The following is a 72089-nucleotide window of genomic DNA, read 5'->3' as shown; positions in this document are numbered from 1 at the left end:
TGTAAGAATTAAATAACCAATTTAAATTTTATATATATATATATTATATATATATAAACTGTATATATATACACTGTATATATATATATGTGTGTGTGTGTATTGTATACATTTTATATATATATAATATGTATACAATACACACACACACACACACACACACACACACACACACACACACACACACACACACACACACACACACACACACACACACACACACACACACACACACACACACACACACACACACATATATATATATATATATATATATATATATATATATATATATATATATACAGTGCTGGCAAAAAGTCTTGCAACAAGGCACAATTTTACACAAATCAATGTTTCCACGCCAGTAGGCTCAGTGTTATTATCTTATATTTTTATCTTTAGGTATAAATATATTTATAAAGACAATTTTGTAATTCAGTGAAAATTATAGCTAAAATTCGGCAGCTTAGTAAAGAAGAAAATGCATGCATTCAAAGTCTTGCTAAAAGTGGTATGTCTCATGCAAACATTGCAACAATTTACATGGTTGAACGCACTGCAATTTGGCGTGTTGTAAAGCAGGTTATCCCCCTGTCTCCTAAAAAGAGGTCTGGATGTCCTAGAGCCACTTCACGTACTGACCTCAGGATGGTAGCAATGGTCAAAATGAATCCTTCAATAACCTCTGGTGACCTACAGAACAGCATACTAACACTTTCTAATGTCTCAAAGCGCACAATCCGTCACAGACTTTCTGCGGAATTAAACTTACCTGCACGAAGGCCATTTAAGAAGCCATTGGTAACTGAAAAGATAAGAAAAAAGCGCATTGAGTTCTGCAAGAAGCATCAAGATTGGACAGAAGAGCAGTGGACACAGGTGATGTTCAGTGATGAGTCCACGTTTCGTCAGTTCTCTGATGTTAAGCTTTTTTTTCGTCGACCTACTAGATCTAATCTTACCAATCCTAAATACACATGCAAAACTGTGAAGCATTCACCTTCTGTAATGGTGTGGGGTTGTTTTTCTGCTCATGGCCTCGGAGATTTATACTTTTTGCCCAAAGGAGAAACTATGAATGCAAAAAAGTACCTCAACGTATTGGATGAATCTCTAATCAATTTCATGATTATTCATCAGTGCACAATTTTTCATCATGATTCAGCACCATGCCACACTGCGAAGTCTGTGAAGCAGTGGCTTGGATCAAAAAATATACAGTTGCTTGATTGGCCTGGAAATTCTCCAGATCTCAACCCAATTGAAAATCTTTGGATGTTAATCAAGAAGCGTGTATCTGCTAAGAACTGCAGTTCATTAGATGGTTTAAAAAAATGCTATTCGTCATGTATGGTGTACAGAAATTACATCAGGACTATGTGAAAATCTTGCCAAATCCATGCCCAAACGAATTAGTGCTGTGTTAAAAAACAAAGGATATCCTACCAAATATTAAAAATACATCTGTTTAAAATGATTATACAATGTAATAAAAATAATTGAACCTGTTTTTGGAAGTAATTATGAAAAGTAATTATGATGTTGCAAGACTTTTGGCATTTGTGTACACATTGCAAACATTGATTTGTGTAAAATTGTGCCTTGTTGCAAGACTTTTTGCCAGCACTGTATATACATATATATATATATATATATATATATATATATATATATATATATATATATATATATATATATATATATATATATATATATATATATATATACACATATATATATATATGTATATATATATATATACATATACATATTTATATATATATATATATATATATATATATATATATATATATATATATATATATATATATATGTATATACAGTGCTGGGTAAAATACTTTATAAAAGTATTTAAAATACAAATACTTCAAAAGTATCTAAATTAAAAATACTTTTAAAAAAATATTTAAAATACTAAATACAAAATGTTTTACCAAAATTTACAACTATGGCAATTTTCAGAATTTATTTTTGTCATTGCTCGAAAGTAATTTTTAGTCTTTACACTACATTTATATCAAAATATCATTCATTCAGTCGTCCACATTTGCTTTTAGCAGCAGCAGTTTTTCAAACATCATATCACTTAGACAGTTACGCCTAGGCGTTTGTATTTGTCCCGATGTGCTAAACAGTCATTCAACTGGGGCCGACGATGGTACAGTGGTATTGAATGTGACAAACAGTGACTGAACAGTCTTATACTTATTCAGAGCATTCAAACTTGTATCTTTATCATTTAAACACAACATGCACTCTTGATGAGCACCATTTTTTGCACCATCATTTGGAGTGTCATCATTATATACAACCAAATTTTCAGTTATGCTGTCAGTGGTCACTGCAAACATTGCTGCAACAATCCTGCATAAATTACTTACATCAAATTTCAACTTCTTTTCAAAATAAGTTTTCATTTGTGCTAACATTGCTGCAGCAAATAATTTAGCATATTTATACTGGCAATTTTGAAACGCTTCCAATTTTACTTGTAAGCTATACAAATGTGGAAACACATGACCATAATACGCATTTTCTCCTTTTAAAGTATCCAATCTTGTAGCAACAGGTTTCATTACCATGACATATTCTTGCAGGCTTTCTATTTCTTGCTTTTTAAATTTTGGCGCACTCAATGCCTTACATATATCATTAAGTTTGTCACATAATTAAAGTAATCGCTTGATAGCATCGTACTGAGAATTCCAACGTGTTGACATGGGACAGAGTATTGCTTTGTCTGTAATATGTGACACAGCATCTGATACTTTACTACTTTGTTGAGTTGCATTCCATATTGAACTGCATTTTTCAAGAGCTGCTCGATAAATGCGCTTAAACGCGCTATCTGTATTACAGGTTTTGTTAGCATCCTTAATTGCCAACAGATTCAGTGAACGGCTGATACATGTTTCTTGAGATGGCGAAGAAATTCTCTTAGCTAAGGAATCATCATCATCATCATTTTTTGATGAAAATGAAAGAATGTCTCCAATATTAATTACACCAATTCATAATAATTAACTGCATCTCCTTCCATGTCCTCTTGCTCTTCAGATGTATTAGGTGTGATAGTCACACTTCCACTAGTTGCTGCAGCACTTGTAGTTAACTCTTAACAAAATTCTCTAAATGCTTTTCCAAAATTTGACGCATTGTTGGTGACAGTTGCTGAGATTTTTTCTACGTTAAGGTCCTATTCACAATGAATTTGAGAAATCATTGCAGCAATTGTGTCATATGTGTGACTACCATAAAATCGACGGCAAGCAAGGGATACTGATGCTTGTGAAATCGAACTAGATTCGTTTAGAGGTATTTCAATAAAGTGTGCAGTCATGCTAAGAAAACTTTTTTTATTCACTGACCATATATCAGCAGTTGTGCAAACAAATGATGCTTTTATCAGTTTGCTTCTTATTTTTTCATGCATCGTATCAAGCTTTAAATTTAAACGTTTGTTAAGATTCTTGCGACACATGATGCTTACGTTAGGATTGAATCCACGAAGCAGCCGACAAAAAGCCGGTTTTTTGACGGTAGCTAAAAGACGCATCTCTTCAGCAATGTAATCCACAATTAAGTTGTCAGCTTCTTCTTGCGATATAATACGACGTTGTGCTGATAATTCTGATACTGATTTATGGTAAGTAGTTTGTTTGAACTTCTTTATAGCAGGGCCTTTCTCAGCCGTTCTTTCTACACCAGCTTTGCATAGCTTACGTTTCTTCTGAACATCTGCCTTATGTAACTTATAGTCTCCGAAGCGATTCTTATGCAAGTTCTATACAGTAAACATAAAGCCCTTTAAAAGTTAAGTTTTTACTTTGCTTTAACTAAGTAAGTATTGTAAATTTCGATTAATATTAATTTATACTGCCACATTAAATAGTTGCTTGTTAATAATTAGTGATGTACCGATTAATCGGCATCGGCTTAATCGGCCACTTTTTGCACAATCGGTATCGGTATCGGCATTGACCTCATTTTCCAATTTTCCGATTTTTCCTCATTTTCCGATTTTCCAACCGATGGTATTTTTTATATTTTCATCCTGCATTATGATAATAATTAAATAATAAATAAACTAAACTTTATGCGTTACTTAGAATTTTTTTGGTAAATTTTTATTTTGACTTGTTTACATGCAATATTATTTATTCTTAAGATGATGTTTATAAGCTTTAATTTAACAGCTGAATGTACTTATACTTTTACTACCATTGTGTTATTTTAGAATAATTTTATTTTGTGTTGTTCTATTGTTATACTTAAAAGTAACCTATTAAAGCATTGTTATCTATATGTGTTCAAGTATAGCCTACTATATTTCTATATTTCTATATTTTTATTTATTATTTTTGTTTTATTTCAATTCACCTCCCAAGGCCACTCCCCAGTGCCCGATAATGGCTTTGAATTATGTTCACATAATAAGCATATTGGTGATATTTTATTACTCTTTTAATCTGGCTACGATATTGAAAAAGGTACCATCTACAATGGCTGGTAAAATTTCATTATTTTCTTGATTTACATAACCATGAGCGAGATCTCGTCTTGTTCTCGTTTCTCGTGAGTAATGGGACTTCTCGTGAGAAACGAGATATAGAAAATTCTCGCGAGAAGTAGAACGAGACTTAAATATTATATTATTTTCCAAATTAAAAATTATTATAATTTACAAAATGCTTAACAATTTGTTTTTTTTAATTTTTTAATTTTTAACAAATTAAATTTTTAATTAGATTTTTAATTAGATTTTTTTTTAAAATCTAATTAAAAAATTTTAATTAGATTTTAAATATTTTTAATTAGATTTTAAATACAAAATTTTTTTGTATAAAATGGTGCACTTTCGACTTAATTTCATTAGTTTACCAGTGGAATTAAACTTGACACATATTGTTCATATTGAAAAGAAATATTCTTGCCTCATTTCAACGATCAAAAAAGTCACCAAGAAAAAACAAAATCTGGAGATATTTTCAAAAAACAAGTGACGGTGCTGAATGCAAGGCGTGCAAAATGTCTTTGAAAACAAAAGATGGAAACACAAGCGGACTTCATCGTCACCTCGAAAAAAAACACAGCCAAGATTACGTTGAGTATTCTGAAAAAACTGACGACTCTCTTCTTCCTCCTCCTAAGAAGAAACAACGAACCATGGTCGAAATGCTTGAAACAAAGTCCAAATATGACAAAGACAATTCCATTCAAAAACAGTTTGACTCTGCAATGCTGGATTACTTTTGCACTGATCTAGCATCCTTTTCAGCAGTCGAAGGACAAGGTTTCAAGAAATTGTTTGACATTGCAAACCCTAAACTGAGCCTTCATCATAGAACAACATATTCAAGAAAGCTTTCAATTCGGTCAAGAGAAGTTCAAGCTGGAATGAAAAAGGGACTTCACTTAAAGCTATTCAAAAAATTTCAATCAACAAAAGAATGGTTAGCCTCACAGGTTAAGGATAATGTTGAGTGCCAACCTGTTGCCAGAGTCCTTTCAGCAGATTTGTCCATTAATTCAAAACTGAAGCGCAGGTTAAACGTCAGACTTGAAACTCAAGAGCCAACATCTGAACTAAATCCTATTTTGAGCGAAATGTGCCAGTATGAATATCTCCCTGATGCCAAAAGACTTTCCGATTCTTGATTGGTGGAAATTGCATTCAAATACATTGCCAGAACTCTCTTCATTAGCTAGACAAATTTTAGCTATTCCAGCAAGTTCAACTAAATCAGATAGAGTTTTTAGCTCAGGTGGAAATGTTGTCCGATCATCCAGACACAACTTACACCCGGAAAAAGTAAAACAAATCATCTTAATCAGAAAAAACATTGTCTTGTTGGAAAAGTTTGGCAAAAAAATTCTGAATTAATATTTGAAAAAGTTGTTTACATTTGACAAATGTCATTTGTGTTTATTTGTCAAAACCATTTTACATTTTTTTTTACTTGGATTTTAATAAATTTGTTTACAAAAATTATTAAAATTCTCGTCTCGTTCTCGGTCTCACGAGAAGTACTAACTTCTCGTCTCGGTCTCGTCTCGGTTTGAAAAAACCTAGTCTCGCTCATGGTTATCATATCGACTGTATAGAGCACAAACGTAGTATGTCCAAAAACCAAAATATGGAGAAAAACGGATTTCAATTTTCAAAACCATTTGCAAAATATAGCAAAGTATTATGTGGGGGCATTTTATCAATGATTACATACTATCATGTATCTAATGTAGGATAGTGAACATTTTAAGTGGTGTTGTTGATTCCAAATGACTTTAAATGTTGAAATTTGTTAAGAGGATGAACAAAAATGGACATGCAACATTTGTGCTCTATAAAAAAGTAAAGAAAAGTCTTATTACATTTGTGCAATATAAATAATTCGACAATTATTTATATTGCACAAATATTTTTATTAAGGATTAAATTACATTGATCAACACAATTGTTGATCAATGTAATTTAATCCTTAATAAAAATACATTTGATAATCCTTAAATTATCATAGTAATAAATTTAATAATCATGGAATAGTGAAAATTATGAATACTGATTATAAATAATAAAAAAAAATATAATTGAATTAAATTTGATAATCTTGAATTTATCATGAAATAATCATAGAACAGATAACATTAAAATGTATGAATACTTTAGCATAATACTTCATGATTACTGTAACCCTTACCCTAATTAAACAAAATAATTTAGTTTTAACTTTTAAACGTCATCATCAGTCTCTTCAGTGGCATCCCTGGCAATCCTGATGGCATCAGTCTCTTCAGTCTCATCAGTCTCTTTATTTTATTTTCATCCACTGCACTGCTTCATTAAGAGTATTTTTTGATCAATTTTTGACGAATCTTGATAAGGCTTTGAGATCATGTACATCATTATGGTACCTTCTTTTGACAATAAAGAGTAGATTCTGCTTTCTAGCAAAACCAATTATGAGCTCCCACTCTCGGGTTGTGTAGACTTTTTTGTGCCGGAATGCTTTCTCAATAGTCGCATGCATGGAGTCTGCCTCCAGATAACTATGACCTGAGTTCATAAACTTCAAGTCAATAATTTTTTAAGTTCTGGACAGCATACAGCATTGCTGATGCAACATAGAGATTCCTGTTTTGACCGCTACAGGTATCTGAAAATGTAGTAACGTGTTTCACAGTAGAAGGAAGATTCCCTAAATAATCTAGAAGAGCAGATCCTATTTCATTGGCGCCTCTTCCACCTTCGGTTTCATCCCACAAGTAGCAGTACCCTTGGTGTGATGCTGTCTCAAACAATGTAAAATTGTACACAGCCAGCTTTCTTTTGTAGTATATCTGAGCATCCCCCGCATGCGGTGTCACCAAAACAGCTTCCAGATCAAAGGTAACTACAAGAAAAAATTTGTCATCATGAGCACGTTGTTTATCAATGTATTTTTCTTCCATTGATTCCTTTTCTCTTTGTTTATGTCGATCCCATGCAACTTTCAATGTCAACTTCCTTGCTTCATCTGCATCACTGTAAGCATTGCAAACAGAGCACTGATCTTTTTTTGGCTTGAAACATCTGAGATTGAAATCATTGGTAAAGATCTGTCTATATTTGTGCTCATTTACCGGTGGTAAGTTCAGGCGCACGCAGTAGTCATCTCTGTAAAGCCTGTACATTTGTTTATGTTCAGGTCAGGTGACAAGTACTGTTTGTTAGAATTTTTTCTACAATAATGTGGGAGAACTTTTGGAAAAGTGTTAATATGATTGTGGACGTATTTAACAATGTCCTCCGAAATTTTGTTGTGTGCTGGTCCTCCTTTTCTTTTATCAGTTCCCACAAATGCCCCAGAATCACCTTTTCCCGCTAATGCCGAATCAACACATCTGAAAGAAAATAAAAAGGTTTTGCAGAAAAAATCCTGACAAACTCTTTTCTTTAAACCATCATTTGAGAATAGATAATATGCACGACTTTTTGTTTTCTTTTTCTTAGGATCTGGTGCTGCACACCTAGAACGCTGTCGATTGATAGGCTCTTCATTAACAAGGCTGCACAAAAACTGTTTTTTAACATTATAATCTTGAAGACTATAATACTCCTGGCAATTGTTGACTCGATCTTCCTCAGATATTACAGAGTTGCATGTAAATCTGCATTTGTTACAATCAACTGGTTTGGGATTTTTAGCAGGAACTGTTTTGCCTTTTCTGGTAACATACAACAAACCATTATTGCGTGCCTTTTGCCTAATACTCCGTATCCATTTTTCAGGTTCTCTTTTTCTTTTTCTCCCTTGTTTGTCTTTTTCAAGATCAGGAACATGCACATGTTGGTCCAAGATTGGTGAAGAGAAATTAAAAGTATTCCCAATTTGATGATCATTATTGTCAAACTCATAGCCATTCGTATCACTATCAGAATTAGGCAAGTTGAGTTCATTGGAACTAGCAATTATATGTTGATTTGTACTAGTCGAAGGCACTTCAATTTGTTTTTCTACTTGATTATCCAAGCTAGCCACATGGAGGATTTGATTAGAGCTACTGGCAACAACATAAGATAAGCCTGTTGTTAAATCATATGAACTATTAGTCGCATTAACCTTTAAAAACACTTGGACAAGTTGATCCGAATTAACCGTTTCAACTAGTTGATCAGAGTCTGAGCTAACTGTTTGGACAAGTTGATCAAAGCTAACTCTAGGCCTATTAATGAGTTGATCCAAAGTATATGTTTCATTGAATTGATCTGGACTAACTGTTTGGATGAGTTGATCAGAGCTACCTAAAACACAAACAATAATGTGACAGTTAATAATTTTGGCTTAAATATTTAAATAATAAAACCATAATATAAAATTGTCAAAATGGAATAATAATATAATTATCTATAAAAATGGTTAGTTGGTTTTACTTTCTAAAGATGCAATTTATATTTCACAGTTTAACATCTAGATTATTATTATTATATAGACATTCTAGATTTAGTTAAATAATGCCTCCAAGTCCAAAGTGGCTAAAGTACATGCTATGTAAACTTTAGACTAAGGGCCTAATTCAGCATACTTTTATTTTCAATCATGACCTGATAATAATCAATCATATAGAGGCTATGAGTATGACGCCTATGAGTCAAGTATGAGTATGATTATTGCAGTTTGGTACTACTAGTCTAGTAATGATGTGCCAGCACACTATTAATAAGTAGTAGTCTACTTACTACTAAGCCTACTAGATCTAGTACGTGTACTACTACTGTTAGTGAACAGTTATAATTGTAATAATAGAACTAGATTCTACTCCTCTAATCTACTCTGACTCTACTAAAGTACTATCTAGCCTCCTCACTAGACTAGGTCTAGGGAACTAGAACGGCTAGATTATGTTGTAGGGCATGTAGTTTAATATTGTGATAATTATTAATCAATTTAATATAATAATATTCTTCAACATACCTTCTTCAAAATCATCCTCTTCATCACGGAGCTTTAATACTTCTTGAGCATTGCGAAAAAATTTAATGTTTTTTTTGGTGGCCATCTTGTTTTGTAATATGTCCGGCAAAAACGAAACAAACCAAATAGTCCAAAAACGAAACAAACCAAATAATAATAAAATTAGGTCATATTTTGATGACCAAACACATATATTTTTTTGATTTTCTTTCAACTAAGGAATAATTCAATGAAGTTAAGTATTTTCATATGAGATATTATTATAAATTTATGCAAAGTTGTAATTATTTGCAGTAATAACTCATTTTGTCTTATTACGAAAAAGATTGAGTATACTGGTTTATTTACTTTGCAAGCAAAGAGTTTTTTTTTTAGATCATTAAAGTAATTCTAATTCCTTCAATGATATAAAAAAGAAATAGCTACAAAATAAAAGTGAAAGTACATTTATGCAAAACAATAAATAGTTGTCAGGGAACAAATGTCCAATACTACATTTGTGCTCTGTTAATTTTGCTAAAATCAAGATATTACACTTGTGTTTTGTGTTATATCTAATGATGGATATCACTTGTAGACATATTACAAATGTCATCTACAAGCTTATGTTACTGCCAATAAGAATATAGTAAAACATTGATTTCATAAAAATGTGGACATACCACGTTTGTGCTCTACACAGTCGATATACTGATTCAAGTCTTTTTATTTTCGCTGTTAACCGCAGCCATCTTTAATTTAAAATGATTCCCGCGATATAATTTAATAATTACCCTAATGAAACCAATGTAGATAAATAAAACAAAAAATAATTCAGAAAAAACAGTGGCTAAGTGACACTTCAGAAAAAATATGCATTGTTAATGCTTTAAGCAGTATTTGAATTATAAGTATTTTTATAAGTATTTTCAATGAGTATAAAATACAAAATACTAATAAAAAGTATTTTAAGTACAAATAATAAATACTTCCAACAAAAGTATTTAAAATACAAGTACAAATTCAGTGAAAGTATTTAAAATAGTATTTTAAATACTTGGTATTTAAAATACTCTCAGCACTGTATATATATATATATATATATATATATATATATATATATATATATATATATATATATATATATATATATATATATATATATATATATATATATATATTTATATATATATATATATATATATATATTTATATATATATATATATATATATATATTTATATAAACACATATAATTATAGATATACATATATATATATATATATATATAAATTTTGTTGGTTGTATTTACATAATATATATATATATGTATATATATATATATATATATATATATATATATATATATATATATATATATATATATATACATATATATATATATATATATATATATATATATATATATATATATATATATATAATATATATATAATATATATATATAATGTATATATAATATATATATATAAATATATATATATATATATATTTTAACGGAAGCGCTATTAAATGTACTCAAAATATATAAAGTTGCTGTTTCAGGTAGAAAAAAAAACGTTTTAGTAGAACAAGTGCGTCTTATACCACTCTAGTATATATATATATATATATATATATATATATATATATATATATATATATATATATATATATATATATATATATATATATATATATATATATATATATATATATATATATATATATATATAAATTTTGTTGGTTGTATTTGTTATATATTAATTTTTTTTAGTTTTTTTACTTTGTCAGTCTTGGTGGTAAGGATTTAAAGGATTGTATTAGATTGATTATGAAAAAAGTTGGGAACAACTGTTTGTGGTCCAAATTTAGTTTGTTTGGAGCTAGAAAAAAGTACTCATTTTACAAGCAATCAGTTTACAGGATTATTATCAGTAATACTTGAATTTCTTGTTTTGTAAAGAAAGGATGTTTGTTTTTAAGTATAAATATTTTTGATTTGAACTAATTGAATTATTTTGATAGATAGATTTTAACTTAGAGGCAGCTTTAAAAAACTTTCATAAAGCTACAGAATCTCAGGTAGCTGAAATAGTTGGCAATGTTCTGAAATATGCACCCAACAAACCCGAAGGAGAAAACTATTTGAAGGTAATTTTTTATATTGTACATTTGAAAGTTCAAGATTTAAAGGGTAAGGCTAGAGACGACTTTGTCACAGAAAAATAATTTGATTTGCAATTTTATAGAAAATTTGAAATTCAAATTAAAAGCATAAGAAAAAGAACTGAAAAAACTTTTCTTATAAAAAAAGAACACAAATTGAAGGTTCGATGCTATTCAAAAATGAATTGTATATAACATAGACAACAATTGTATATAACAACAGACATCTGCAATATGCAAGACGAATCAGTTTATTGAAATAAACCGTTTGTGCAGTTTATTGCAATAAACCGATTCGTCTTGCATCGCATTCTCGTGTTAGATATAATTTATTTTTAAATTGCATCGTTTTTTTAATTTGTCCTTTCTTTAACCTAATTGCAGTCTAATGGTGTTCTTTATTTAGAAAAATACTTTGCAGAGCATGGAAAGAGAGAAGTTTACTTGTGAATCACCTATTGCTGGTGGATGCAATTATTTAGATGACGAAGAATATTCGACAAGTGAGAGTGATAAGGCTAGTGTAGAAAAGTTACACTTTTATTACTAATAGTGTAAATACTGTTTTCAAACTTATACATATATACATATGTCATTTAGTAGTATTTTTTGTCCTTATTTCCGTATATTCGTTGGATGAAAATATCCGATCCCACCCTCTTTGTTTTCGTATTTAAAAAAAATGTTTTAGTTTAAATCAAATTAGTAAATTTAATAAGACTACTGACTTATTTAATTCATATTGTGGAAACAATTGTCTTATTTAATAGTACTGTGGAAACTTAAGTTTTGACACGATTGTTTTACACAACAACAGTGTGGAATAGAAACTTGACTTATTTAATAACTTGGAATATTAACATTAATAAACTATAGAAACGACTAGTTTCTTAACTATAGTCAATAAATCTTAATTTGTTAAAACGTAATTTGTATCGATTGTTAATGTTGTAACAACGTTATTACGACGTTAAGTTATAACGTTATTACGACGTAATTGGTTGTTCACAGAAATACGTCCTAGTAACGTTGAAAAATTACGTAACTACGACGAAAACACAACGTTATGACAACGTTTTAAAAACGTAATTTTGTTTCGTGGGTTAAGTTAGGATATTTAGTTATATCATTTGATGGTTCAGCGAACAGCAAGAATGGGTTTACTGGATTAGTTTTCAAATATCTTAGTTATGTAAAGCATATGACAATAAGTTAAAATTTTACACCTCTGCCAGATGGAAGAAACTTCCGAAACTTGATGTGAAAATCATTAAAAGATTATATTCTGATGCTTATATCAATTATAGATATGTAAATGCCATCAAGTCGGGAAAACTTTCTCCGGATCTAGCAAATCTCAAATGTGGATCACTATCTCATTCTTGCTGACTTAAAAAAGGTATTGTTTTGATGTTTTTGTGGAAAAACTTTACTTCAAAACTTCTAGCAAACGTCTGCTGGCGGACGAACCATGCACATTTTGCTTGAACTTAAAAAAGACACTCCCAATCAATATGGTGGATATTATCAAAACATGTGTACGATTTGAGGCTTGGTACAGCCATAGTGATTGTATTCTGATTTCACTCTTGACTAGCTCCAACGAAAGTTAAAGAAAGTTTCGTGTTGATAACCTTTTACAAATTAAAGGAAATAATGAGCTAGGAGACACTGCTGTTTAAAAAAGAATATTCCCAAAGATTAACGCAACTAAACATCAAGAATTAATTTCTTTGAATCTAAAAAATTTTTATGAGCCAATATTTACATGTAACTTTTTTAAACATGAAATCTCCGAGTTCTTTAAAAGTGCATACTTATATTGTAAACATTAAAATATATACAAGTATTTTAATGTTTATACTGGTGTCAAGTTAAATTTTTTGCTCTTAAAAACAAAAGGTGCCAGTTATTAGGTTTTCTAATTTATTCAAACCTTCAAAACTCAAACCCGTAAAACTACTTCAAATGAGAAGTTAATGCATTTAAAATAAAATATTTTACAAGAAAGAAATAATGAAACTATAAATCTATAATCAATATGCGGTCGAGCAATTTTTTGATAAAAAACTCATTAAACTACATAAGGGATGATGACATAAACTCATTTGTTATGAGGGGGGTTAGGGAGAGAGGGAGAAGAGTGTGTTTCCAGGCTCTAATCATTAATGAATTTTATTCAGTTTCTGACAAAATAACCTCATTTGACATAAGTATGAATATAAAATGATTTGGAGTATACACTTTTTCGAAAAAATAAAAAATTTTATAAACAATATAAAACTAAGTTAATCAGTTATCAAAATATTTTCAAGTTAAAAAAAATACAAAAAAGAATCTCAAATTATAATTTAATTTTACAAAAAAATATGAGTACGCGCTTTGAAAAATTGAGTTTTTTTATAAATTTTAATACCAAGCGATGCACCCTTATGTTTATTGCATTTAAATTAGTGTTTTTTTTATTTATTTAAAGAGTGTTTGTTTTGTATCAATGATTTTTTTTTTTTGCTTAAAAAAATAATATTAGTAGTATAAATAGCATTGATAGGTGGTTTACAAAGAAAATAGTTATTTATGTTTTTTTTTGTTTTTTTTTGACACTTACATAAAAATAGTCTGTAAAGTTATAAATATTTCAAAATTTATTGCACTTTAAATTTTACAATTTTAAATTTTAAAATTTTAAGTTCCAAAATTTAAATTCCGTTTATGTAACTAATGTAACTAATTTGCTCTAAATTTTAAATTTCCAGACTAGTTTTCTGATGCGCAGATTCACACGAAGAGCTTTCTAATACGCAGGTTCACACGAAGAGCAGCACTTTGCTCTAGACCTTATCTTTATGTGCTTGTTTGCTGATAGAAAAAAATAATGCTAAGTAAATAAAGTGTTGTTTAATTAAAACCTTTCTCATCGACCAATTTTTATAAATTTCAAAAATTTTTATAAAACATAAAATGTAACACAAAAGGTACAACGCAGCTTTAGTTGCGACATTGATTCACGTTGACAAAAATGCCGCAAGTTTTACTAAATTTAACAAATGCACTGACGTGCAAATTGTTAAAGTTAGTAAAACTTGCGGTTCATTCATCAACAAATAAATCAATTTTTTCTTTAGCAAACTTGTTTTATGGCAAAATTTGTTATTTTATATTTGGGCGTTTATGAACTTAGTTGCAAAACTTACAATTTAGACAAAACCACTAAGGTAATTTTTTATTTTTAAATAACTAATTTTATAAGTAATACTTATATGGATTTATAAATACTTGAACAATAGATAGAGTAAATTAAGTTGATTCAGGTTGAAGTATTCAAATAAAAAAAGAGAGAAAATCCGAGAAATAAAGAAAAAAATGTAGAGCAAAACCATTATAAGGTTTTTTACAGTGACCAGTCTGAAATTATTCCGCTAAAAAAGACGTCAATAAAAGCTTGTTTGTTAATCTTTACTCGCAATTAAGGAAAAGTGAGTAGAAGTGAGACGCGGGAGAAGTGGGACATCCTAAAAATTCCGGTTAGGAGAGGTCCCTAATCACTGTTATGTAATGTAAATAATGAGATTTCTTCCCTTCGATTTCATCATTTCCTGCGTATGGTAAAAGTCCCCTAAAAAAGATTTTTTGAGGGGTGAAGCTAGACAAAGAAAAATGATCTCCCACTTCTCTTCCACCACTTTTCTGAAATTATATTATTTTTAAAGTAAACATTTCTCTATATATTATATAGAGAAATATAATTATAATGATATTTCTCTATATAATATATAGAGAAATGTTAACTTTAAAAATGTATTTAAAATAGTAAAAATAACAGTTATAAAGTTTAATATTGGTAATAATATTTGAAAAGGTTTGGCCAGCATTTGATCCAAAAAACACGTCTATTGAACGTTCAAAAGACGTTTTTTCAAATAAAATAAATGTAATATCATTGACCATGGGGGTCAATTAAGACGAAAGTTTAGTCGCAGTATTTATATCAAATGAGAATGTTTTACCAAAAATTGCGGTGATTGAAAACTGAGAACATTAATACCCAAAAATGAAGACAATAAGTTTATAAAAAAAATTTCTTAAACATTTTCACTCCCAACAAGGCTACAAGCAACCACTATTAGAGTTGGATCTTACTGGAAAAAAAAGAAGAAAAGTTTATTAAACAATATTAAGGTTAATAGACAACTTGAAAGATTGCAAATTATATAATTAAGAAAACAAGATGAAGGGAGCAAGTTAAAAAGAACTGATGTTCGAGAAAAAAAATAGAAAAATAAGAATTTTTGGAGCACTTAGGAACAGTCACAGTAAAAGGATGACACTTAATTGAATGACAAAAAGGAAGAGAAAAGGCATCACTTGAAGATCCGCACTAGATATAGCAACAGTGTTCTATACAAGGACGAAATTGAGATTTATAGAGAGAAAGCATAAAATCCGAAGCAAGAAAGTGGCGAGCACAATAAAGGGACCCAACCTTAGCATATTCTAGTTTTGCAATGGATTTGATTTATGGTTTTCAAGAAAAATGAAGAAAAAAAAGAAGACGAAGGGTAGATGATTTATTGAGTACATTACTGTTTATAAAGATAGGAAGATCTAGATTGTTGCAATAACGATTAGCCAAATAAAGTTGAGTTTTATCTAAGTTAAATTTCTCAAGCCACTAAGAGCCCCATACTGTAGCAGAATGAGATCCTTTCGACCTCAAATGCCTTATCCAAGCAATTATGGAGTGTTGGCTTCTTATCAAGTCAAGAACAAATGGTAGTATCATCAGCAAACAATGCCACCTTAGTTGTGAGAATTTCAGAGAGATCATTAATGCAAACTTAAAGTATTATAGGGCCAAGGATATAGCCTTAAGGAACCCCTGAAGCAAAAAATATATAATTTTTACTACCTTATACTAGATTCATCAAAATTTAATTACATCAAATAATCTTTTGATGTTTGTAAGTTATTAGCATGTAAAAGGTGTTGTGAGGGCAGTAAATGTATAAACTTAGTCAACTTTTATTGGATAACTAAATGGTTAATCGACTATTATTAGTGTAAATGAAACTAACCTTAACTCCTCCATCCCTATTAGGCGTTTACGTAATTTGTTTAACTTTGCCGTGCATCTAAGAAATTCAGTTATTGCATTTATTTCAAATGAAAACTATTTAAAGCTTTTCAATCAGTTTCTTAAATTTTTCATACTGTGGTTTGAGATATTAAAAATCTTGTACTTCTTTGATTCGTTATAATATCGGCAGTGCAGTTTACAAATTCGTTTTGATTTTAACTGATAAAATTATTAAAAATTTTAAAACTTATTGCTTGACGCTTAAGTTAACATAATATTCATCTGTAACTATTTATTTGATGTTTAAGTTAACATAATATCCATTTTTATCCATTTTTCAAGTGTATATATAATATTTATTGCTTGCATTTAAAAATATGACTTTAGAACTAAATTTTTAAATACTATGCAAAAATAAAAAAAATTATAAAAGAATTTTTAATGTTAAATATTTTTACTTCGGTTTTTATTCAACTATCAAAGAGGTTATGGAGATTTTCATCAAATGAAGATTTTCATCAAATAGAGATTTTCATCGTAGATCAAAATTTTTTTTGGATAATTTTAGTTCTAGTTTAACAACAATATAGAGAGTTTGTGTCATCGAGACTTTGTATCATCGAGAGCCTCTATATTTTTAGTTTTTATTAAAATATCGAGGGTCGTTGTTAAATGTTCCAAATTAGCACACATTTATCTTATGCCGTGGCAATATTTAAAACTTTAAAATAAAAATTTTAAATTCCTTTTCTTTTGTTTTATTATTGGAAACAAATTGTTTGTGATGTTTCAAATGGTCCGTTTGAAACATTATTAAATGTTTGTGATGTTTCAAATGGTCCGTTTGAAACATTACAAATTGTTTGTAATGTTTCAAATGGTCCATTTGAAATATTACAAATTGTTTGTAATGTTTCAAATGGTCCATTTGAAATATTACCAAATGTTTGTGATGTTTCAAATGGTTCGTCTAAACATTTCAAAAATTTTAGAAAGAACTAATTCTGTATCAAAGTATTGCTTTATCATGCACCATAATGTGTTTTCCTCACTTTAAATTTTGAAATGTGTTCATAAATTAGCACGCATGTATTGCATTTTCAATAGGCTGCATAAACTAAAAAGTTGATCTCGAGAAACACTTTGTATTTGTGAAAATACATATTTTTGAAAACTGGACAAATTTTTGACGTTGTACATAAATGTTTTGACGCTGTACATAAATGTTTTGACGCTGTATATAAATGTTTTACTTTTTGCATGAAGTAGAATTATCTCTTTTTTTTTCTTTTTTTAAAACCTGTCTGCCTGCTATTAATGTTTGTAAATGTAAATCTTATTCATTTTAAGTTTCCTACAAAGAAAACTGTTCTAGATTGCATTTTTTATATCATTACCAATATGAAAACCACATTTATGGGAAAAGATGCACAATAGTTTATCATGGATAGATTTAGCAGAAACAATGTCATCTCTATAATTTGTTTATTTTTCACCTTTTACTCTTGCTTTTCTAATGCATTATGCTTATACATATTTTAAACACCTCGTTTAAGTTTAAAATTTTTTTTTTCTTTTTCTCTTTGTTTTACGTTTATCATAAGAATTAATTTCACTGTGCATTTTTTAAACCATGGGCAGGTATACTATGAGTAAAATTACAGTAATTTAATACTGTTGTTGGTACGGTTTCAAAAGTAACAATGTTTAAGGCAGTAAAAAATGAATAAAAGGTACCAATGACATAGTTGATACTAAAGTTCCAACTGATAAAACTTGGCAACGTTGAGGATACGGTTTATTGAACGGAGTTGTTACAACATTGTTTAAGGAAAATAGAAAAGTTTTAGATATTTAATGAGTCTTTACTTTGCAAGAAATGCAAACTACGTAAATATTTAAATTTAAGAATCCAGAGAGCTACAAAAATTGGAGCACATCTTATTGTTGTAATGTAAATTGTTTTGGCCCTGCAGAATGAATCACTGAAACAAGCATATATTTAGTAGATCTTATTTAGTATCAAAGAATACCGATTGCACGATATTAAATTTTATGGAGAAGGTAAAAGCTATCCAGCCGTGAAGTTTATTTATCCTGATGATGAGGTTGAAAAATTAGAATGTATAAAAGATATTAGAATTAGAACGAATATGAATAGAATAGGAAAAAAAAATTAGAATGTTAAAAAAATATATAAGTATAAATGGTATAAAAGACCGTCTGAGAACTTTACAAAATAAACCACAAAAAACTTTTGTGGTCATAAAAACTTATTATTAACAAACAAAACGTATTATTAACAAACTTCAAAAATATTAGTATAATAAATTATTCCAACTTTTTATTATTTCTTTTATCTTTTATCTCTTTTAAAGAGAATTTCAAAGAGAAACATCTAAGAATTTGTTTACGAATAATTCTTAGATGTTTACTTAGTGTATTTTTGACATTATATTGATGATATCTATTTTTTTATTATCAATATTATCAATATATTATTTTATAATGGTTACTTGTAATTATATTTTAGTTATGAAATACATATGTGCTTAAAAAAAAAAAGAAATTGCGGTAAGAAGCTAGAAAAACAATCTACAAATAATGAAGAACTTCATTCATGCTGCACTTTTTCATTATATTTTATTAAAAGAAAATAACTGCCACACATAGTGCCCAACTGGTAAAAACAGTTGGCAGTGAGTGTGCCAGTTATTTTATTTGTTACATAGATACTTCCATAGCCAAACTCAAAATTAGAATCAAAGTTCTAATGTATTGATATGAGATCGAATATTGTAAACATGTTAGCCTGACAGTTAAAATTTGGAAGTAAAAGTATATCACGGTATACCACGTTGAAGCAAACTTAAAAACTTTTTTTCTTTCAATTTTAAAATTCGCTACAGCGTGGTATGTTCCAAATTTTAACTGTGTCAGTTTGACATAGTTTGCTTGAGACTTTGGGAACAAAAAAGGTTAACAAGACACCTGAAAAGATACTTTACGTTTGTGCTTAATAATCAAAAACGAAGATGTTTTATTAGCTGAATATAAAAATCAATCATCCATGAAGTGGTAAAAGACTTTACAAGGAGTGTTGAAAAAATTGAAAAAAAAAATGTGAAGAATCTGAAAAAAGTCAGTATTTCTGCTAATTCTGAAACTTTATTTCATATGTTTAATAAAAAAAAATTTATTTACTTTTTTATCATAACAAAGTTTTTTAATGTCTTGGCTGTGAAATTTTTTTAATCGATGACTGCTTAATGATGAATGTTTCTGTAACAGTTCCGTTTTATATCCTCGGTGATTTGAACTTCCAATTTTAAAAAATTGCTTTACAAAACATCTTTTTTATCTTTTTTAATTGATTACTTTTCAGTAAATCTCAATTGAAAGTATATTTACTAACTGAAATGATAACAGCCATATTTTTCAAAGCATTTTATGTTCTGATTACAGTTTAAAGTGTTAGCCACAATGCAATATGGTTTTTTAAATAAATGTCATTCTTTACATAAGTTATTCGTTGCATAAGTTATCTATTGCATAAGTTGACCGTTGCATCAGTTAACCGTTGCATAAGTTATATTTTTTTGTTATTTTATAGATTTTTTCTAATATTAGATGGGCAATGACTTGCAAACTTTTTTTCTGCATTTTTATATTTCTTATCACCTATTAGGCTCATAATGAGAAATTTTTTAGGGGTTCATTTTTGAAAATTTTGAAAAATTTTGAAAAATTTATTAAATTCTGTTTTCTTTACAAAAATTCAACCGCACCTAACAAACATGATATGGGAAAGACTATCTTTTTGTACTTTTAAACTCAAAGTGTCTACAATAAATCATAAAATATTAGTTGCATCTTATTCTAAGATTACATGGCGCGGCACTAAACAAGTAACACATTTCCAATTTTTAACAGTATTGTTCTTAGATATTGTTATTGTATTATAAAGATGAATTTCAATACAATATTTACTGTCATATGGAACATCATACTAACCTTTTTTTTTTTTTAGATTTTGTTTTGTATTATTATATTAGGATAAATTACAATACAATATTAGTTGTTATTGTATTGCAATATTACAATAGTTGTAAAACTTAGGTATTGTTATTGCTTCTAAAATATATAATACAACAACAATAGTTATTGTTTCTGTTATTGTTTTTATTGCAATTACAATAGTCCAAACCTTATAAGTTACAAATATAAAAATGTTATTACACATTTCTGCTTTTAAGATAAAAGTACTATAAATCATAATATTAACTTTTATTTTAAAGCAAAAAGCAAAAAATACAATTCCTAAATAATCATTATCTATAATCAGTATAAGTATAATCAAAGTTTTAAACTTGCATCTAAAAAAAACGTCATAAGTCTATGTTAAAGCCCTTAAAGTTCTTCATATAAGAACATAGTTATAAAGTATAATAAATTTATACATACTTCTTTACGGGCACTTGCTTTTAAAAGTTGCATTCTAAATGTCTTTTAAACGTTTTTTAAATGTTCTTTACGTAAGAATGTTTAGAAGACGTTTAAAAGATATTTAAAATACATTTAGAACGTAACTTTTAAATACAAATGCCCGCTGGGTTGTTGTTATCAAACAAATATTCTTTATTTAGTTTGGTTGCAATTGCTGTGAAACTAACAACTTTTTTAAATGTGGACAGGATATTGGCTATGCTCAAGCTTCTTTTTCTCCTCGTGGGGAGATAACATGTGGAATTTCGCTGTTGGCTTGTATTTAGTTAAACTTACCCCCGGATCACTTCAACTTACAGCAATTTATGGTGCTGTTGTAACTAGTTCAGTTATATTTTTTGCACCAATTATAGGAAACTGGATTGATCGAAAAAATCGCTTGGTAGTTATACGAACCCTATTGTTGTTGCAGAACGGACTAATCATTTGTTCAGCAGTATTTATAAGTTTAATTTTATTTAGAGTTACAGCAAATAATAACATTCTCACACTTTTTAAAGTTTTAGTAATTATTTTTGGAGCAGCAGCAAACCTTGCTTCACAAGGAGAACAAATATCGATTACAAGAGACTGGGTAGTTGTTATATGCCATAACGACAATGATAGTTTAGCCAAACTAAATGCTCATATGCGAAGAATTGATTTGTCAGTAGCAATACTTGCTCCAATTGCTGTTGGATCACTCATGTCATTAATATCGGATCTTTCCGGGATAGCTCTAATATGTGGGTGGAACATTTTATCAATGTTTTCAGAATATATTCAGTTACGTCATATATACAAAACTGTTCCAGAGTTAACAGAAAAACATATAAATGAGTATGAACCTATTGGGGAGATCGAAAATGATCACAAAATGAAGTTAACATGGTTAGGTATTTTTGACAGAATAAAACTTTCTTTTATTGGTTGGAAAGTATACAAAAGTCAAAGTATATATTTAGCTGGTATTGCTTTAGCAGTTTTATATCTCACTGTACTTGGATTTAGCTCTATAACTGTTGGATATGCATACTCGCAGTCGATGAAAGAGGTTTATGTCAGTATTTTTTTTGGAACAGGTGCATTGTTTGGAATTTTAGGAACAATAGTTTTCCCTTTTTTAAGAAATAAAGTTGGTCTTGTAAAAACTGGTCTTATTGGACTTGGTTATCAATGCAGCATGTTAATAATTTGTGTGGCATCAATATGGGCTCCTGGAAGTCCGAGTAGTTTAAAACATTTAAAAAGAAATATAACTGAAATAAACAGTACGTTTATAAACAACAATGTTATGAGTTATCATAAATCAATTACAACGCATTCACCAATTATCAATTATCATAGCTATGTTTCTATACTGTTACTAATGTTAGGGGTAGTTTTATCTCGGTCAGGACTATGGATATCTGACCTCACAATTACGCAGCTGCAGCAGGAAAATGTTGAAGAAGAATTTCGTGGAGCTGTTGGTGGTGTGCAATCTTCATTAAACTCTGTATTGGATTTGATGCAATATATACTTACGATTGTTCTTTTTAAACCCGAAGATTTTGGAATTTTAATATTGATATCATTTAGCGCTGTGTTTACCAGTTTTCTTTTATACATTACTTTCTCAATAAAGACGCATGTCATATCTAAAAAGATGTCAGACGACGGTTAGCTGTATTTGTTATATGTAAGGAATATTAAAAAATATGTATTACTTTTTAAAATTTGTTAGAAATAAGGCAGAAAACTTTTGAGTAATGTTTTTTTATTGTTGTTGTTACTTTAATATAAACTTTTTTACGGCTAATTAGAACGTATTTCATCAATAAAGTGCATTACTTTTGCCTTGTTTAGATTTTTCAACATTTTGTGGCTCAGTTTCTACAATCTGTTGTTTAAATATAGAATCTGTTGTTTATATATATATATATATAATATATATATATATATATATATATATATATATATATATATATATATATATATATATATATATATATATATATATATATATATATATATATATATGTTAACATTTTAAAAAAATACTAGAATAGTTTAACTTTAATTTTGCATGTTTTTTTTTTTATAAATTTTTGTTTATATTGAGTTTATTGTTGTTAAAAAGCTTCTTTGTTAATTGTGCATTGAATATATTTGAATATCAAAGAAATGTTAGCATTATTTTCTTTTTTTATCATTAAATAAACCTTTTTTTTTTATTACCTGATGATTTTCATTGAAAATTTATTTTCCCTTGAATGCCTGTTTTACCCATTACATTCAAGGGGAGGGGTCAACATTTGTCTGTTGTGATACTGATATTTATTAATAGACTAATGGCATTATTGATAAAACTTATTTTTATCAGGTATTAACAATAACTGATGACGTGATTTACACATAAATTTAATCATTGTTATTGTTATTCTGTAGTAATTCTACCCACATCCTAGAGAAAGTAGATTTAACCCACAAAAAAAAAGGCCAAGGCTCATGCCATATCTTTTTGTAGTTATATATATATATATATATAACTACAAAATTGATAATAAACAATATAATGGAAAAAGGTATGCCAAGCAAAAAAAAAAAACAATAATTGAATTTTTGAAATTTGAAAAAAGGTTTATTTCTTTTAAATAAATATATAAATGATAAAAAAGCACTAGAGGCCTTTCAGTATTTTCATCAGTAGTGCTATGTTTTATGCTTTATCAAACTTTTTTATATAACTGTAGAAAGTTAGATAATAGAAAAATTGAATTGCTATATTGTAACTATGAGTTACAATTGTAACATTTTTTTTTAAAAGGAAGTTTTAATTAAATGTGTCATGTTTTTCATTTACATAAACAAAAAAATGACACATTTAATTGAGACTTCCTTTTTAAAAAAATATTACAATGGTAACTCATAGTTACAATATAGCAATTTAATTTTTTTATTATCTAACTTTCTACAGTTGTATAAAAAAATTTGATAAAGCATTAAACATAGCACTACTGATGAAAATAGTGAAAGGCCTCTAGTACTTTTTTATCATTTATATATTTATTTAAAAGAAATAAATCTTTTTTCCAATTTCAAAAATTCAATTATTGTTTTTTTTGCTTGGCATACCTTTTTCCATTATATATATATATATATATATATATATATATATATATATATATATATATATATATATATATACATATATATATATATATATATATATATATTTGTGTGTGTATATGTATTTATATATGTTTATATATATATATATATATATGTGTGTGTAAATATATGTATATATATAAATATATATATACATATATATATATATATAAATATATATATATATATATATATATATATATATATATATATATATATATATATATATATATATATATATAAAAGTTTAAGTATCTAAGATTATATGTTTTAAAAACTTTTGAAATCTCAAAATGTTCACCAAAGAGCTTTTTATTTGATGGGTGATATGTTCTTATGCCTTTAGAGTTACCGAGTTATCGAATAAAGTTTAAAAATAAATTTTTTGATCAACTTTTTGAAATAATTTTAGTCCGTAATATTATAAAACCATACTGATACCTTGTGTAAAATTAATGTTTTCATAAGGTTGTTTGAAAGTTATAGGTTGTTTGAAAATTATAGATTGTTTGAAAGTTATAGGTTATTTAAAAATTATAGGTTGTTTTTATTTTAAATAGCTGTTTAATATTCTTCTAAGACGCATAAAACCATATTAAGACTTGATATTTAAATATATTATATTTTTATACATATGAACTACATATAAAACTAACATATTAAATTTTGATACATATGAGGTACATATTAAATTTTCATACATACGAACAAATATAAAATTAATTTTAATATACGAAAAAGTTGAAACAAAAGATTTACAAAAATCATATGTGAGATTTAAAAAAAACGTAAACGTCGCCAATTAAATTTTGAAATGTGGATGTCTACTGTTTATTAACAATAACTGCCCACAGAAGTTTTGATTAATACAGTCTGTGACAACTTGGAGCTTTGTATCCTTTCTAATAGAAACAATTTGAAATAAGTTTAAACAGTTTCAGATGTCTGCTCTAACCAAAAACCAAGACCTTTTCCATGGTATTTGTCAGCCATTGATTCCAAAAAAGTAAGCACATAGATAAAAGAGCATGCACTTTAGAAGATACATTTTCTTTTAATCCAATTAAATGTTTCCTTATTGGGATTGATGTAATCCTTGTAAAACATGTCCAAAATTAAACCAAAACAAGTTTTCTTCATACTATTCAGCGTTGTCAATTCAGACATAAGCAAATTTTGGTTTATCAAACCTCATTGCTTTATTTCATATATTCACGGATAAAATGATGTTTTACAAACGGTTTGTATGTCAAGAAAATAGGTGAAGCTGCATTGGAGAGAGGATTTCTGAAACAGGTGTATTATCTGGTAAATATAACAAAAGATTTTGGACACAACTCTTTAAGGCTGCAGCTAAAGGTAATTTTAAGGGGATAGGGTATTACACAGCCCCTACCTCATTTTATTCCTAGAATCGCCTTTTACTACAGAAACTACAGAAAGGAGTTTACTTTTTTCTTTAAGTTTCACAAGGCTTTTTGTATTGTTCCTCGTTATCTCTACTCATGCCAAGTGTCCTGAAAAAATACAGAGATTTAAATCCAAAATTAAAATAAACATAATAATATAATAAATACCCATATTGAAAAGTAGCCATAATAATAGTTTATAACCCCTATGCCCTTGAAGCTGTCATCCTTTGGGAATTATTTAACTTTGTTATTTTTTAAACTTTGTGACTTCACCAGCTGGCACCTCGTTTTTAGGGAAAAAAACCTTTGACCATTTTTTTTTCGGAATTTCAATATTAAAAATATTAGGACCTATGTTAGCTAGCTGCATTGAATCAGTTGCTTTAAAGAAAGTTTTCACTTTATGATTTGAGTACAAAAAAGTTCTACATCTCTCTCATCTGAAATATAATACTATATTATTAAAATCAAAAAATGTCTGTATCTACATAATATTTCTATATTTTCTTGACTTTAGATTAAAGAATTATTGTACATGCAACTTATCTCTAGACAAACCTCGTTCCACTGTACATAGACATCTCTGGCATCCAGATACGGGTAGGAGATGTGGGAGAATTGTTTCAGTGGATACTGAATTTCCTTTTTTTCAATTTTTGACTGATCTTGAAGAGAAAGTTTCCTCTGCAACATCACAAACTGCGCATTCAAATGCGCAGTTGATTCCTGTAATAATTTAAACTCACACTTAGAAAAATCATGTAGATAACAAAAAAAGCTCGAGATACTCAAAAGTTGGAGATATCAAGCAGTAGAGATATTGAGAGTCAACTGTATTGCAATAACTTAAAATTTGATTTATAAATAAATCGAGTGATAGTAAAAAGGTAATAACTCCTTTGGTGTAATTTACCCATAGAACTTATTTAGAGAAATAAGAAACGTTTGAACTGGAAAGAGTCCTACCACCGGTTATTTGAATTGTAAAAGACATTTTTTTAACTTTTCAAATGACTAAATCCAAAGATTTCTTTCATATCTATAGGAAATATTTTTCTCTATGCAAATTATACTTCATTAAAATCTTCATGTCCGCTGTATTAACTAAAATTATATATTCTATAAAATATATATTTCTAGTAGTATAGCAAAATAGTTTTATAACATAGTTTCAAAACACAAGCGAAATTAGAACAGAACGTGACTTTGATTTTGGCAATACACAATATATGTATGTATGTATGTATGTATGTATGTATGTATGTATGTATGTATGTATGTATGTATGTATGTATGTATGTATGTATGTATGTATGTATGTATGTATGTATGTATGTATGTATGTATGTATGTATGTATGTATGTATGTATGTATGTATGTATGTATGTATGTATGTATGTATGTATGTATGTATGTATGTATCTACGATTGTATGTTTGTGTGCACGAGTTTATGTATGTATGATGAATTTATGTATGTGTATGAGTGCGTGTATGGGTGTAGTGTATTTTATATATACTTTAAAAAGTTTTAATAAAATTAAGGTTGCGATTTTTACGTTTTTGAACATTTTAAGTGGTTTGGGTAACTAAAAATATTAAAGCAAACTTTCAAATTAGATTATATAAAGCGGTAGGAATTTGTTTCTCAATGCTAAACTGGTGTAATATTTTAGCAAACCTAACAAAAACATGATAATTAGAACAGCAAAAAAAATTTTTTAAATACTTAATAAATTGTAACTTGAAAGTCCAATTTTGAAGTGTATTATATTGAAAACATTACCACCTACTAAAAAATATATATATTAAAACCAACAATTAAGGTAATCTTTTACTTTTCAGGATCATGTTCTTTTTGTTCTTTTTGGTACTCAATAAGTTTAAGACTTTTTTTCATCTCACGTGACTTCAGCAATATATAGTTCATCGGCGTTTTTGAAGTGATGCTTGTTTTTTTGAGAAAGCTTAACTTGACGCCATAAATTTTCAATCGGTTTGAGATCAGGTGGTTAAGTTTGCAACTTCATTACTTCAATTTGATTAGTTGCAAACCATGTTTTTACGAGTTAAGACGTATGTTTAATGTCGTTGTCTTATTGAAACGTCCATAGAAGAGGCATATTACAATCAGCATGAGGAACCATCTTTTCGTCAAGAATTCAACAATAAGTAAATCAATCCATAATGCCATTTATTCAATTGATAGATCCAACTCCACCAAAGCCAGAATAATGACCTTAAACTGTTGCAACTTTTACACCTTCCACGCTTGACAGTTTCTCTTAGAATCCGAACGATTTCTCTTAGGATCCTGAAAAAGTTAAATTGTACTTTTTCCCTGTTATTATAAATGACCAATACCCTAAAAAATCAATCGTAAGAAAGAAACCCTTGTTACTATAAAGTTTTCTTTTCAAAAAAGGGTAAAACTTTGAAATTAAATCAGTATCAATTCTTATAATAACCAAAAATGAACACATAATTTTTTTAGAATTCTTTTTAGGTAAAAAAGTTGTTAATGCTTTGAAAGACCATATTTTTAGACTTAAATATCACTGCATGGTAAACAACATGTTTATTCGTTTTAAGATAATCGTATTTTATACTAATCTTTTTTTTTAAGAAAATATGTTGTATTCAGTAATTGAAATTGAAAAATTAGAATTTTTTATGTGGTTGCTTATGTTTTGCAGGACAGAGTATATGTTTAAGTTGGTGGATTCAGTAAAACGTGGTCAAATTATTGTAAATATCATTTATTGATATTTTAGAATATAGTGTGATGAGTAATTAAGCATGTAGAGTTCATTTTCTTTGTCACAAAAAAAGCCCTAGTAGTGAAATCTTTTTTAAAAATTTAGAATTGTTTGTGCCACAATATATGAGTTTTGAAGCATCATTATAAACGAATTTTAAATAACTTTTAAAACCAGCGTGAGAATTTAAACACTAAACCTAACAATAATGCACCGAAGAAATGCACCAAAAAATATTCTTTAGGTATTTACGTGTTAAAAAAAGTTTTTAAATACCTAAATACCTAAAGTTTGTGTGAAATTTAGGTAAATACCTAAATTTCACACAAACTCACGCACGCACACCCACGCATACACACTAATTGGATACTAATTTTATAACTATAAATATTTTAACTTAAATAGCTTTAGATTAGTTAAAGTTGAATTTTACTTTTCAATAGCGTAGGTTTGCGGTGCTAAAAATAGAATTATTATTTTATTAAACATCCTCTGTAAACATTTTTACAAAGTAAAAATACATAAAAAATAGTTTAAAATACTAAAAGAGAATAATATGTTGGCGGAAAAGTTCTCGCGCATTTTTGTTCATAAGGCTAACTTATAGATTGCAAGATTCGGAGCGTTTCTTCTTTTGAGCATCGGTCAATTCGTACGGAACCCACTTGGACTTCAAGCATTTCTTTCCGGCCTTGTGCAAAATGTCCTCAATTGTTGAGTGGTGACAATAAAACTCGTCGGCCAACATTCGGCAACTCATTGACGGATCTTCTTTAACTCTGTTGATGACTGCTTGGTGATTGACTTTGTTTCGACGCCCAGACCTCGGCATGTCGGTTAATCGGTCTCCTTCTTTACGAAATATCTTAAACCAGTCTTGTGCTGTACGAATTGGCATTGTTCCGTCTCCATATGCCTCACAAATGTTTCGGGCAGCTTCAGAAGCGTTCAAACTCAACTTGAATTGAAAATTGAGCAGTAAACGTTTTTCTTCTCGACTAAGTTCCATCTCGAGACAACTAAAGACAAATTATATATCAATAGATGTGCAAGAAATAGGGCTATCAGATGGCTTTAAAAAAATCAAAAAATATGTCAAGAAAAAAGTTACGGGCCAATACGCGAGAACTTTTCCGCCAATCTATTAAAAGATCACTTGGGAATGTTTTCTTCAAGAGTATTACTGAAAACTGTTCACTGTTGCATTGTATTCTAACATTGAACCGGCTGTGCTAGAACTTGGTAGGTATCTTCAATAATTATATTTTCTGAAATTTTAATTTTATCTTTCTTCTTAACCTGAATTAAATTTTTCATATTTAGTTTATGGATCTTACATATTTTCTTTATTATTAATTGACTGATGAATTTATTTTATTTTGTTATATGTACGTTAATATCTCCCGAACTTGAAATAGAGAGTTTACACAGTTTTTGCTATACTTGGAGACATTAAAAAATGACTTAACTGCATTTCTTCCAATTTTATCAAGTCTTTGCATTGTTGATTGTCTGTATTATAACTTTTGTTTGGAAATTTGATACTCTATTGTTAATATTTGAACTATTTATTTTATTTGTGAGACAAAAATGGATTTTTCAGTATCCCAAATAAAGCCGAGGTAATCAACTTTTCATTTTGTGTTATTTGATGGTCGTCTTGGGTTATCTTGCAATTAGTTACTTGTTGTTTTACGGAGAGCAAAAGTTCCGTTTTAACAATTTTATGCCGTTTAAGTTATTGTAAACATTACACGTTGTGATAAACCTTTTAAGACCAGATAAAGTAGAGCTAAGCAGAACGATGTTGTCAGCATAAGCAACAACACTTGTTAAGTTTTCATGTATAGAAGTACCGACAAAGTTATTATTTTTTATAATATCAATTAACTTTTGAGTGTATACCTTATACAAGTGGAGTGACAAAATCTGTATTTGTCGTACACCTTGCTCGAGACCAAATAAAACCAAGAGACACGTGTACTACTGTTATAATATAAAGAAGATATAGTATTAACTATTTGGAGAGGTAGGTTATTATCAAAGTAAAGTTTATCAAAGAGAAAATTCCAGTTGTAGCTGTCAAAGCTTTTTCAGCGTCTAGCGAACATAAGTAAATAGGCGAATTGTTGTTATTGTAATGTCTAATTGTTTCATTTATAACAAACTTCGTAAGGGTTTAGTTTTATGATTTTGGATAAGCTTGGATGACATTAACTCTGAAGTTAAGCCTGTAGAAATACACAAAAGTTGTTTTGATATTCTGCTTCTAATTATTATAAGTGGAATGTCTGTGGTAAAATGCTAGTTAAATAATGTATTAAAAAGTATATGCCTAATGATTTAAAAAGAAGCAAACTTCTGTTTAAACTACATGTCCGTTGCAAACTCCTGTTTAAACTACATGTTCTACCCTCTGATTTTTTTAGATGCTCGTTTTCTAACACTTTTTCTTTTATGTTTTGTGTTATATTAAAGTACACTGTAACTATTTTTTTGCTTTTAATTCAATTAGTAAATGTTTCTTCTTTCATAAAAATCATTTGGCACATTTCTTTTCGTTAGCGTTTGAGCAATATACTCCTTATTCCTTAAGTGTCCAGGGTAGACTTTCCCCTGTGCAAGTTCGAACTTTTGTTATTAAAACCAAATTGAAATGGATGCGTTTTTTTAATTTCAGAATCAATGTGTTAGATAAGGTAATCTAAAAGTTTTGTAAATATTGAAATAATGCTGATACCACGGTAGTTGTTTGGATCGGCGAGTAGTTTTTTATACAATTTGACTAGTGGTATAGTAATTGACGATGACATAGATGCAAAGCTCCATCCATGATTAATTGCGAAGTGTAAGAGTTTTCTTACCTATTGCGTTAGTGCATCACACTGGGCATGTTTTAAATGTTCTGTAGATATATTGATATGATCATTGCATTTCTGGCAAGAAATAGGTATTTTTATAATTTCATCAGTAATTATTATTTTATTAGGATTTTCGCCAGGTGGAATTTGACGATAGGTAGTATTATGAGTTATTATTTCAGTGTTTATCCGTTTTTAAAATATAGTTGCAAATTCTGCGGTAATTGATTCTTTATCTTTTTTATTGTTTATTGTAAAATGTTTTGGATTTAAGTCCTTTTCTATACACTTAAAAATATTTCAAAAGATATTTGGGTTAAAGTTTTTTAGTTTTTCAATGTGTATGTATTGTTGATAAAGGTTATTGTTTTGGGCTGCTTTGAAGGCTTTACGGCAATACTTCCAACCAAAAAAGGCAATTAAAGATAAAAGAGTTAGAGTCTTTTACGAATCTCGTCTCACTTAATTTTTGAACATAATGTAATAGAATTTTTTTACTTTGCGTTTATTTGCGAGTCCGCCAGGATTTTGAATGTATTGACCGTTTCTTTAACTTTAAGTGTTCTCTTTGGGCTTATGCAGAATTATTTTATGTAGCGCAGGCTTTTATGGATTAATGTGTGCTATAATGCACAAGCATTTCGCCGAAACAATTGAATTTCCTAAAAACGCAACTCATAATGGGATTGATATGCAGACAAAATCGTTTTGTGATGTCATCTAAACTCTACGCTATCGGGTTCGTGAATTTTATTAGCTGTTATAGTAATAATAAACTCCTTAATAAACAATAACATCGTTTAGTAAATAAACAAAAGATCGTAATCGTATAAATGTTTTATGTTCTTATCAAGTTTAAAAATCTAACATTTTTTTTCTAAAGCTTTATTACGCTTTTAATTTTATCACCATAGTAATATTAAGACAACAATTTTAAGTACGAGCTTTTAAGTTAAGACGCGAAAATTTAAATTTTATTAGTCTTGCAAGATTGTATATTTTTACATCAGAAGTAAAGCTATCATTTCGGAAAAAAAAATCAATTTGAGGTTTGTTTATTTTTTTATTGTAATGACACGATATTTATTACGTGTAAAAAAAATATTAAAAAAATAATCACTAAATAACATTAAAGCAGAAGTATAATACTAAAATATCTTTAAATTAAGTTATTCAAAACCTGAAGAGAGATCGTAATCATTCGTACGAATTAAAGTACCGTAAATTGGTGTGTCTTTGACCTTGAAGGCTTAAACCTAAAAAGTAGAAGTAAAGATTTTCTTTGATTTTCGCAACTAGTATATATTAGTTCTATTTTAGTAACTAAAAAATTACGTTACAAATTTTAACTTATAAGTTATAGCATTAAAAATCTGATATTTTGAAGGATTTAGTTTTTTTCGATAGAAGTAACTAGTATACATAGTAAGATATATACTTAGTAAGATAGTTACTTCTATCGAAAAAAAACTAAATCCTTCAAGATATCAGATTTAACGTTATTTAGGTGCTCCCAAAAGTCCTTACGGTCTTATCATGGAGCACTGCGGAAGAGCATTTGACTAGAAGTTCACACCTCCTTCCTTACCAATGTCGCTTATTGAGCTAGAGCCGGCGTCGAACCTCGGACCTCTGGGTTCTGAGCCAGAACTCTAACCACTGCTTATTTTACTGTTAATTTGCAACATTTTGATTCAAAAATTTGCCAACGCTTTGTAGTCGCAGAGAAAAAATTATACATAGCTTGAATTTGTGAAAAAAATTTCATAATTTCTAAACATCCTTGGACTGCATCCGTAACAACCAAATTCAAGGAGTGACAGACACAAGGAATATAAAAGGCTCGTGAACTTCAGTTATCAGCTTTACGCTTCTGTACGCCAATGTTTTACCTTTTATATTGGATCCATCATCATTTCCTTGTCCACGAACATCCACGACAGATAGATTATTTGATTCCAATGAATAGTATCTAATACATTTATGAATCCTATAAAACTTGAATTGTGACACTGATAACCTGGTTATCCAATTGTTTTACAATGTTAACGTAACGTATAATAATAGACATTTGCTCTTTGTGACTATTATCTGGTGTACAATCTGAAATAATGGAAAAATACTTAGCCTTTTTTATCATACTTAAAATTTTATCTTTTGTTGCTTTGCTAATTAATTGATTCAATTCTTCTCGAATATTCTTTCCCAAATAATGTGTTCGATTAGGATTCTCAACTGCTCCGTTTAAATGTTTTTCCATCACTAGTTCAAACTTTGAAAGTAGTTCTACTATTTTTAAGAATTTCCCATTATTTTCTAAAAAAATTTGGTTTGATGATCCACGGAATGCCATATTTCCAGTAGCCATCATCAAAATTATATTGATAATTCTCTTAATAACAGAGTCCGAATGTTGTACTTCAGTATGGTACATTTTTTCAGTAAGACAATCAATAGTTTGAGATGAACAAAGTCTTTTCTTCAAATCTATCTGTTTCCTAAATAAATCTTTGTGCTCTGCACTGCTTTCATGTCTTTATAAAATTATCATGTGTCTCCAGTCATTTGTTCCAGTTTTCACTAAACGAGAAGTAACGTTACTAAACTATTTACAACAAAAAGAAAATACTTTGACTGATTTAAGTGAATAAAAAAGCCAAGATCTGTTGATTAATTTTTCATTAGGAGCTTTGCGATAAAATGTACATAGTTAAATGATCGGTTTTGATCATCTTTTAGGTAAGCAGTAACAGAAAATTTTGTAGGTTCTTTTGTAACTATGTCTTGAATTTATATAGTGGACAAATTTTCTGGCCAATTCGCTAAATCGTCATAGTTATTTTCGATCACATCAACAGCCATATTCATGTTATTGTTTAAAGGTTCAATTTCCAAATCCAATTCCACAATTGGATTAGTTTCATTATATCCTTCATTAATATTTTCAATTCCAATTATGTTAATTTCTCCTTCACTTTGTTTTTCACTTGAACTCTCTTTCTTGTTTTCATTTGTTTTCTCATATTCAATTTCAATCTCTACAGCTGTTTGAAGAAAATTATGAAAAGTTTTCTGCTTTTAAAAAGCTTCTGATTGTTTTTTTTTCTCTTTTTAATATATTTTGCCAACCAGATAATTTATTTTTTTGATCCATTTTATTTTAGGACAGTATAGATATATATTTTATATATATAGGATGTTGCTATTTTGAATCACCTATCAATAAGTAAAAATTTCCAAAGAGTACATAAGGATTACTTTCGCATAATAAAGTGTAACAGACAGAAATTTTTGCAAGGGTTTTTTATTCATTTTTCATTTGGTTAATGCAAGTTTTTTAATATTTTAGGCCTTTATTATACCTTCTTATTTTTAAAATAAGACAATAACAATCATTTTTTTAAATTTATCTTATTTGAGCTATCAAAAATATGCAAAAAGCAACTCATTATGCAATGCATCATATTCTAAATCCGCACTATCTGCATCAAAATAGGCAGTTCTAGTTGCATGCAGTTTTACTAGCTAGATCAGGGCCGCTGCATGGGTAAGAGGCATCTTTGTGCCAGATTATTTTCAGCGCCCTTCCCTGAACTGAACCCCAATGTCAAAAACTATGACTTGTTATGAATTTAATCATTAAAATATTTCCAATAAATTCTTTTATTTTATAAAATAATTACAGGTTATATAATGCGATAATATACAGGTTATATACATACAATATACAATACTAAATCTAAGCAATCAATAAAATTTGCTTGTCTCAAACATATATTAAGAATTAGATTACTTTATAATTATTCATCACTCAAAAATCAAAATACTTTTTACATATTTACTTTTCTAGCTTTAGCAGCTACAAAGTTCTTTATGAGATCGTTAATATCTATGGAATCCAAAGTATCGCTTTCTATAGATATTATGGATAAGTCCGTTAATCGTTCTTCTTTCATGGTAGACCGTAAATAGTTTTTAAGTAGTTTTAACTTAGAGAAACTTCTTTCTCCAGAAGCAACAGACACAGGTAATGTTAAAAAAATGCGTAACACAATAGTTATATTCGGGAAGATCTCATTTAATGCATTTTTATAAATGTAATTTCAAACCTCGTGAGGAGACAAGTTAGATTTTATAAAAAATTGAATGGTTTTTAATTCTTCGTTTAGAGCTATACCATCAATATCTTCATCGTTTAATTTTGCATTGTCGATTAATTTTATATACAAATCTTTGCAGTGTTTCAATAAATCCTCATTATCCCATTGTTTTAGTTGGTTGATGTTGTGTATTATTTTAAAATCTTTGTTGTGTTGTTGCAATTGTTGAAATCGTTCTGAAATTGACGATATAGTAGTAGACGAAGTAGAAATTAATTTTAAAACCATGTTTTGCATCGTTCACTGTATCATCTGATGCTTCGTAATCAAATAACTTCCTTTTTTTTTGCTTTCGAGTTTCAGGGAAATCAGGCTCAATATCAAGTTCTCTAGCTTTAGCCATTGCAGACGTCATAAGTTCTTCGAATTTCTCATCAGTTCTAAGACTTTTAAGTTGTTCAAAATTGAATTAAGATTTTCCGTTACTAATTGTAAATCGAATATGGGCTTTTGCATTATTTTGCTGACAATATTCAATATATCATACCAAATTGAGACGGAACAAAAAAATTTAAAAGAACAAATTTTTGAAATTATATTATTTGCTTGAGCTCTAGAATCCATGTCTTTTGTGTGGTCATTAGTGATATCTAATAAAGCTTGATAAATTTCTGACATATACATTTTTAGAGGTTTCAGAGCTTCTATCCGACTTTCCCATCTAGTTGCAGAAAGTGGTTTTAGGGTTAAGTTTTTAACGTATTTTTTTAATACATTCCACCGTTTCACACTGATTGAAAAATAATTATATAGTTCTTGAATCACACTAAAAAAATTTACCGTCTCAAATGAAATTTTAGCAGCATCGTTCACTACTAAATTTAATGAATGAGCAGCGCATGGAACGAAAGAAGCTCGTGAATTTATTTCAAGAATTTTTTGTTGGAGTCCATTATGTCTCCCACGCATATTGGCTCCGTTATCTTACGAATGTCCGCGTAAATCTGATATATTAATGTTCATTAATTTCAAATGGTTAATGATGAACTCGAATAAACCTACACCGGTTGTGTCAGTTACACTTTGGAATCCTAAAAAATGCTCACGTATTTCTGCAAAATTTTTTAGATTTATTGTGATAAACAAATCTTATGACAATGGTTAACTGTTCAGTATGGCTTATGTCTGGTGTTGTATCAAGAATGATTGAATAATATTTTGAAGAGTGGGGTATTTCTAAAATCTTTTTCTTAATAGCATCACTTATAATGCTAATTATTTCGTTTTGAATCTGATCACCTATATAATGACTAATATTCTTTTTCTCAGACGTTTAAACGCGATGTAAATGTTCAGACATTATTGGATCGAATTTAGCTATGGTTTCTATTAATTTCAAAAAGTTTCCATTGTCGTTTTGAAAAAGATTTTTAGATGAACTTCTAAATGCCAAGCATTGTCTTAATAAATACTGTATTTATGAATAATTCGTTCCACGACCAATCGCTAATATTTTTTTTCGGTTTTGTAGAGTCGTTGTTGCATTGCATCAATTGTACAATTTTTTTTAGTGATATTCTTATTTCGCTATATTTTGAACTGTTTTTTATGTGCCCAACACTAGTTTCGTGAACTTTTAATATGTGGTTTAAGTGTTGCCAATCATTACAACCACTAGTAAGTTGTGTAGTATTGTCAGACATTAATTTGCAAAAGTAACAAAATACTGAATTATGAGTTTTCGAATAAAGCAAATAACTCCTGCAAATTTTTTCCCCGTTTGATAAAGTTTAATATTAATAATTATCAGAAAATATACGTCCAAACTCATTTTTTGGGAAGTCTTTCAAAATTAATTGCTTAGGATCATTTTCTATTAAACAATCTCTTAGTTTTATATTAATTTGTTTTGGCCAAGAAGCCGGATCGTTAAAATCAATTTTTTCGCAATCGGAATCGATTTTATTACTTTCTTTCGATTCCTTTTCTATTGAAGAGTTTGTGGATACACCAAAAAAACTTTGTGTTTTGAGATTCAGGTCTTGAATTTCTTCCGTTGCAGTCGTAGTAGGATTAATGGTTTTTATAGTGAATTTATCTAAAGAACCTGATAACTTTTGTCGAGCCTCTTCTCGCTTAAGTCGATTTTTTTTATTTTGCGCGCCTGATAATTTTGATTTTTTTCCGATTCCAGACGTCTAAGGATTTTAAGTTAAAGTTTATTATACATTATTATTTTAAATTCATTTATATTTTGTGCCATAAAAAGTTCTATATACGAATTTAAAGCGCTGGTAAAAAAAATTTATTGTTCTCAAGTATAATAGAAAATACAATATTGGGTTTCATAAATCAGAAAATATTCGTTTTTTGTAATTGTTAAATATTTAACAATATTTCTTATTTAAGAGAAAAAATTCACGCGTTTATTCTTTTGCGACAATTTAATATTGTAAATTATACTTACGTTGAAATTTTATAATGAATGCCTGATGAAAATCAATAAATATTTGTTTTACACAAAAGATAAATGCAGTCTCAGGACAAAAAGTTCTATAGAATTTCCATAGAATTTCTATAAACTTTTGAAACATACAGCCTATAGAAATTCTATTGAATTCTATAGAATTTCTATAGAATATTTATTAATTTCTATAGAAATTGCTATTAAACCTTTTTTCTTTAGAAAAAAAAAGAACAAAAAAAGTTCTATAGGAATTTCTATAGAAATTAACAGATATTCTATAGAAGTTCTATAGAATTTCTATAGGCCATATGTTTTAAAAGTTTATAGAAGTTTTATAGAACTTTTTTTCCTGGGGTGGTGGTCTTGACTAGACGTAAACATCATAAATGAACATATATGTTACATTTTACGCAAACGTCGCACATGAGCATATGTGTGTTTATGTGAAATGCCGCGCGCCGCGGTGACGCCTTTGGTGATGCGATCGGTGTAGATCGAACAAAGTTGAGCGATCTACACCGATCGCATCGCACGAAATCACGAGCGCGCTTTCATAGCGTAGTAGAATAAGGTATACGTTGCGCCCGCGTTTCCAGTATCTCTCTAATAAATCCATATATGTCACTTTTTATTTTATATCATTTAATTTTTTTATATTTAATTTTGATTTTTTTTATTTAGTGAGGTGACGCCGAGTGAAAGAGGCGCCTGACGGCGCCTTTTTCACTTGGCGCCCTTGTGCGGGGCACACTATGAACAACCGTACGCGGCGGCCCTGAGCTAGATCTACTATTACTAACAAAAAATAATTATGCACAATCAATCATCAAACTATCAGTGCTAGAGTTATTTAATAAACTATCTGTAATTATTTGCTGTTTAAGAGTGGATACCTTAGTTTTTTTTACAACAGTCATTTTTTTCTTTGTCTTATTTGTATTTAAAGCTGTTTGCATATTAACTACATCAATTGATGATGCACTTTTTCCTGGGACAACAGAGACTTCCCAGTAAACATTGAACAGTTGGTAAGTAGTTGGCCCGATCCTAATAACCAACTATTAGCTACAGTTGGGCCAACAGACGGCTATTTAGTTGATATCGTGAAAAAAACGTAACGCTTTTACCAACACTTGGCCAACTGTTTTATAAACTGTTGGTACCGTTAACGGCCCAACAGTAATAAAACAGTTGGCTAACAGTTAGTACTATTACCGGCCCAACTATATGATTTTTTTCGCGATTTTTTAAATTCGCTTTTGCACTTGAATTGAAAGTGCAAATGTTATGTTTACTATCTTTACAACTTGATGGTGAAAATTGAGTCGCATATTTAAAATCAAAATGAGAAATGCTATACAAAAAACAAATTGTTTGCTCGGCACGGAAAAAAAAATTTTTTTGTTGACCTGGGTAATAATACAGTAATAATCATTGTAATAATAACAGTAATAATAGCAATAACAACTACAATTATAATAATAACAGTAGAAATATACAAGAGTAACAATAATAGAAAACTAGCAGTAAGGAAACCCTTAATAAGGGTTATAAGTAATTAAATCATTAATAACAAAACCAGAATAACTTGGTATGTTATCTAAAAAATTAAATACAAATTTATCTATTAATAATATTTTAACTTTGCCTCACTATCAGCAATGCCATTGCTTATAGTAAACGACATAAAGACCGCATTAACGCGTTAACGCATTAACGCATTAACCGCATTAACGCATAACCGCGTTAAGTTCTTTTTAAAATCTGTCATAACACAGGTACCAGAAAAAGATAGTCAAGTAAAGCCTTCAAATAGTTAAAAAAAGAAATGAAAAAAATTACAATTTTTAAATAAAAAAGTATTATTTGCATTTTATAGTTAGTGGAATTAGGATAATAATATAACAGGAAATATAAAGAATAAAAAAATTGCAATAACAGCCTAGGTCTAACAACACGAAACACAGTAACAATAGCGCATAGCATAAAATATTTGTAAGCACACATTACTGTCTCCAGAGTAATTAAAAAATAAAAGATTATAAAAAGGCTAGACAACACAATATAGTAACACTGGCAAATAACACCACAACTTAATAAGATATTTTATTAACTAAAATACTTGGACTAAAAAAGATTTTATTTATCACAATATTTGAAGAATCGATATAAATGGTCATTATCAATTGTGGTATTAAGAAATACATAAGAGTTCAGTAATTACATAAGTTTTAATAATTCTCCCTCTCTTCTAAGATTGAGAGGGAGAGAAAGAAAGTGTTTCCAAAGCAGCATGTTAAAAAAAGTAAAAAAACACGCAATAAATAGTAGTAATTGGTTTTATTAAGTTACCAGTAAACAAAATTATATTTACCTTGATTTAATTTCCAGCATTTCTTAATTAAGCTCCAGCTTCTCTCTAACTGTTGACTAATGATTAATAGAGTAAATTTCACATCATATTAAATTTACAAAATTAAAACCATGTTTCAACAGTAAGCAAACTAATCAAGTTATGACAAAGGCAACTAAAAAAAAATTGTTTGAAATTATAAAAAATTTAAAACCATTTAAATCTAAAATTGTTATTAATTGTTACTACAAATAGAAAAATTTGTACTTTGCTTTGTTCTAAATTGTCTAAAGTAAAATCAAATTAACAGACATTAACACTGCTTGACACTGAATTCTGGCAAGTAAGTTTTCTGCTCACTGAGCAGCATTTCTTAAATTTCAACAACGATTAATTTCATTTATCTCTTGAACTTGACAACAACTATTTTCAAGTTGCCTATTAGCATTTACATTAATAACTTTTTTGAGCCTAATATTATCCACTTCAATTTAACTGTTATCATTAAACATATTACCAGTAATATTACTATTGTTACAAATGAATAATAAAAAAATGTAAAAGGATCTTACAAATTGTGATCTTTTCTAATCAAAGACTATATTTAAACTTAAGATTTATTGAAATCCATATCTTTTTATGTTTATATACATAAGTCGTTTATCAAAAATATTAAACAATATTTATTTACATCAATCATTTTTAATTTAACAAAGAATCTAGACTACAATGCACAAAATTATTTGAGTAAGTGATCAACAAATTACTGACAGTAATTTGTTGATCACTTTCGTGTCAAGAAATTACAGTCAGTTTTCCATGTTAAATGCATAAAATATATATCTAATATAAAATAAATCCAATATAAAATATAAAAAAATAGAAAACTTACACAAATCAGTACCAGTTATACAGTGTGAAGTGAATAAAAAACACTTCAGTTCTTTCCGATTGCACTAAAAAACAGCTTTCCGCTCTTTCCAATTGCACTAAAAAATAAGACAAAACTTGCTTAGCTAAGTTGCCTAATTCTTAAGAATCTGAAAACAAATAAGTAAAAAACCAAGAACAATTAAACATTTATTTATCAAAACTACTATATTTAAACAAATTAAATTAAACAAACAACATCAATTCTCCTTATAGGCTAAGAAAAATTTTTCAGCTCAAATTTGCTTGCAGACCGTGATTGTAAAACCATGTGAATAGGAAACACATTTAGAAAAGCCTAGAAACTACTTAAAAATGACATATGCAACAATGTAGTTGACAACAAACATTAACTGGACTAATTATTAGTAGATGTTTTTAAAAAATTCATAAAAATTTACGATACTTTGTTTTTCTATATCGCATAAATCCATCATATGATAAATCTGAAACAAAAAAATGTAATGAATAAGTAAATACAAAGAAAAACATCATATATGAATCATTATATCGATCGATTATTGTAAATAACAATAAGGGCATAGAAGTAGGCATTTAAGGAAGTGCTAAAAATAATACCACATAAGCAATTCCTACATTTATAGATTCAGTCACTCTGAAACACAATATAAACACAATATATATATAAACTATTGTATTTTAACATATAGATATGTGTGTGAGTGTGTGTATACACAAATGCAATTTACAATTATGCCTCTTACTGTTATTCACTTTTTTTTAAGTGTTGTAGTTTCGAAAAATTAATTGTACCACTTTTTCTGGCACACCCTGTATATATATATATATATATATATATATATATATATATATATATATATATATATATATATATATATATATATATATATATATATATATATATATATATACAGGGTGTGCCAGAGTCATCATACAGAGTCATCATAAAATTAAATTAAAAACTCTAACAAAGGTCAAAATTTTTATCTGAATGTGTAACTAATGGATAAAAGTAAATATTTGTACTTACCAGCGTAACGGTTATATTAAAAGGTGAAGGTGAGTTTGAGTTTAAAAGTTTAATTAAAAGGTCAAAAAGTGTTTGAGAGAAAAAAAATTATAAACTGCTTCAAATTAAATTAACGCTATTTACTTAGACCATGTGACTAAACATTTACATAAAGTATAATTATAAATGTATTTATAAAACTTACGGGAAATTTTTACGATTCAAAAACACGCGGTATACAGTCGGCTAATGGTTGGCATGGAATGCCAACTGCTAGCCAACTATAGCCAATACTGGCCCGTCAGTTGGACCAACTAAAGCGTGTTTACTGGGTTTATGTTGCTCTTTTTCAGTGGTGTATGATCATCGCCTTTAGCTTCAATTAAATTTTGTTTGAAAGAATCACTGACAAGAGAACCTATTTCTACAGTGACATCTTAATTTTAAATGTTCTTTTAGGAAGTCTATCTAGTACCTGTTTTCGATCAAGTAGGTATAATCCAGTTTTTCTGAAGCTTGTCTTCATACTTTCACAACAAGGTTCTTCAATTTTTTTCATGAGACATTTAAGCAATGCTGGAAACTGGTCTTTTGGAAGGGAAGGAGCTTTACATCCTTTACCGCTTTCCTTCCAAATATTTTTCTCTACTGAGCTTTCATTGGTCGAAAAATTGCAACATCCAATTGCTGCATTAAATGCGTGGTGTTAGGAGGAAGTGCAATAAAATTAATGTTGTTTTCTTCACAAAAAACATATATATTTATGTGACGGCAAATTGTCTCCAATTTGAACATGTTTTCCAGAAGTTTTTTTTAGTTTAGGTAACAATGAAGATTCAAACCAATCTGTAAAACAACTGGAGTCAAACCATTCACTCTTTGAGCAGTTATAACGTGCTCCTTTTGGTCCATTTTCTGTCCAAGTTGTCCACATCAAATCTGCTTTATATACAATATATGGAGAAAGGATATGCCCTTCGGCATTACCACAATATATCAAAGATGTAGCAGACTTTGTTGAATTTATTATCCTCCCAGGATATTTTGATCTTCGCTTTGTTATTACTAGTTTATTACCAGGGTCATCGGTTAAATTAATTTCATTGTAATTCCAAATGTTTGATGGAGGAACCCCTGCCAGTTAAGGAGCGACATTATCAAAAAAGTTATTAATAATAACAGTACCTACTTCTGCCCTCTTTCTTTTTAGGTTACTTGCAAATCTAATACGTAATTGTTTATTTTTTTTAAGGAATGATTTTACCCATTCAATACCAGGCATATTTCCTGCAAATTTCCTAATAAACATTCCTTTACGGTCTGCATAACACTTCACAATACTTCATAAATCATAACAGTCAACTGGGAATCCAAAAGAAGACATAGTTATAACATAGTTTGCAAAAATTTCTTCTTCAATTTTTATTATGTATACCTTTCAGTTTATTTTTTATTGTTGATAGAGGAATTTTAAAGGTAAAGCAAGCATCTGTTTGTGTTAAATTACCACTTCTTACTTCTTTTAAGCATTTGGTTAATGTTTCTTGGGTGTATGGAATATAATCACGACTCCCAGCAACACGTTTATATGTTTTTGACATGTTTGTTTTTTTATATAAATATGATTATAAATTAGTATTTAGTATTTTGTCCGAAAACCCAAAATTGAAAATTAAATTAATAAAATTATATCTACAGACAACATTTTCTGAAAAATAAATCAAAAATATAATATTGAAAATCAAATAATTACATTTTTTCACTAAGGTTAAAGTCACCCCAAGTTGTGGTCAAAGCCATCCCATAAACTTTACTTAAAGTTATTTTTAATAAGAAGTGTTATAAATTTGGCAACTATTGTATAAAACTCATCCTATATAAATTTACTATTAGTTATAACATCACAACCCACTCAAATATTAACAGGATTTTCAACCAACTCACAATTTTGCAGTATATAAACAATTTTTATAGACTCTAATAAACAAACAAAAAAATATATTAATAACTCCGCAAACTTCTAAATTAATCTAAGGAATAAATAAACAGAATAACGTTTGAAATAAATTTAAATTCGGAAGAAGTTGCAAAAGAACAAAGTAGTTTTTAAAAGTTAAAACTATTTTTTACAAATTAGCCAAAGTCACCTCATTTTACAGTATATAAATTTTGTAACAATAATGCACTTGTAAACTCAGAATAAAAAATTATTTCTCATAAAATATCTTTAGTTCTTACTTGCACAGACACAATCAACTAACTCATGAAAGCAGAAAATGCGATTAAATGTGATAAATTGAAATACCAGGAACCACTACCGATCGCATTAAAATGAAAATTCGTAAATGTGTCCCACGGGCATTAAAAAGTAAATATCTAGACAAAACACTCGATTCTTTTTGGTCAACAAATTGTAAATTATTTTTTGGTGTAGTAAAAGAAGACAAAGTAAATTTTGCGCACTTCGAAATTTGGCATCTAAAAAACGTATTTTACACCGAAAATACAAAAGGAATTTTAATTTAAATACTTTTATCAAATACAAGAATTGCTCACATTCTGGAGGGGAGGGGGCGTCAAAAAGGGGAAAAAATAAATGAATTCACAACTCAGATCCAGAGCCAATAACTATTCTATGACTAACAGTAACACAGCTGAATTAAAGAGCAAGTTTAAGAACAAGAGCCAGTCAGCCAGAACCCGAACCACCAGTAACAAGCAGCCCCAAGAAAATTTAAAATAATCCCAAACCTCGGATCTTCTCAATGTGTTGACGTCTTTGAAAGTGGCCATGTTTTATTTTTACTTTTTATTTAATTTTTATTTTTTTCAAAACGTTAATAAACAGTGGTCAAACGGTTACTGTTCATTTAATTTTTAACGGGGAAAAAACTGACACATTCTGAATTTCAATGGTTTTGAAATTTAAGTGGTCAGACAAACACTGTTTCTCTAAAATTTAAATAGCTACAAATAAATCAAAAAGAAAAGAACATTATTTTCAAAAAATGTAACCAATTTTAAAACACTAATTTTTATTTATCGAAATGACCGAAAAAAGTTCGAACGTTCGAACTCGAATACGTTTGAGCTAGCATTACATTTTTATGTATTAGTTATACCATGGAAGTATTAGAGATGGAAGTGCAACGCTATTGAAATGTCTAAAACTATGCGTGAAATCTTTTGTTCTTTATACAATAGAAAGTCGGAAAGAATTAAGTCGTCGTATAACGGCGCTTATGATGTATTCGCTTTTGATGTAAATACTAAACTCGCTAACTCAATTTTAATTATTTCAATAAATTCTTTATAAAACTATCAGATCTACATAGCTAATGTTTGAGTTTGCTAATGTTTTAATGTTAAGGAATATTAAATTATTAATTGTTATATATATCTATGTATATATATATATATATATATATATATATATATATATATATATATATATATATATATATATATATATATATATATATATATATATATATATATGTATATATATATATATATATATATATATATATATATATATATATATATATATATATATATATATATATATATATATATATATATATATATATATATATATATATATATATATATATATATATAGTCAAATTTTCACGCATAGTTTTTGTGACGGCATTCGGAACCTTTGATGTTTTATTTCGTTGCACTTCCATCTCTAATACTTCCATGGTTATACAAACTCAACCTAAAATTACGGTGAAACTAATGAGTTTTTAATATAAATATTAGGGATGCGCCGAACCCGGTTGCATATTTTGAAACCCTATACAGGCTCAGAATAGGCAGGAAAATGAGCAATCTGATTCGCTGATTTGAAAAGAGAGGCAAGTGCGATTTTGTTGAAAAATATAATTAAAATCCAAACAAACAGATTTTTGAGAAAAATTTCAAAATGATATACTAAGTTTATCGATACAAGTCATGTGTTACTATCAACACAGGAAATTCATTTTATTTCAGTAATCTTCAGAGAATTTAAAATGTATCAAAATCTATTTGTGCAAGAGAATTTTCACTCGTAAAAATTTCAAATTTAACAAAAAAAGTGATATTTATGTTTGTCTACAGAACAGTAATTTTTGTACAGTTACATATAAACACTGACATTAAAAGCAAGAAAAAGTATTGAAGTCAAATAAGTTAACCAAATAAAAGTGGATTATGGCATAAATAAAAGTGGATTATGGCAAATGATTGTGGCATTTTTTGTATTGTATTAATTGAAAAAAAAGGATGTAAAAAACTAAGTGGTTAAAATCAAACGTTTTAATGAAAAAAGAGTAATAAAAAAAAGAAAATAAAATTATCAAAAAAGAACAAAATAAGTTGTCATGCTATGAATACTTTTGCTACTATAATGTGTTTTGTATGTATAAACTCTTGAAATATTTCACTTGAATTTGCATGTGTGCAATTTCTAAATGCGTTTCTCATCAAATATAATGTCTGTGTTCTATAAAGCATGCTCGATACAAATTTTATGCGCAATTGCACCAGACTACTGGTAAAGTACTTACAATATGCAAAGTATAAATTTTAAGTTGAGGCAGAGGTTGTTCTAAGCTCGTTACTGCATCTTTATACCAACTTGTTAATTATAAAAAATTTAAAATTTTGGAAAAAGAAAATTTTTACAGATGTTTTGCCAAACTAGCTTACATGTTCCATATAAACCTACAAACCCTGAAGAAGTTACTGTTCAACCTAAATTTTGAGAAGGCTGATAAGGCATACATAAATATTTTTCTTTATATATATTATATAGGATGAAAATTGGATAATAATCTAATGGAAATAATTTGAATAATAAATTGGATAATAATCTATTGGAAAATTTAACAAAAAAAGTGATATTTGTTTTTTCACTGAACATTAAAACTTTACTGAGTATTAAAGTCAAAAAATTTAACCAAATAAAGGCGAATTATGGCAATTTTTGTAATAAAAATAACTTGATCAAAATTAGCTTTTACATTTGAGGAAGCAAGTTTTCAAAAAAATTATTAATATTACATCAAAATAAAACATGACACATCTCTGTTTTTATAATAATAAACAAGAGATATTTACAGAAATTTAAAAAAAGAACACTTGTTTTTATTGGTTATATCAAAAGTTACATAATGAAACTATTCATAAAATTTGTAAATATGGAGTACATTTTATTAAAGGTTTTTTTTCTAATTTTTTTAAAGCAGACATTTTTTTTTTTTTCTTCTGGAGTATATAATGTAAAATAAATTATTAGCATTATAAATATATAAAATTTATCAAAGTTTGCTGCTTTATTTAATATTATTTACACTATCAGTTGCTATTAAAGGATACACATTTTGTACTAATTATAGAATACAATAACGAGTATTTTGTTCAGGTTAAAAGCTATATATCAACAAACATGTATTGAGTTTTGAAATTGAAATAAACAACAACATTAACTTGCATGTTTGCAATTTTTCTTTTTTTTATCTTTTTACACTTAGTTTTTCCTAAAGGTGTGGTAAGTTGAGAGTTATTGCTTTTGGTAATTAGTTTACTATATCAAAACACACTTGTGGACAACAAGTTATAGATTTTTTCTAATGGTTTATTATGCTACAATGCTTTGTGATCTTTTATTACTATACATTACTATAGGTTATCTAAATTCGCTCTTGCTTACAATTGCTTTTAATTTAAGAGTGTTGCAAATCATCTGGGCTAGCTGTAACAACCAATAAGCAATATTCTCAAACTTTTTTAGTGTTGTATATAATTTATATATAGGAGTAATAAGTGTAAAGCTCTAAAAAGTAATTAGGCTATTTTTTCAAAATACTTTTCTTGCTAAATGATTGGATAAATGGGAACTTAATTTGAAAAATTATACCAAGTTAATAATAGTCTATTGATATTAGTAGGTAAATTTTAAAACTGTTTTAAAAAATCTATCGTATGAGAATCACAGCATAGTCAAGTTTTACCATCTGGTTTATAGTTTGTTACAATGGTTGTCTTTTTTATATCTTACAATTAGAAAAACAAACTAATTTTTTTAAATCTTTATTTTTAAGAAAAAATTCTGAAAATCACGGATGTTTTGAGTTGTGAGGGTTTGTATAAGTATTTGTACTATATTGCACACAATTGGATAGAAAAATCATAACTTTTTTTGCTATTATTATTTGGTTTTTTATGAAATTACTCAAATTCACTTTTATTATTCAAGACGTTTTTTGACATTTGTTTTGATTTAAAAATACGCGTAAAAGCCTCTCTTTCAAAATCAGCGAATCAGATTGCGCATATTTCTGCCTATTCTGAGTTTGTATAGGGTTTCAAAATATGCAACCCGGTTCTTGGCCGAACACCGAGTCCGAACGTTCGGCCATGAAATTTTACCGAAAACCGAACGGTTCGGCAACCGAACCTTTACTATTTTTGAAAAAAAAAACATGAGTTTTGAAAAATTGTGTTATCAAACATTTAACATTTTATTGTGTTATTAAAAATTTGTTAAAACATTAGTAAGGGTTTATAAATTTTGTTTGAAAAATCATAAAATAACTTTGAAAAGTTAATTTATTATTGGATGATTGTTTGTGGTGTAAAGAAAATAAATGTTAACATTTTTATTTGTAGTGTAAATAAAAATGTTAACGATTTTTTTTGAAAAAATAATACAATTATTAAAGTTAGGTAATATAAATAAATGTATAACCTGTAACGTATTGGATAAAATAACATAATATGTAACATGTTGGTTATATTTTAAGATGTATTTACACAGTTTAAATTTAAAATGCTTTATTTTTGGTTGAACTTCTTTTATATAATTTAGAAAATTATTTTAATCTTGTAAAAGTATAAAACAATGTCTTCCGAAAAAATATGTTTTAAAAGTACTGTGTGGAAATACCTTGAAGTTTCTAGGAAAGACATTCGTTTTTGTATCTGCCTATGCAAAGCAATACTCTCTAGAGGTGGGAATTGTCCAAAGACATTTACCACTAGTTTAATTAGGCGCCATTTAAAAAAAAAAGCACCTTGTGGAGTATGTATTAGCTGAAAAAGAGTCTGAAAAAAAAATTATTGAAACATCGACTGTTTCTACATCAAGTGATTCGGACATAAAAAAAACAATTAACATTAGTAGAGAGTAATAATAAAAAAAGGATGTGGAGTATTAATGACCATAGAGCAATCAAGATTCACAATCGCATTGGAGAAATGATGGCATTGGATATTCAACCATACACAATTGTAGAAGATCTTGGTTTTAGAAAACTAAGTGAAAAGATATGCCCTAATTACCAAATACCCAGTAGGAGTTACTTTAGTGAAAATATTGTTCAACAAGTATATGGTAATCTGTTTAATTCAATCAAGAGTAATAAATTTTCTACCAGTTATATCTACCTTACAACTGATATTTGGACAGCAAATAGTTTAAATGTTGCCTTCATAAGCATGACAGCACACTGGCTCAATAATTAATTTTCCCAACAGAGAGCAGTACCCAGAGTTATGCCTTTTCCAGAAAGTCACACAGGAAAAAATATAAGTCGGTATTTACATAAAGGTTTGCTAAGTTTTGAAATTCCACACACAAAAATGAGAATGAATATGTAATAAAAAATTGGCTAAATGAGCAGATGCTAGAAATGCAGCAACATAATTTAGAACTTGAATCCTCTGATTCTGATTGTGAAGAACCCACAGTAAGTAGCACAAATGAAGTGTTTTTGAAACCAGCGTATACGAAATTTAATGAATGTTTTTGGCTAGTTTTCAAACTGAAAACTATAAATGAATGTGATTCCAATTTTTCAATTACCAAAAGTAGCAAAAGGTTTGAAAGATCACACTCTAATGTGCAAATGATCAACATGGAGATTTTTGGATGTATTGGAGTATTTAAAACTCCCTCTTGTTATGGAAAAAGAAAGTCCTCTTTTATGGTGGAAAAATTGTGGAAACTCTTTAAAAAATTTAAATAAAATAGCCCAAAGGTTTCTTTCAGCACCACATTCTTCTGTTGAAAGTAAAAGACTTTTTAGTACAGGTGGCAACATTTATGAACCAAGTAGAAACAGAATTTCAACAGAAGGTGGTGAAAAATTAATGTTTGTACATTATATTTTTTATTAGTTAAACCAGTTTAGTAGCAAGCTTGTAAGAAACTTTCTCTGTTGAGAAATTTATTTATTTTACCCCAGCAACAACAGGCATCACGTTTAACAAACCTAAGTTCAATAAAAAATCTTATTAAGAAATGCTGATTTTATAATATTAAATTTTTGTGATGAACTAAAATAATACTCAATTGATGCAGGGGGGTATTTATTTTACAATTATTTTAGTTGAGTAATAATTTTGGTAAACCTGTTATTTCATTTGGTCAGATTAAATTTATTTTGTATTGAAAATGCATAATAAAATTTAAACCAAAACTGTATTGAAATTCATTTATAAAATCTTATGTCCTTCTATGTTCAATTGGTACGCTTTTTTTAATAAAAACTTTATTCATTTAAACCGTAGCTATGGTACGAGTTAAATTTTATTTATATCTAGATAAATTTATGATGAATTCCAAATTTGCATTATTGGCCGAACATTTGCTAAGGTTCGGCCGAATCGAACGTTCGGCAAAACAGCTGAACAGTTCGGCGCATCCCTAATAAATATTTCAATATAAATCAATATGAACTATATACATTTCAGCTAAACTAAAATTATCATTGCGAAAGGTAAGTTTTAATATCGTACTAAAACTGAGTTATACAATTTAGAGAGTTTACATATTCTAAAATGACAAAATTTCAACACTTAAATCGTTGAACAGCATTATCGTGTTGGGTTTTTACAATTTGACCAAACAACACAGCGATCTATCATGTCGCAAAGTCTTAGAACTGAGATCATAGCTCGCGGGTCTGATTTATTTCAAAATGGAGCTTTTGTTGCAAACTCAGGAGGACGTTCAATGAACTCGATGTGGTTCAAACGACGACTTGCTAATGGTGATGAAGTGGATTGTTCGTGGTTTTTTTATTCACCAATTAACGAAGCAGTTTATTATTTCTGTTGTTTACTATTTCCAAATTTCATCTCAAATTCACAATCTTCCTTTGAATCACCTGGTGGATTCACTGACTGGAGAAATTTACTATATGGAAAGAAGCTGAACGTAGAATAAATTATGGAAAAGGAATAGATTCAGAACTCGAAGCCCAAATTGAATCTGAAAAGCAACACTGGCGAAATATCTTTAAAAGAATTCTTTCTTGTATTAAAGTTCTTGCTTGTCAGAACATAGCTTTACGTGGTTATAGAGAAAAACTTAATACTGCTGATGAAAGAGCCAATATTGGAAACTTTCTTGCCCATTTGAAACTCCTTGCTGAGTATGACCTTCTCACTGCAAACCATCCACAGAATGCTAAATAAAATCCAGTCTCCAGACATTCAAAATGAGTTCATCAGCCTACTTACCTGTACTGTTAGAGATAAGCTCCTCACCAGTATCAAAAGAAGTAAGTATTTTGGTATCTTACTTGATTCGACTCCTGATCTGGGACATCGAGATCAGTTATCCGAAGTAATAAGATTTGTGGACATTGATTTTGTTACCAAGAATGTTGTGATCAGAGAGTCATTTCTTGGATACATTGAAATCCATGCCAAAAATGCAGCAACTCTTGAAACTGTTATTACTGAGAAACTTGAATCGGACAACCCACCACTAGCAGATTGTAGATCCCATTGTTACGACAACGCTGCTGTGATGACAGGACATTTCTCTGGGCTTCAACAACGAATATGTGACCGAAAACTATGGTTGGAGTTCATGCTGCTAAAGTAGATCCTATAGTCATAACATTTTTTGGAACAGTTGAAAGCATTTATCTGTTTTTTTCTCGTTCGACTCTGCGATGGGAGCAATTGAAAAATGCTGTTCAGACCACAGTTAAATGGGAAGCAGAAACCAGATAGAGTGCAAAAGCAGAAGCTGTTAAAGCAAATTCTGAAGGAGTCACTGAATTGGTTGAATTTTTTGAAAGTCTTTCAGATGACATAAGCCAGACGATGGATACAAAAAATGAAGCTGGAACTTTACTTCAAAATATTCTAAAGTGCAATTTCATTATTTTACTTCATTTCTGGAACAACATTCTTGGAAAAGAATACGCGTTCAAAAACGACTACATGCACCATCTGATTTGGAAATGTTGGAAAATTATCTCAAAGAATTTCGTGATCATTTGTGCCAAAATGCAATTGAGTATAGCAAGTGCAGATATATGGAATGGGGACCTGAAGTTGAGAGGAGAGTAAGGCTTTTACAGTACAGATATCAGTGGAGCAGAATTATTTACTGAAACCGTAGACTGTCAGATACTGCTTAAATCTTGTGGGGGCCCAATACCAACAACTGCTGGATTTACTTTCATTTATTTGTCATACAGAGATGACGTTTTTCCAAACTTACGTAATGCATTACATATCTTTCTTACAATTGCAGTGTCAATAGCCAATTGCGAATGTTCCTTCAGCAAGTTGAAGCTTATTCTTTCATATCTATGAGGTTGAATGGGGCAACAACGTCTAGTTGATTTGGCAATCCTTAGTGTCGAAAGATAAACTCTAGAATCAACAGACTTTGACGACATAATAGATAAATTTACTGCAGTTAAAGCTAGAAAGATCAAACTATAATTTATAAATAGTTATTGATTATTGGATCTGATTGACCATCTGTCACTTTTAATGACTAATTCACATGAGCCATAATGGATACATATTTGAAAACGTGAGTTAAATTGAGTTTGCATTATGATTAGCATTTGCATTTTTTTTATTAAAATTGTCATATACTTGGAAACATTAAGTGTTTTTTTTTAGTTCGCATGTCTGTTTCAGAGAGGCACCAATTTTCAGCATTGCCCTGGGTGATGCTGAAACCCTAGCTACGCCACTTTGTCAATGACCACTAATACTATACCTAAACTTTGGAAATCAGCAATAATTTGTCCAATATTTAAAAAAGACAACCCTTCTCTACCAACCAACTACAGACCTATTTCAATGACCTGTATCGTGTGCAAAGTTATGGAATCAATCATTACTAAAACCATAAAAAACTGTCAGAAAATAACTATTTTTCTCAACATCAATTTGATTTTATAAATGGCAGATCCACATGCTCACAAATGCTGGCAACTTTAAACCACTGCCGTAAATAACAAAAAAATTATTGACATAATCTATATTGATTTTGAAAAAGCTTTTGACGTGGTAACTCATCCTAAACTAATGTTCGAATTGCAATACTATGGAAATAAATACGAACTATTTATTTGGATTAAAATTTTTGTAACTAATCACTTTCAACCTGTGTGTGTGTTGGTACCTCATTCTGAAAACACTCCAGTTAAGAGTGGTATACCACAAGGAACTGTACTAGGACCTATATTGTTCCTAATATTTATTAACGACATAGTTTATTGCACTGATGGAGATTATGGAATTAAGTTGTTTGCAGATAATATTAAGTTGTATCAATCGAGAAATGATTACAACAACATTGTTCTTGTAAACACTTTAAAAAAATCTTGGCATGGTCCTATGATTGGCAACTAAAAGTAGCAACCAACAAATGTTTTCATTTATGCTACGGAAGATATAATACACATACTCATCCTTATTCATTAAACTCCGTCATCATTATTGAAACTGTTTATTTAATTCAGGATATTGGAATTCCTTTGATACAAAGTTCTTTAACCAGTGCTCTCGTATTTCAAGCATAGCATACTCTCGCATTTACTTACTTTTAATATCTTTAACAATTTTCAACTTTTGTTAAAAGCTTACAAAGTTTATGTGCGGCGTGTATTAGAATCTTGTACCCAAGTCTGGAGCCCTCATCTTTTAAAAGATATAATTTGCATGGAAAAAGTCCAAAAATATTTTACCAGAATTGTCTGCAAAAGGTATCATATTACATACACTGATTACTTATCAAGACTTATTGTTTTTCAACTAAAATCTCTTGAGTATCGCAGAGTTAAATTTGATCTTTACATGACGTATATATTTGTACATAACCTCTTTGATTTACCATTTTCAGACTTTTTTACTTTTTCCATTTCGAAATATTTTATTAGAAGTTATTCACAAAAGTATACTACACGTAATAAATACATTAATGATACTAGAAGAGTTTTTTTACAGCGAAAGAATCATTCAAGTATGAAACTCACTTCCTGACCACATAGTGAACTCTGTCATTATTCAAATTGAATTTAAAAAAGTATGATTTAAATTGTCACGCAGTCTACTAACTTGGTTTTTTCACATTTACTCATATTGATTTTTCTTATTTTGTTTTTTTGGTGTTACATAAGAGTAATTTAGTAATTACCTGTCTCACAATTTTGTATTTTGTACATTTTTCAAGTACTAATAAATAACAAAGATGGTGCATATTTTTATGAATGCTGAAGTATCACAAATGAAGAAAGCAAAAAGATGTGTACAAAAAAATTCAAAAATATTAATATGAAAAATAGTATGCAATTCATTAAAAGTTTATCAACACTTTAGTAGCTTTAAATAGTAGTCAAGTTTAAAAATTAGCAATTTCGTTGTTCAGAATTAATTTATAGTACATATTTTAAATTTTTTAAAAGCTTTATGAAACTTCAAATTTATATTATATATTTTAAATTATTAAAAAGTTTCATTAAATTTAAGCAATAAAGTTACAGAGTTTTAAGTTGTCGCATTTCGTATGTTTCATCGTTTTTCGTACCTTAATTTTTTGTTTCAAAACTAATATGATTTTTTGTTTAACTTGGGTCAAAATCCAACAAGCAATGTGACTTTACCTCGTTTAAACTTGAAAAATATTGTTTAAAGTTGTTAATTGTGAGATTGTTATTATTAACACTAATTACTACTAACAATAGTAGGGTAGGGTGGGGTAGTGTAAGCCTTTTTTTAGCTACTTTTGATATTGAGCAAAAAATACATCTAGCAGAACAATTTATTTTTTGAAAGTAATCTTCAAATCATGATTAGACATCATTTTTAGTGTATCAAAAAAATTTTATATATAATTTTTAAAGTTGTCAGCACAAATTTGAGTTGTGTTCAATACACCCTCAATACCCCGTTTAGTGGGGTAGTGGTGGTCTAGCTTACTTTTTTTTTTTAAATCAAGTATACTAACTTGTAGTAAAACATGACTCAGGTAATTGAGAATGTATTATATTTAAATTATTTGATTTAAACATAATAGTACTTCAGTAGATGTTTTAAATGCAAAAGAAATTTACACGTTCAAGGCACTTAATTAGAAATTTTTATAGTTTTTTCCTCCTAATTTTCTAAATATATAGAACTAAAATTCTCCGTATTGTATATATAATATTCAAATTTTAAAGTCGAAGTACTTATAAAAAGTCAAAGCATAATGAAATTACTTTTTATATTTTTTTTAAAAGAAGAATTCAGAATAAAATTATAAAAAAACGAATGCTCAATTAAAAGTTATCGAAAAGTTTAAAGTTTTCGATTAAGTTATTTTTGAATTTTGAGGTTTTTAATAAAAAATCTCTGTTTAACTGTATGCGCCATTTTGAATCAAAAATGAATTTAAAAATTTGTCTACTAAGCTGATAATTAAAATTTTTAGAGAGCTATTTTAACCATCTATAACATATAGAAGAAAGAGCTTCTACCTAAAGCCTTTCTTCTGAAAAAATGATAAATGTTGATTAGACCCACTTTACCCCATAGACCAACATTACCCCACCCTACCCTACTTGATTAAAAAAAAATATTTTTTTTTACACACATTATAAATAGCAAAGTGTATGAAGGGAAAATGTAGAAATAAAGTATGTAGAGAAAATGTTAAAATGTTTATTTTTAATGAAAATTTAGAAAAAGCGTTTTTTAAAATTTTGATTACAAGTCAATACTCATTCAAATGCGAATAGATTTCAATAAATGGCGTCGCTTCTGATTTATTACCATGAGTTAACCGCCCTTTTATTCTGATATCTCTGCTTTTCTTCTTAAAGATAATTTTAATTTTATCACTAAAAAGCGTTGCTCAAAGTAAGAGTTTAAAGGGTTGTCGAGCATACTATTTCTATATCAAATATTTATATTAATAATTTTGAAACCGTTATAATTACATAACGTAACTAAATTTATTTTGATTTTTATACATGTCAAAGAAAGTGAAAAAATATTAAAATTGAAAACGATTAATAATGCAATAATAACTATACAACAACAAGCATACATTAGCTTTTTACTGTAAAATATTGGTTTATTTTTTATTTAACAACATTTCATATAAACAAAAATGATAATTTCATGGATAGATAAAAAAACAGCTTTAAAAATACGCTAGTATTAAGGTTTTAAGAATGTTTATTACAATTAGGAAAGTTAATTGAAAGTTAATTCGAAGTTAAGAATTCTTATTTAATTTTTTACTATATTGTTTAAAAATAAGTTAGAATTAATTCCTATAATACACAATGATTCTTTAAATATATCTAATTCTTTGTTTAGCTTGATTTGGATTACTGTGAAGTTTAATACTTAGAAAAATGTGGGCAGGATACTGGCTATGCTCAAGCTTCTTTTTCTCCTCATGGGGAGATCGCATGTGGAACTTTGCAATAGGATTATATTTAGTTAAACTTACCCCCGGATCACTTCAACTTACAGCAATTTATGGTGCTGTTGTAACTAGTTCAGTTATATTTTTTGCACCAATTATAGGAAACTGGATTGATCGAAAAAATCGCTTGGTAGTTATACGAACCCTATTGTTGTTGCAGAACGGACTAATCATTTGTTCAGCAGTATTTATAAGTTTAATTCTTTTTAACGTTACCACAAACAATAATATTCTTTCATTTCTTAAAACATTTGTAATTATTTGTGGAGCAGCAGCAAATCTCGCTTCTCAAGGGGAACAAATATCAATTACAAGAGACTGGGTAGTTGTTATATGCCATAAAGACAAAGATAGCTTAGCCAAGCTAAATGCTCATATGCGAAGAATTGATTTGTCAGTAGCAATACTTGCTCCAATTGCTGTTGGATCACTCATGTCATTAATATCGGATCTTTCCGGGATCGCTCTAATATGTGGATGGAATATTTTATCAATGTTTTCAGAATATATTCAGTTACATCATATCTACAAAACTGTTCCAGAATTAGCAGAAAAGCATATAAACGAGTATGAAATTTTAGGGGAAACCGAAAATGATCATAATGTGAAGTCAACAGGATTAGGTATTTTTGACAGAATAAAACTTTCTTTTATTGGTTGGAAAGTATACAAAAGTCAAAGTATATATTTAGCTGGTATTGCTTTAGCAGTTTTATATCTCACTGTACTTGGATTTAGCTCTATAACTGTTGGATATGCATACTCGCAGTCGATGAAAGAGGTTTATGTCAGTATTTTTTTTGGAACAGGTGCATTGTTTGGAATTTTAGGAACAATAATTTTTCCATTTTTAAGAAATAAAGTTGGTCTTGTAAAAACTGGAGTTATCGGACTTGGTTATCAATGCAGCATGCTAATTCTATGCGTAGCATCAATATGGGCTCCTGGAAGTCCGAGTAGTTTAAGACATATAAACAAATATGATACTAAACTAAACACAACTTTCACAAATGTTGTGAGTTATTATAACTCAACTACAATGCAGCCATCGGTTTCCGTTAATCATAGCTATGTTTCTATACTTTTATTAATGTTAGGGGTAGTTTTATCTCGGTCAGGACTATGGATATCTGATCTCACAATTACACAGTTGCAGCAGGAAAATGTTGAAGAAGAATTTCGTGGATCTGTTGGTGGTGTACAATCTTCCTTAAATTCTGTATTAGATTTGATGCAATATATATTAACAATTGTTCTCTTCAGGCCGGAAGATTTTGGAATTTTAATACTGATATCATTTAGTGCTGTGTTTACCAGTTTTCTTTTATATCTTACTTTTTCAATAAAGACGTCTCTTGGATCTAAGTCCTAAAAGATGCTAGCCGTAAAGCAGTCTAAATTTTATTAATTTAGAATATAACAAGATATTTAATACTAACAGTAAATTTAAAAATAAGAAAGAAAAAGACCGCTTTTGTTGAAAGTTATTTTTTTATTTTATTGCTTTTTAAATATTTTCATTTTCAGTTACAACTCTAAAAAAAGATTTATTATTAAGTAACATTTTTATTGTAATTTTATTATATTTTGCTCTCAGACAGCTGTAAAAACCTTAGTTTTTTAAAACAATATATTTCATAAACTCCGAGATACTGAAAGGTACTATACATTTATCCATCGATAATAACATTTAATCGATAATAATCGATTAAATGTTATCGATAATAACATAAAAGCTAATCACATTTATCCATCGATAAAGATTAATCATGTTTGTTTTGCTTGTGCTTTAATATTTAAAAAATCACAGAATATTTTGTTTAAGTTATTTAATTTTGCATTTGCTTCGTTGGCTTGTGTATATTGTTCCAAAGTTGACCCATATTCATAATATAATATTCAAAATATTCAAAAATAAGGTATATACTTTAGATCAACGTTGATCCACATAAATCGAGTAAATGTTGGATGATACACATTGAATTAACATTAGGTTTAGATCATAAAAACAATCGGCCTTTTGCGATGTTTTTACATACGTTGGGCCAAAGTAACTTTGCAACCTGTTTTTAATGCGTCGGTATTAACCTTTTTATTAATATCACTGTTAAACACTTGAAATTGAGTCAACGTTAGATTTGCATCAGAAAAAATAGCCGACGTTTGTGATGGTTTTACATACGTTAGCCCAATGTATGCGTATTAGCTATGCACAAACTTAAAAAAAAAACAAATTATTTGTTCTCTTTATTTTCAAAATACAGGTCCTAAATCGTTAAAAACATTTTAAAATCAGGCCCGTACCGTGTAAGGAAAGGGGGGGGGGGTCGTTGGGTGCGATTGACCCCCTTTTTGTGCAAAGTGCCTTTGTTAATTTGACGCCAAAAATTATTTCTAGACTCTTTTCGATGTCAAAATATTTAATCAAAATTTTTATGATAATTATTTGATTTTTATAAATCATTCTCATGAAACAATTTTTACTTTAGTGTTTCGCAAACGTAAGGCGTCATTACTAGTCATTGCATTGTGAAATCTTTTGTAAATGAAAAATGAAAAATAGTCTCTTCAGAGTTTATACTGTAATTACAATTCTCTACAAATACTAATTCACTTTTAAAAGCAAACGATAGAGTTAACATGCCTAACCAAATTAGGAAACGAGCAGCTGATAGAAAAGAACTTCAAAATGCTGCAAAGAAATGCAAATCGTTTGCTGGATATTTTAAGTAAAAAAGTTATTTTGATCTTCTTTTTATAATAATTAGTTTGATTAGTTTGATATTAATTAGATATAGATGTTAACTAGATATAGATTTAGATATTATCTATACGTTAAACTTTTTTATGATCGTACTTTTGTTATTATTTGTTTTTTATTGTAATGTTTATGCGAGTTTTTTTAATTTTGGTATAGTTTAAGATTAATTACTAACGTTTCAAGTGTTTTTTATTATCGACAGTTCTCAAAATGTAACCGATAAAACATTACCCGAAGTAGAAGATAAAGAGGAAGGTATTAAAGATGATAATAATATTAACAAAAGAGTATTAAAGATGATAATAATATTAACAAAAGCTTGTCATGCGAAGTAGACCAAACAAGTTTAAAAGAATGTGATTTTAAAGAAGAAGAAAAACGATATGATATTGACGAACTCTTGCGCGGAAATCAAGAATTATCACCACATAAAATATACAAAATGTTTACGAATAAATTAAAACAGAAGATACATTTTCAATTTCTCAAAACATTAAAACATGGTTGCAAACGCACTTGTAAAGAATAATATTTACAAAATGAATTTGTCTACAGCGAAAGTGAAGACGCAGTCTACTGCATATACTGCACTTTATTTCTAAAGCAGAATAAAAAAAAATCTCTGGGAACTTTTGTTAACTGTGGATATAAGGAATGGCACAATGTTTTAGAGAAACAAAAACTACATATAGACAAAAGATACCATAAAGAAGCTATCGAACAAGCTAATGGCATTTGTTATCGTTTTGAAGATCCAAGACAAACCATTCCATTACAAACCGATGGCACTTTGAAAAACTGACAACAAATGTACCCGTACATTGTTGAAACATTAGGTAGTATAGTGCATTTGATGGGGAAACAAGGGCTTGCATTTCTTGGAACTTATGAAAAGTGTATGTAAAACTCAGACCAAAAAGGTAATCCTGGAAACTTTCTTGCAATTGTGCAAGAAATAGCTTGCCATAACGCTAAACTTAATGTACATATAAAAACAGCAAAGATATCAGCTACCTTGGACCCAAAAGTCAAAATGAATTAATTGATATAATTGAAAAGAAATGTATACGAGAGCGGCTAATTAATGAAATCAAAGCTGCAAGTTACTATTCAATTTCAGCAGACGAGGTAACAACTGCAAACCAACAAATTCTATCAGTATGTATGAGATACGTAAACGGAGAAAAATAAATTAGAGAAGTATTTCTTGACTTTTTGAATCTTGACAGGATAACAGGCAAATATATTGGGGAAAGCTTGATGAAGTTTTATGGTGAAAGTGATTTTAGTTCTTGTTGAGGCCAGTGTTGCGAGGGCGCACTAAACATGCAATCTGTAAAAAAAAAAAGGTGTTGCCAGCTTTATTTTCAAAAAGATCACCAAAAGCAGTTGTAACACATTGTAGCTCACATAATTTGAATTTATTAATTGCTGCAACATCAAAAATACCAATCATTGATAATATTTTGGAGGTATACATTAGTATATCCATTTATTTCAATACCTCTCCGAAAAGAGAGCGCTTGCTGGGGCATGTTGCAAAGATCCGTTGTAAATTAACTGAAAGTTAGAGAAAGCTAGAGAAACTGAAAGCTAGAGAAGGGGCGTCAAACCACGAACCTTTTGGTTCTGAGCCAGAACTCTAATCACTGCGCTGCGTCCGCTTTTCATATTGTATACATACTTTCTGGGTGCAATTCCTTTTAATACATTATATAAAATTTAATAAACTATATATTAAGCGTAAATACCTTGCTAAATTTTTGAGCCTTCCACTGTAGTTATGCTTATCGTCTACTTAGCGGACCATTAGTGACATCCACAATAAGTGTCCTGCCAATAATTTTCCAAGAGTGGTATAGTGGTTAGTTGTCGCCTAGCCACTTTTGACGGCTATCACTTATGGTTCACTAAGTAACTGATTAGCAAAACTACTGTGGACCGCTCAAATGCCTATATAGATCCACTGAAATTCCACCGAATTTTTGCAGGGTATGTAGAAACTTTTGCTGGGTATGTATGGAAATTTGCTAGGTATGCATGGGAGAATGTTTGCTGGATATGTGTGGGAGAATAAAATATGCAAGTCAATGGAAAATTAAAAGAATACTCAATAAAAAAAGATAACCAATGAAAGCAATTATAAAAACAACCAATTAAAAATAATAAAATATTTTTGCAATGATGTTGAGTTGCTGAGAGGTTGCGGAAATTGAGTTATCACTTTTATGGCACTTTTTAATGCAATAAAACTCGGTACCGTTCAAATATAGCTTTGGCATGCATGTTTAATAAAGTCAAACCTATTTTTAATTTTTAATTTATTTTTTTTTGAAATAATTTTTGTACTGATATTAATCACTATTTTAATTTGTTAAATTTTGCCCAAAAACTTAAGAGCAGTTTTTAAAATTTCTCTTGAGTTTTGTTTGTTGTTTCTGGATTTATTTGCTCCTTATCATCAAACTTAGACTTATCTTGTTTCCTAGCTTGCTTTGCTATTATTTTGGTGTTCGTATCTTCTACATCGAGATTATTGAGACACACCCCTTTGAATATTGGTACATTTGCAATTTTTTGCAATACAATTGTTATTCGATTTCTTTTTGATTTTCCTTTTGGATAGCTGGAGTCACTACTATATTGAAGGTTGGTTGCAGGCAAGTTGACTATATTTTATCATTTGTCAGGATGAAAATGTTGCGTATAGAGCATTGTCTGGACCAAATTTTGTACAAAAGTTTTTTTAATTTTAAAGTAATCTATTATGCAAGACGATTACCCGCAGCATTGATGCAATTTCTAACTTTATAATTGATTTTTTACCTGTTGCTGACCAAGCAATTTAGAACTACATCTGCAAACTATGCGATGCATATTTTGATCAACAGAAAAGATTTATCGAAGTTCCACAAAAAAAAAGTGTTTTCCTCAACAGTTGTTTTGTTCATGAAAAGCTTTAAATGGTTAATGAAAAGTATGCATTAATAGCTTTGATATCAAGGTTTGTTTTGTAAGGAATCCTTTGACTCAGGATGTTAATTCTTTGACAATGTGCAGGATGTAAATTCTCATAAGAGAAAAGAATAGGAGGCGAGGCGATTTGACTCCGAAAGACAAGAGTGATCAAAAGACAAAGTGGTCAAGAGATATAGAAATATTAGAATAATTTTTAACCAATATAGTTTATATAAAATTGGAACATTTTGTTTGTTATTTTAAAATAATATATAATATACTCTCATACAAGATTTCATCTTTCAAATATATTTATATAAACCGAGCCAACTAGCCCATGTCTTCCCTATATATATATATATATATATATATATATATATATATATTTATATATATATATATATATACATATACATATATATATATATATATATATATATATATATATATATATATATATATATATATATATATATATATATATATATATATATATATATATATATATATATATATATATATATATACACAGCCGTGTGACAATTTATTATGACCACCTATAAAATTTGATCATTTTGAAGTTTAATCTCATTTTTTTCATATGAAGAGTAAAAATTCATTATTGAAAGTTAATCTTATGTTAAAAATAAAGTTTTAACTCATAAAATCAGTGGCTTTTGTTTTTTGCTACTGGCAACACTGTCACTTTTGACAGCCATTTTGTATGATGTCAACTTAATTATAATCTTTTTGCTGTACACTTGTTAAGTTTTTATTACCAGAATTTTGAATTCGTTCATAAGGTTATTGTCAAAATATTTTTTAAATCAGTAAAAATGTTTTTTCTTGAATTTTTTTTTTATTTTAAAGTAAAAATAATTGTATTTAATTTGATATTTTCAAAGTTATGAGTACCAAAGCGAATTCTTAAATGTAGTACTGAAATGTGATATCTTATTTTAGTTATAGGGAAAAAAAAGGACTTGTTACCACAAAAAATTGCTAAAATCAGGGCACTTTTAATAAATAGGGAAGACATGGGCTAGTTGGCTCGGTTTTTACTCTATGAGCTCTGTAGCTTTAACAGTACATTTTTTTTAAATATTAAAGTCTAGTCTTAAAGAGTATGAATTAGGGTAATTTATAAAACTTGCATTCATTTACAAAAAAAAATTCTTGAAGCCTTTCCGGGCCCTCAAAAAAAAAATTTGCGCCGACTTACCCCACAGCGGGGTAAGTTAGCGCAAACTATAAAAATGATTTGTAATGCACTATTAAGTGCAAAATTAATAGAAATATTTTTACTATTAATTTTTTCAACAATTTTATCCCAAAATTTAATATTTATTTTAGCTGGTACCAAATATTAATCCGTATAAAAGTCAGAACCGTAGCCCACTTTTGATCTGTGAAAAAAAAAACTAAAAATATTTCTTTTAAATTTTTTTGTAAGAATAATTTTTTTCGATATTGTTAATAATTAAAAAAAAAAAGAAAGTCTATAGATTCTGAAAAACGGCAACTTAGAAAAAAAAGTCTGACTGGATATAGTAAACCAATTGTGACTGGAACTTTTACAATTTTTTTTTTCATACGACTTACTATTTTCTTTTAAAAGTAAACAGGAAGCGATGTTCTAAAAGTTTCGTTCTTGTCCAAAAAATGCATAACTCTCAATATCTCCCATGCACATGCACGAATCCTGACAATACTTTAGTGAATGATGAAATGGTTAATAAGAAAGTTTCTGTGTAATTTTTGTCTCTTTCTGATGAAAGGCTCTAAAGATAAACGCAGTTCGTCAACTTACCCCTACGGCTAACTAGCCCCGGTCTCCCCTACTAATCTTTCTCAACGAGAAATTGCCAGAAAATGTGGTATTTTGCGGGTTTCTTTACAAAATATACTCTAAAAAATGGCTAATATGGAGAACTTGATGCCAAAGAGAGTTGGTAAATGTGGAAAGAAGAGAACCCTAACACCACGCGGGAAAAGAATACTTACCAAGATTGTTCTAGAAAAAAGACAGGTCACCAACAATGAAAAATACAAATAAGCTGGACCAATCTGTAGTCAAAATGTCAAAGAGAACGGTTCATCGTCGCCTACACGATCTTGGTTACATTTTACAACGTCCAGCTAAGAAGCCTAAAATGACACCAAAAATGATGCAAAAAAGGCTGGAGTCGGCATAAAAGTATAAAAATTTAGCAGAAGATGATTGGAAATTGGTAAAATTAGTTTAGATGTATTTAAAATATCAACTTTCTTACACCAAACTTTATAATATTCACTTAACAATACTTGTATAATATTTTAAGGTATGTTTTAGCAACGAGACTACTTTCCAAGTCTTAACAAAGAAGGCTCAATATGTAAAAAGAAAAAGAGGGGGGAATTACTTATTGGACTGCATCATTCAAACTGTTCAACACTCCACCTCTGTGATGATCTGGTCAGTGATATGTGGAAAGGGAATGGGAAGGCTCTACATCGTAGAGGGAACAACGAATCAGTTACAATATAAAAAAGTCCTGGAACAAAGATTGTCTCCACAGTTGGCAGAATGGTTTAGTCCAGGTGAAAAAAAACCTTCATGCAGGACGGGGCGCTATGTCACACAGGTTAAATCAGTTAAAAAATATCTATCAGAACAAAACATTCAATAACTTGATTGGCCAGGAAACTCTCCTGACCTAAATCCTATAGATAATGTTTGGGTGCTCCTAAACAAGCAAATATCTAAAGAAAATATCACAAATAAAGTGTATTTAATAGAAACAATTATTCACAATTGGAACCATAATAAAGAATCGAAGGAAATGGCTGAAAAATGCATCAAAAGAATGCCAAAAAGGGTTCTTGCATTTATAGAGGAAATAGGAGAAATCACCATATATTGATTTGAATATATTTGAATAATAGAATTTATTAACAATTAGTTAAATGTTTTTTATTTGTCAAAAAAATACCCATTTCTTAAATAAAAATTACTTTCGAGTACATAAATCACAAAAATATATTAAAATAATAGACTTTTAAACTTGAGAATGTAAAAAATTGTAGGTGGCCATAATAAATTGTCACACGACTGTACATATATATATACATATATATATACATATATATATATATATATATACATATATAAATATATATATATATATATATATATATATATATATATATATATATATATATATATATATATATATATATACATATATACTTCTAGCAAAGTTAAGAAAAAAACACAATTTGATGATGCTGCAAAGGAACCTGAACCGATTCTGTGCATTATGTGTGGGATGAATGTTGATGACCCCAAAGTATGCGACCTTAGCGTTATGTGCAATCTCTGCAATGTCTACGACGCTCACAGCTATCTGCAGAGGTGGCTAATAATTTTGACTTTTATTGCAGACGATGCATTCCGCGCTAACTTAAGTTATTTCAACGGTAACAACTTTTTTTAAATATTATTTTTTATTCTCTTTTTGTGTAAATATTTTTATTATTTACTTAGTATCTATTATTTATTGTGTTTTCAACGTTTACTGCAAGTATTTGTAATAAAACCACATTTTGAAATTTATCAGAAAATGGTGGTTTTGTCCCGATTCTGAACATGTGTTAAATTTTCGAAACATATTTTTTTTATATTTTTTCTTTTGGTAAAACTTGACTTATGCATTTAAAGTTTGTTTGATGTTTGTAAATAAAAAAAGTTCTTGAAATATATTTTTGTTTTTACTTTTATGTAGCTATTTTGAGGTACTTTTAAAAAAGTAGAAGGTGGAGTTACCCTACCTTACCTTATATATTAATACACATGAAAACCGAAAACAAAAAGTGTTTCTTGCAGTAGGGGATTTAGGTTTAGCGTTGTTGGGAAAAAAAAATGAAAAAAAAAACATTTAATATTATTGCAATGGTTTGGTTAATTAAAAATATATTCACACTACACTTATTACTGAAAGAAAGCATTAAGAATGAAGTTTACTCTCCAGTTTATACAAACTTTTTTCTGCAAGATTTCATTTCTAGCGGGTAAAGAACGTTCGTTGGACGTCTTAAAAACATCATACGGACATGTGACGTCTATAAGGATGTCTACGCCCACTGGGTTAAAGCAAAATGATTTATTGATAATTCAAAATAAATGCTTTCAACAAGCTCACATTCGATTAAAACTAATGTCAATCAATTTGTCATTGTTGGTCACAAATAACTTTTCTCATCATTAGTATACTGAAACTATCATTAACAGATGTAAAAGGAAGAATCAAGTTAATTTTATAGATTATGAACAAGTTAGGAAAATATGAATTCATCTATTTTTCTATTAAGAATGGACTATGTCTTTGTATATATATATATATATATATATATATATATATATATATATATATATATATATATATATATATATATATATATATATATATATATATATATATATATATATATATATATATGTATATATATATATATATATATATATATATATATATATATATATATATATATATATATATATATATATATATATATATATATATATATATATATATATATATATATATATATATATATATATATATACATATCTCTATATATATCTCTATATATATATATATATATATCTATATATATATATATATCTATATATATATATATCTATCTATATATATATATATATATATATATATATATATATATATATATATATATATATATACATATATATATATATATATATATATATATATATATATATATATAGTACGAAATAGTTACATATGAATTTAAAACGTGATTCAAGTTTCACGCTTTATGCAATTATCAGACGTTAAAAACAAGCGTAGCGACAAAAATAACTATATACAAAAATAGAATACAGTGTTAGCTTAAATAAATTTAAAGTTGCAGCTATATGTTTTCGTGGCGGCATTTTGAAACTAGCTCATTTCGTTGTTTATTAGTTTCAAAGATAAAGTAACGATATATTATGTTGTTGGGCAGATGTTAGTACACCTCAGTGTATTTACAGATGTTTGACAGATGTAGTTATACATCATTGTATTTACAGATCTTGTTGGACAGATGTTATTAGACATAGAAAAAACTGATTTTGTGACTCTGACCCTTATTTTTCAGTTAAACAACAATGACCCAACTTTCCTCCAGATTTAAATGGTCCACCTTATCAATGTTTTTCGGCATTGAAAATGGATTTGAAATTCCCTTTTTTTAATTTCATTCAAAAAGTTCAGTGGAATTCGTTTTACTTTTGTATTGAAAATTTTGTTTTTGTTTTTACCAGCAATCTTTAAAGATGTGCTCCGATAAAACAATATAATTCAAACCATTATCTCATGGTGATCTTCTAACGTTGCGGTTGTAAATTATACTTTACTAAGACACGCGTCTTAGTAAAGTATTTTTTTTGTAATAAAATATGTACATACCTTGCAGAAAACATTGTGAAGCCTGCCAGTAGTTTCACTTTGGGACGATTATATTACAATTTCTGACACTTTAGCAACTATTATCGTTTTAGCAATTTGTCACTTTCTATTTAGCTTTTTAGAAATAGACATTTTTCCACTTACGTCAACAAACGCAGAAAAATTTTTAAACGAAATAAAACTAATTTATATCTTCAAAATCAAAAATGTCTGTCTGCTATTATAGCGGATAGAAAATTTTAATTAAATGAAGTAGTCATATTGGAACAAATTTTTTATTAAAAGAAAATTAATGAGCGGGTACCGGTGATTCGACCTTTACCCTTCTACACCACAAAATAAAAATTGAATAAAATGGTACATATAATGCAGACATTTTATTTGTAAACTTTAAGTCCATATCGCTTTTTTTTATTTATTTGTTATTTAATATTTGTTTATTTTTTATTTCAATTCCACATTAAAAAATTTAATACGTCATTTAAACATTAGTACGTCATTTAATACTTTAATACTTCATTTAAAACTATTACTACGCTGTTTAGTAATTTATTTTCAGTTTTTTCTCAATATTTGATTTATTTAATCTTCGCCGAATTGGAAAACAACTTTAATGGATTTATTATTAAAATTAAACTTTGATGGCTCATAATAAAAGAATTTCAAACGCTGTACTGATGAGAATGCCTTGATTTGATGATGATAAACTGAGGAAGATATGTTAGTTTAAAACCAGCCAAAGACAAACACTTCAAAACTTTTAGATAAGTCAATCAAAATATAAGTAACCAAATATTGTTTTTTGTCTTTTTACAAGAAAACATTATTAACGTTAAAATTATGTTAGTAGATTGCAAAAAAAGTGTTTTAATTTTTACAAGTGTTATATGTGTGGTTTTACAACATGTATCTCTAGGTATGTTCATAAAAGCATTCAACGAGTACAGTGTTTATTGGGAGTCTCATCCACATATATACTATCTGCGCTGGTTAATTGCATCTAGTGTCGTTTCAATAATAATGCTACTTAGTTCGATTGGAACTCTATGGTCCCGCCGTTTCTATCATGTTTGTAACTTTGCTTCATTATTTAATGGTACTTTTTTTCAAAAAACTTTTTTTCATAAAACTTTTTTTCATAAAACTTTTTTTCATAAAACTTTTTTTCATAAAACTTTTTTTCATAAAACTTTTTTTCATAAAACTTTTTTTCATAAAACTTTTTTTCATAAAATTTATTCTAAAATTTGAATCGGTTTTATTATGAACAGTTATGTTTAGAACTTATGCGCATCTGCCATTTAACTACGCGTAACTGCTAAATAGTTATGGCTCTAATTAAAATAATTATTTTGATTATTAATTTTAAATATTTCTTAAATCACTTCTTTCGATTAACGTTTAAATTTATTTTCTAGTAACATTTATGACCGGAACTATCATCTATATAAGAATTGATAATGTTAAAATGGAGCAGGGTCCATTTATTATGTCTTGTGTGTCGATTTTGTTATCTGTTTCAAACTTAGTAATATCCATGATTGAATACTGCCGTAAAAAAGATAAAGTCAACGCAATTGCTCCTAGTTTAAGTAGTGAATGTTCAGAAAGTTCTGCGTCGTCTTCAAATTTAAAACTTAACATATTTACCTTGACTGAGCGTAAACAGTAGTAAAAGATTTGTATGTTTAGTTTAATGGTTTCAGTTGAACACCAAGTTAAAAAATTGTTCACAATGCAATTTTATTATACTCTAATAAAGTTCATGATCCCAAACGAGTTTCCATTTGAGAAAAGCAAAGAAACATTCGCTAGAAATGAAAATGAAAAAAAAACGAATTTATTTAGAAAGATTGCAACTACAACCAATGATATCAAGTAATGAATAATGAAAGTATAAAAGTGTATAAAGTATATATTTTAGTCTTATTTATGAATATATTGTTATAAAACTAATAAGCAATTTTTTATGGAGCAAATGTAAGCATTTGGCCGGTTTTTTTTTGTTCATGGGATGCCTAAATCTGCAAAATTGAAATCTGGGGCGCTTTAAGGGATCAGGGATCTTCAAGTTAAAATTTTAAATTTTGTCTTAAAGATCCATAGTTTTCCGCTTTTTAACGCTGCAGATTGTGCTAATAAATTAGCACATCCATTAAATTAAAAACAATTGAAACTTCAACCAAAAAAATTATAACAGTTATTATTATAAGTTAAGATTTGCAAGAAATACAACACTATTTACAAATCAATATTTACATGGAATATAACCTACCAGTTAAATAAACTGTTATTTCTTGCTTGTTAAAAATAAAATTTGAAAACGGTAATTTATGCATTTTTCCTAATTTGTTTAATAAAAAAGGGGTCGTCCATAAATTACGTCACGCTTAGGGGAGGGAGTGTTAATGGTTTTGTGACGACTCTCATATGGAAATTGTTACTGAAGTGTTACGATGTTGTGACGAGTTGGGATGGGAGAGGGATCTAAAATGGTCTAAAATTGCGTGACATAAATTGTGGACAACCCCAAAGATCATTCACTGTTATTGTAAAACAAATTCAAATAAAATCAATCAAAAATATCATAATGGGTTAAGTCAAAATTATCGGAACAAAAATAACAGAATCTGTGTGGTCATATGGTAAATATTGTTGAATTACGCTGCGACGCTTATGAATAGGGTAAACTGACCTATTTCTGTCAACTTTGCATTTGTTATTTAAAAAGATAAATTCGCATTGTGTAATATAAACAAACAAAAATTGGTTTAAAATAGATTACTTAACGATAAATATAATTGTATAAAGTTTTTAACAAAATTAAAGTTTTCATATGTTTAGGCGTCAATTTTTTAGATGCTAGCTAATAGACCTATTTCTGACCATTTGAACTTAATTCGGATTGTATAAAGAAAATCACAAATTAAAAGATTTATTGATCAATGTACAAAATGCACATAAATGCATATACAGTTTTAATAATATTATTTTTCAATATTACTTGCAATTCGAGCGATTTACAAACGTTTAAGAATTTGAATCTAAAATAAAAACTTTGAAAATAACAAACATTGAGCTTACGGAGACAAAAAATTTATCAAATATTTCAAGTATGTTTTCGAAGCATCGGGAAGTCTTCGTATATTTTAGTCTAAATATTTTCAAAATTACTTCGCTAAAATAATATTTTTCAATTTATAACAGAGCAATCTCACTCTTCATTAAAAAATTTTAGTGCTTTTGAAAATTGGTCAGAATTAAGATGGAAATAAGTCAGTTTACCTCATCGGGTTAAAACATTTAAAATGATACCTTCTGTCAAAGCGCTGATGCCTACTCTCGGTGAAAGCGCTTTTTCCGTGATTAAAAAACCAATTCGTGTTTCTAGACAAACATCATTCATTATCGATAAGTATATTGTATTGTTTATGTTTGATATACATTAGTATATCAAACATAAACAATGCGATGACCTGCAAATAAACATATAAACAGCTGTCGCTTTTGACATAAATTGTTAAAAATGGAATGTCGCCTAAGTTACAGTTAAGTATAGTACTATATTAAATACAAGCATGGTTTCTGAAAAAAGATTCTAATGATCTTTTACAGTGTTTTACAGATCTTTTACAGTGTAACAATTGCACATAAAAAATTGATAGATAAAACGAGCTGTAATTTTTTATATAAACTATATAAAACGTATTGTAATTTTTTATATTAACTATATAAAACGTTCTGTAATTTTTTATATAAACTATGTAAAACGTACTGTAATTTTATATATAAGCTATATAAAACGTACTGTAATTTTTTATATAAACTATATAAAACGTACTGTAAAAAATTTGATATCAAAATCAAGTGTTTGTTGTATTTTGAAGAGCGCACGTTCAAAGAGATACATTTCAAAATTAATCCGCTTTCTTAATGAAAAATATTATGATCGGAGAGTGGTTC

General features: G+C 28.5%; 3 protein-coding genes across 5 annotated transcripts; all 3 read left to right on the top strand.

Moving 5' to 3' along the window:
- Positions 1-21381: 21381 nt before the first annotated feature.
- Positions 21382-22863, top strand: LOC124811248 (solute carrier family 40 member 1-like). The gene has a single exon (XM_065806737.1). It carries the CDS (start codon positions 21382-21384, stop codon positions 22846-22848), a length of 1467 nt encoding a protein of 488 aa, XP_065662809.1. The 3' UTR covers positions 22849-22863.
- Positions 22864-30107: 7244 nt separating this feature from the next.
- LOC136084746 (solute carrier family 40 member 1-like) lies at positions 30108-58586 on the top strand. Of its 3 annotated transcripts, XM_065805499.1 has the most exons (3): positions 32216-32416; positions 32537-32636; positions 56825-58586. In XM_065805499.1, the coding sequence occupies exon 3, from the start codon at positions 56863-56865 to the stop codon at positions 58306-58308; it is 1446 nt and encodes a 481-aa protein (XP_065661571.1). In that variant the 5' UTR covers positions 32216-32416; positions 32537-32636; positions 56825-56862; the 3' UTR covers positions 58309-58586. The 3 variants fall into 3 exon arrangements, with proteins under 3 accessions (XP_065661572.1, XP_065661570.1, XP_065661571.1); XM_065805500.1 differs by lacking the exons at positions 32216-32416; positions 32537-32636 and adding an exon at positions 30108-30535; XM_065805498.1 differs by lacking the exon at positions 32537-32636 and having other exon boundaries at positions 32189-32416.
- On the top strand, positions 49891-51428 carry LOC136085430 (zinc finger MYM-type protein 5-like). Its single transcript, XM_065806735.1, has 3 exons — positions 49891-50131; positions 50954-50979; positions 51075-51428. The coding sequence occupies exons 1-3, from the start codon at positions 49891-49893 to the stop codon at positions 51426-51428; spliced, it is 621 nt and encodes a 206-aa protein (XP_065662807.1).
- Positions 58587-72089: the final 13503 nt, after the last annotated feature.

Source organism: Hydra vulgaris, chromosome 09 (assembly GCF_038396675.1).
Source record: "Hydra vulgaris chromosome 09, alternate assembly HydraT2T_AEP".
NCBI lineage: Eukaryota > Metazoa > Cnidaria > Hydrozoa > Anthoathecata > Hydridae > Hydra > Hydra vulgaris.
This window is presented reverse-complemented; position numbering and strand designations above follow the sequence as displayed.

Coding starts and splice junctions, on each gene's coding strand:
- LOC124811248 (XM_065806737.1), top strand. CDS start 21,382: ATGTGGACAGGATATTGGCTATGCTCAAGCTTCTTTTTCTCCTCGTGG.
- LOC136085430 (XM_065806735.1), top strand. CDS start 49,891: ATGCAGCAACATAATTTAGAACTTGAATCCTCTGATTCTGATTGTGAA. Junction 50,132..50,953: donor CAACATGGAGATTTTTGGAT/GTATTGGAGTAT, acceptor TATACATTTCAG/CTAAACTAAAATTATCATTG. Junction 50,980..51,074: donor TAAAATTATCATTGCGAAAG/GTAAGTTTTAAT, acceptor ATCGTTGAACAG/CATTATCGTGTTGGGTTTTT.
- LOC136084746 (XM_065805500.1), top strand. CDS start 56,863: ATGTGGGCAGGATACTGGCTATGCTCAAGCTTCTTTTTCTCCTCATGG.